Source organism: Rutidosis leptorrhynchoides, chromosome 8 (genome assembly GCF_046630445.1).
Source record: "Rutidosis leptorrhynchoides isolate AG116_Rl617_1_P2 chromosome 8, CSIRO_AGI_Rlap_v1, whole genome shotgun sequence".
NCBI classification, from domain to species: Eukaryota; Viridiplantae; Streptophyta; class Magnoliopsida; order Asterales; family Asteraceae; genus Rutidosis; species Rutidosis leptorrhynchoides.
Genome location: NC_092340.1, coordinates 103211797 through 103283885, shown reverse-complemented (window position 1 = coordinate 103283885; position 72089 = coordinate 103211797). Strand labels below are relative to the sequence as shown.

The 72089-nt window shown below is 34.4% G+C and overlaps 1 protein-coding gene and 1 non-coding gene across 2 annotated transcripts; both read left to right on the top strand.

Moving 5' to 3' along the window:
* The first annotated feature begins 25393 nt into the window (after positions 1–25393).
* Positions 25394–25500, top strand: LOC139865213 (small nucleolar RNA R71). The gene has a single exon (XR_011764732.1). It is a non-coding gene; the product is annotated as a small nucleolar RNA R71 (small nucleolar RNA).
* Positions 25501–42504: 17004 nt separating this feature from the next.
* On the top strand, positions 42505–70420 carry LOC139861345 (uncharacterized). Its single transcript, XM_071849718.1, has 5 exons — positions 42505–42646; positions 42750–43018; positions 44522–44615; positions 44725–44836; positions 70249–70420. Exons 1-5 carry the CDS (start codon positions 42505–42507, stop codon positions 70418–70420), a joined length of 789 nt encoding a protein of 262 aa, XP_071705819.1.
* The last annotated feature ends 1669 nt before the right edge of the window (positions 70421–72089 follow it).

The following is a 72089-nucleotide window of genomic DNA, read 5'->3' as shown; positions in this document are numbered from 1 at the left end:
CAATATTTATATGTGTGAGTTTCATTTGATCCCTTTTTACTCTTTACGTTTTTGGGACTGAGAATACATGCGCTGCTTTTATAAATGCTTTACGAAATAGACACAAGTGATCGAAACTACATTCTATGGTTGGATTATTAAATCGAATATGCCCCTTTTTATTAAGTCTGGTAATCTAAGAATTAGGGAACAGACACCCTAATTGACGCGAATCCTAAAGATAGATCTATCGGGCCCAACAAGCCCCATCCAAAGTACCGGATGCTTTAGTACTTCGAAATTTATATCATGTCCGAAGGAGGATCCCGGAATGATAGGGGATATTCTTGTATGCATATTGTGAATGTCAGTTACCAGGTGTTCAATCCATATGAATGATATTTTTGTCTCTATGCATGGGACGTATGTTTATGAGAAATGGAAATATGAAATCTTGTGGTCTATTAAAAATTATGAAATGATTATTTATGTTAAACTAATGAACTCACCAACCTTTTGGTTGACACTTGAAAGCATGTTTATTCTCAGGTACGAAAGAAATCTTCCGCTGTGCATTTGATCATTTTAAAGATATTACTTGAAGTCATTCATGACATATTTCAAAAGACGTTGCATTCGAGTCGTTGAGTTTATCAAGATCATTATTAAGTCAATTATAGTTGGATATATTATAAATTGGTATGCATGTCTGTCAACTTCAGATGTAATGAAAGATTGTCTTTTCAAAACGAATGCAATGTTTGTAAAATGTATCATATAGAGGTCAAGTACCTCGCGATGTAATCAACTGTTGTGAATCGTTTATAATCGATATGGACTTCGTCCGGATGGATTAGGACGGGTCCTTTCAGTTGGTATCAGAGCGGTGGTCTTAGCGAACCAGGTCTTGCATTAGTGTGTCTAATTGATAGTCGTTAGGATGCATTAGAGAATCTGGACTTCGACCGTGTCTGCATGTCAAAAGTTTTGCTTATCATTTTTGTCGAAAATCATCTGTTTATCATCCTTAGGAATTTACCTGCTTATCATTCTTAGTCTAGACACCTCTTACTGCAATGATTGCATGAATAGTGTATAGACAAAATTCGTATCTTAGCGTATCTGCTAATTCATATCTTAGCATATATGTTATTGTTATCTTTGCCTGACAGCTTCCGTAGATTCCTCCGTAACTTATGGGATTTTAGTATTATATATGCATATGTAAACTATGTATTGCAGGGTACTAATCTACATCCTATAATCTATTTTTTTATCGAAAATCCTTCATCTGATCGTACGGGATGAATCCCTAAACCAGTTCGAGTCCCTCAGATTCCGATAGCTATTCCAATAGTTATTCCGACAGCTATTTCGACATAGATGTTCACCTAAGCTCCGAAAATAGCGTCATCGGCATGAATCAACCAATCAGCCATTATCAATTCATCTGATGGGTTCGTAGTCGACTTAATTAATGGAAACGCGCAGAAGGCAATCCCTTCCACCAATCGAATTCACCTCTTGACAATGAACCTGAAGCGTTTACCGGCGAACCTATTCGAGACACCATTTTCAGTCTCATTTCCAGGGTAACTCGACAAGATTATATTCTATCCACAATTCTGAACCTTATTCATCCGCTAGTTCCGACCGACAATCATCATGGAGTAATAAGTCAACGAACTTCGCGCTCGAATAATCAATTCGGAGAATATGGTGCAAAATGTACCAGATTCAGCAACATCATCGGCACCAACAGTACCATCAATAATAGCATCAGTACCATCAACAATCCATACTTCAATATCATCATCTGTACTTTGAGTATGATCTTCGTTCTACGTATCGTTCTGCCTCATTTATCTTTGTTCGACATGGCAAATATGTAATCTCTAAAGTTTTAGAGATTATTTATTCTAGTTCCAACCGAAAAGCAAATGAGTTTAATATCATATTAACTCATTAAAACTATAATTACATCTGAAGAAAATATATATGTATATATATTTTCATAAAGATTGTAATTAAAAATTCTTTCGTACAAACTATTAATGGTGAAAATATTTTAACGGGTAGGTAATACCCGAGGAATATTTAGATTTCACATTAATAAGTTATACTGTACATTCTTCGAACCTGATTCAACGGTCAATTACCATCCTACTTATATCCACAGATATACGAATCTGATTCACCACAGAACAACCATTGTCATTCAATTTCATATTTGGATTTTAACCTATCAGAATCCAACAAGTGGCATAATGAAGAAATAATGGACACAATAAAAATTGATTAGAAACAGACTAATTAACAATATGAAATTTTGTTAAGAATCCACGCTAACAAGATCCTAGCTAACTGTTCCTAGCTAACTGTTTATTCCGTATTACATTTTATTTTATCGCAATTTATTTATCGCAATTTAATTATCGCAATTTATTTGTCGCAGTTTATTTATCGCAATTTATATTCTCGCAATTTCCTTTATCGTCATTTAATTTCTGTATTTATTTTACGTAATTTAAATATCGGGACACGTATACAAGGTTTTGACATATCATATCGACGCATATATATATATATATATATATATATATATATATATATATATATATATATATATTATTTGAAATAACCATAGACACTCTATATGCAGTAATGATCGAGTTCTCTATACAGGGTTGAGGTTAATTCTCAAATAATATATATACTTTGAGTTGTGATCGAGTCTGAGATGAATACGGGTCACGATACGTATTAATTAATTCGAATATTATATATTAAACTATATATGAATTATTGAATTGCTAACTGTGGACTATCAGTTGAGGACCACCAACATTGGACAATTAAAATGAATTAAAATATTGATTATAACATATGAAACTAAGCAATTCTTCAAATTTACCACTTGATTTCACCTTAACCCTCGTTTGTATCTTGATGATTACAATCTGCGTTCAAACCTTTCATGATTCTTGAAAACACCTCAATCGATAGGATGAATCAACCGCACTTCATCTACCGAAGGAAAGATTTATACATATAGTTATGTACCTGAGAAACTCTCGGCAACTGAGTAAAAGTTTAACACGTAGCCGCGTCAGATCTTTTGGCATTTATTAGCAAAAAAAAAAATATAATTTTTTTGCGATCCCTTTTCAAGGTAGCCAATTTTGTCACAGCTCCAGCAAGTCAACTTCGACTTTTCATTCGAAGTAGCCTTACCATAATCCTGATATATACGATTACCCTTTTGATACCGGAGAATTCTTTTATATTCCACCATATTACCAGCAGACATACCAGCAACCTCGTTACTTCTTGGCTTAAATCTCTCTGACAAATCATTATATTTATTGATTGAAACCTTATCATATACTCATCCGCATCTTGTGACGAGAACTGCCATACCAATTACCGGGAATCAGCAATCAGTACTTTGAAAACTCACAGCATATCTACATCAACAGTTATATGTATGACATTTATCTCTTAGAATTATGATCTCTCTTTCTGGAATTCTGAAAAGCACTCAGTCACAAAACAATACTCAGAATATTGAAAAAGCTGAATGAAGCAGCAGAAATCATAGACAACCGTAAACGACCATAATCATCGAAAGTTTGATGATAAAGAATAGTATGTTGGAAAAGCTCAGAAAAGTTGGAACTGGAAAACGGATTGAGCTAACCACGAAGGAGACCGAGGATAAATACAAGGACCATACCATATATTTAAAGAATCCAGGTAATTCTGGATCCGTTGAAATCATTAGAGAATATCTTGCTCCGAAGTCATGTTAAAATCTTGCGGAAAATCTTTCTCCATCAACCATCGAACTTAGAAATTCCAAAATATCAACATCAATATCTTCGATATTTCTGAGGATATTTTCATAAATATTCTCGTCCGAAATTATATACCTCCTCGTGCTTCCTGTGTATCATTATGTTGGAAACATTCAATAGAAAATTTAGTACCGAAAAGCAGATTATGCGAAACTAGGAAGAAAGCCGTGGACAAATCACAAAGAATAAGTTTGACTTCAAAGAATCCAAATGATTCTGTTTCTGATGAAACCTTTAGTGAATACCTTGCTTCCAAATCTAAACCCTTATGGATAAATCTTCTTCATCACTCATCGATATTAGAAATTCCAAGATATCATCGTATCTTTCATTATAAATATCCTCCATATTTCTGGAGATATTTTCATAACTATTCTTATCTGAAATCATTAATCTCTTCATAATATCAGTGTAACATCATATGGAAACTGTTAGTTTCTATATGCTGTAAACTTTCGAGCTTAAATTATGAATGTTATTAAAGTAATGTTGGGAACTGAGGCATGAGTTAGTATAATATAATGATACTTGATCAACGTGATTATATTACAGTAAGTCATGCTGAGTTCTAATGAGACATGATGGTTCACAGTAGATCATACCACTATCATGTGTCATGTTACATAACTCTTTCATTCTAATTAACTTCTGAACATATCAAGAAAGTATATTCTTGATAGCTCTATTCTCAAGGATTCTGGTAATTTGACAAATCAAATCATCTTATTACATTCTTTCTTGATTATAACATTAAATTCATTCGAAACTCCATACTTACAAATTCTAGACCATTACTCGTTTTACTAGAGATCGAGAGGAGATTAAAAAGACGAAGAGCTCCGAAACATAATGGAAGATATAAAACTCGACAACAACACTGAAATTACAATAATTAAAAATTAAAACATCACGACAATTAAAAATTAAAAGATTACAATCAAACTACTTGTCGTCGTCAATTGTCATCTGCAAAGTAGCGTTCACCAATCATTTCACCATCCGTGAGGTACTCTGGAGACATCAGTATTTCTCTTGATGCCTCAACTGCTGCTTCAACTGATTCATCGAGGGATCGATAACCCAACGTCTCTTCATCTTCAAGGACCACATACAGAGAAATGCGTTTACCACGATCTTCAATGGTATCTTTTATAAAGTACCATTGATCATCGGTACACAGAAAACTTGCCCTACAATCCATATCATAATCATCTTTATAAAAGAATACAGACGTGAATTCACACAGAACTTTTTCCTTCAGAAAGGATAGCAAGTCTTGTAAACCAACATCACGAATGTCGATATCTTCAAAAAAAATACTGTCGCCCCACTTATATTCCTTCATTTGATTACGGAAATCACCTCCATAATGAACATTGAATGAAACAATCATTGGAGGAAGTGTTAACATTTTGCAGTTTGGGAATGTTTGATTTTGATTTTGAGAAAGGCGGAAATATAAAAGAAATATATGTTTGAATGTATAAAATGAAGTATATGGTTGGTGTTCATATAGTGTAAAGGTGACCGTTGGGATAGCCGTTGGAAATTTTTTTATTTTACTAACGGCTAAAAATTTGTGCAAGTTTTTGGGCGAAGGTGGACGATGCCCGTTGGGACCTCTCTCATGATAGTTTCAATCGTACTCTTCGAATAATCGAATTATTTTATCTGTATTATTCTGTAATGATGAAAACTCTATTTATCAGTTCATATTCGTCAAGAAAAACATATTTATTGTTAGCCATGACGACCTCACTCAAATTTCGGGACGAAATTTCTTTAACGGGTAGGTACTGTGATGACCCGGGAATTTCCGACCAAATTTAAACTTTAATCTTTATATGTTCCCGACACGATAAGCAAAATTTGTAATGTTAAGTCTCGAAAGTTTTGAAATCTATATTCATGTAATTAATTACCCTTTGACTATGCTCAACGATTCACGAACATCTATTTGTAAATAAACATGTAAATACATATGTGGATATAAAAATAAATATAAGTATATATAATATTTTGAATTAATAAAGTATATTTAATTAATTGAAACTTAAAAATGTAAAAATAACAATTAGAATAATTAAGTTACTATTAATGTATATAAATATATATGTTACTATAAAATATATACAAAATAAATAAATATTATATGTTCAGTAAAAGTCAGCACATAATATAATATTACATAAATCAATAAATGATAATATATTAAATTACGAGTTTGAATATAATTGATTACCCTTAAATTCATCATTTTTATTATTGATAATGCTAATATCAATATTTGTACTAGTAACATTATTATTTAAAATATATATAAGATTTGGGTTGTATTAGTATTATTATTAAGGTTATTATTATCATTAATAATATTAATATTTTTATAACTAGTATTATTATTTGTATCATTAATAAGATTATTATTGTCATTAGTATTAATTAAATTTATTAAAAATTGCATTATTGTTAGTATTAATATTATCATTATTTATTATTTATCATTACTAGCCTTTTTACCAATAATTTTATTATTTTATTATTAATAATAATAACACACTTATAATTATAATTATCTAGATTTATGATTTACATACATATAAACAGATATATACATTCAGGTCTATATAAATACTTAAATAAATACAAAATATAATCATATATCATATATATATATATATATATATATATATATATAAACATATACAGATATATGGATATATAAATGACTAATATATATAAATTCAAATACAAATATTTATGTATTTCAATTCCAAATGAATTCAAACTGTTGCTGATGGATTCTTACGCCTCCCAGGTAGTACAAACTCGAATTTAAATATCAGATAGGGTTAAAAATAAAAAGAAATCAGTTGCTATCTGTTCAGGCTTTATTTTTTTTAGCTACAAAACAAACCTTAATTGATTCGTTTAGCTGTAATGAAATCGCCTAATATCTGTATAATCATCAAACAACGGAATGGGAAGGAAAAACAAAAAATAAATAAATAAATAAAGTCCTACAGCTCGTTCCTCTCTGCTTCAATTCAATTCACCAAATATCCAAATTCGAATGATTTTTCAAAATCTTTAAATGAGGTTTTGTTAGGATTGGTCTATGTAAACTAACTGCAAAGTTTCAAATCTCAAATCTTTCTATTGAGTACGAATTTTAGAGTCAAAGTTTAGATTTTAAAAAGTCAACCATTGTTCTTCATGTAAATTCGAATTTGTTCTTGAGTTTTAGGATCAATTGATGAATCAGGAAGATTTCATAAACAAATTACAACCTTTTTCAAGTTATAACTTTTGTCTAAAAATGTCTCAAGATCAAAAGCAAAGTATGAATTTTTTTTTTTTGCTTCACGTCGCTGCTGCTACTGATTTTAATTTTTTTTTCTTATATGGTCTGTTGATTTAACTCAATTAGAAGGACGTTTTGTTTATGTTATAAAAAAAAAACAACTCAAAACCTTGTTGTTGCATTTGTTTAATTCCCTGCTCGACTAAATTGTTTAACGAAGAAGAAGAAAAAGAAATTGGAACAGAAATAGTTTAAATAAGTTACTGATGGGAGTAATAATCAGAATTGATGCAACAGCCCAATGGTTTAGTGTGTTTGTCGGGTTTCAAGTGGTCTCTGGTTCGATCCTTGCTTTGTGCAACTTTTTTTTTTAGGGGCTTCAAAGGTAGATTTAAATACCAAAATTTTTATTATTATTATTATTATTATTATTATCATTTTCATTATTGTTATTAATATTATCATTATTAATGTTGTGAATATTATTATTGTTATTATTAGATACTACTTGCATTATAATTATTAAAAATATTATAATTAAGTATTGTTACCATAGTTATAAGTATTATTATTATTATTATTATTATTATTATTAATATTATTATTATTATTATTATTCCTACTAGTATCGTAGACATTGTCATTGTTATTATTATTAATAGATGTAAAGTTATTATTATCATTATCATTATTATTAATGACATAAGTATTAAAATTAATAATACTATCATTAAAATGATTATTAGTATAGTTATCACTAAACCTATTATCGTTTGGTGTAAAATGTTTATATTTTTTTTTTGTATTATTATTAGTACCAGTAGAATTATTATCACTATATTTATTAATATAAATATTATTATTAGTATCTTTTCTATAATTAGTAGTATTATTATCATTAACATAATTATCGTTATTAACAATATCCTTATTAGTAGTATTATTAGTATTATTAAAATAAATAAAATTGTATTGTTATTATTACTATTAGTAAATCATTATTATTATCAAAACTATCATTTTAAATAAATAAATAATTTTGTACACGAAATATACTTATTATATATGTACTATAATTATATTAATATTTTAAATAACCATATTTATCAAACTTATTAATATTACTTATTTAAATACATACATACAACAAACTAACGATTTTTAAGTATGACACTAATCAATAATGTAAATAAAAAATGAAATAGTAATATGACTATATAGATATTAATCATTTTAAATATATATACAAATTAAATAAATAATATATAAATTAAGATTTAATAAATAAATTGTTCGATTTCGATTATGTGTATTAATAACTATACAAATGATATAGGTTCGTGAATCCGGGGCCAACCCTGCATTATTCAGTTTATCTAATGTTGTCATATGTATTTTTACTACAAAATACATTAGGTGAGTTTCATATGATCCCTTTTACTCTTTACATTTTGGGCTGAGAATACATGCAAATGTTTTAATAATTGTTTTACAATATTTATATGTGTGAGTTTCATTTGATCCCTTTTTACTCTTTACGTTTTTGGGACTGAGAATACATGCGCTGCTTTTATAAATGCTTTACGAAATAGACACAAGTGATCGAAACTACATTCTATGGTTGGATTATTAAATCGAATATGCCCCTTTTTATTAAGTCTGGTAATCTAAGAATTAGGGAACAGACACCCTAATTGACGCGAATCCTAAAGATAGATCTATCGGGCCCAACAAGCCCCATCCAAAGTACCGGATGCTTTAGTACTTCGAAATTTAAATCATGTCCGAAGGAGGATCCCGGAATGATAGGGGATATTCTTGTATGCATATTGTGAATGTCGGTTACCAGGTGTTCAATCCATATGAATGATATTTTTATCTCTATGCATGGGACGTATGTTTATGAAAAATGGAAATATGAAATCTTGTGGTCTATTAAAAATTATAAAATGATTATTTATGTTAAACTAATGAACTCACCAACCTTTTGGTTGACACTTGAAAGCATGTTTATTCTCAGGTACGAAAGAAATCTTCCGATGTGCATTTGATCATTTTAAAGATATTACTTGAAGTCATTCATGACATATTTCAAAATACGTTGCATTCGAGTCGTTGAGTTTATCAAGATCATTATTAAGTCAATTATAGTTGGATATATTATGAATTGGTATGCATGTCTGTCAACTTCAGATGTAATGAAAGATTGTCTTTTCAAAACGAATGCAATGTTTGTAAAATGTATCATATAGAGGTCAAGTACCTCGCGATGTAATCAACTGTTGTGAATCGTTTATAATCGATATGGACTTCGTCCGGATGGATTAGGACGGGTCCTTTCAAACCATACGAACTTCATGGATTGGTTTCGCAATCTAAGAATTGTCCTCAAACTTGAGGATAGGGCGTATGTGTTGGAAGACCCCATTCCCGATCAACCAGACGAGGATGATACAGAAGGCATGGCTTATTGGGAGAAATATTTCACCGATTCATTGCAAGTTTCTTGCCTCATGCTTGGGACTATGATACCCGAACTCCAAAAGGATTTTGAGCATCATAGCGCATATGACATGATCACACAGTTGAAGGAGATGTTCCTTCAACAAGCTCGTGTCGAGCGCTTTGAAATGGTCCGAGCGCTTCATGCATGTTGGATGGACGACTCCCAATCCGTTTCATCTTATGTCCTTAAGATGAAAAGCCTAATTGATCGAGCAAACTGTCTAAACTGCAACGTGTCTAATGAATTAGCCACAGACCTTATCCTTAATTCCTTGTCAAAGAGGTTTGACACATTTGTAATGAATTACAACATGAATGGATGGGATAAGAGCATTGGCGAATTACATGCCATGCTTAAGACGGCAGAAGCAAGCATAGGTAAAAGGGCTTCATCAGTGTTTACGATCAATGAAGGCGGGTCCAAAAACAATAACACTTCTAAGTCGAAGGCGGCTAAGAGGAAAGAACCCACCTACCAAGGCAAGGGCAAGGGAAAAGGGAAGATGGTTACCCCAACCAACATCAACAAGAAGCAAAAGGTTGCCGGAAAGGCTAACCCCAAGGAAGATCCGTGCTTTGGTTGCGGTGAAATGGGTCACTGGAAACGCAACTGCCCGGTCTACCTTAAGGAGTTGAAGGAAAAGAGGGATGCAGGGCAAACCTCAGGTAATGTATATATGGTATACATTGAGCTTAGTATTACTTCTTCTAATATATGGGTATTAGACACAGGATGTGGAACTCATATTTGCAATTCTTTGCAGGGGTTCAAAAGAAGTAATCAAGATGCGGGGACAACAAGTCTCTTCATGGGAAATGGAGCAAAGGTACAAGTGAAAGCTCATGGAGACTTTGTTTTGAAGCTTCCAAGTGGTTTGGAGCTTATTTTGAAAAATGTTTTGTATGCACCCGATTTATCACGAAACATTATTTCTGTATCCCGTTTGAAACAATATGGTTTTAACCTTAATTTCATTAATGATGATATCCATGTTTCTTTAGATAATGTGTTCTATTTCAAGTCTTCGCCTTCAAATGGTATTTATGAATTGGTTCATGATGACACATTATACAATAGCTCAATGTTCCATGCAAACACCAAGAAACTCAAAAGGGATTTGAGTGATTCCTACTTATGGCATTGCCGCCTTGGTCACATAAACAAGAATCGAATGCATACACTTCAAAAGAATGGACTTTTGAAATCAAATGAACTAGAATCATTTGATGTATGTGAATCTTGTTTACAAGGCAAAATGACTAAAGCACCTTTCAAAGGGACCTATGAAAGGGCTAAAGACTTATTGGGATTAATACATTCGGATGTATGTGGACCCTTTAAGCCCATGACTAGGAAAGATGAAAGATACTTCGTCACTTTCATTGATGACTTTAGTCGTTTCGGATATGTCTACTTGTTAAGACATAAGGACGAAACTTTTGAAGCATTCAAGGAATATCAAAATGAAGTACAAAATAAACTCAATAAGACAATCAAGGTACTTCGTACCGATAGAGGAGGTGAATACCTAAGCGATGCTTTCCGAGATCATCTTAAAGGTTGTGGGATTATCTCGCAACTCACTCCTCCTGGAACACCCCAACTTAATGGAGTTTTCGAAAGGAGGAACCGAACCCTAATGGATATGGTTCGATCTATGATGGCTAGAAGCTTGTTACCTCTATCATTTTGGGGTTATTGTCTATGCTCCGCGGCTCGTATTCTAAATATGGCCCCGACCAAGAAAGTGGAATGAACTCCTTATGAGATGTGGTTTGGAAAACCTCCATCTCTATCATACTTAAAGGTATGGGGATGTGAAGCTTAACCTAAGCGTTACGTCCCTAATAAGTTGAATGCTCGATCCAGGAAGTGTATCTTCATAGGATATCCCAAGGATGATATGGGATACTATTTCTATTATCCAACCGAGCAAAATGTATTTGTTACTCGAAAGGCTGAATTCCTTGAAACTAAGTTCCTAATAGAAGGTGATGGTGAAAGGAAGATAGATCTTGAAGAGGTTCAAGATCGAGTAGATGATACACAATTGGTTAACACTAGCACTCAACATGAAAATGTTGTGAGTGATTAAATGGATGATCAAAATACACAAGTAGTTCGCAGATCTGGTAGACTTAGTAATCCTCCTGAGAGATATGGGTTTCTCATGGATGGTTGCTATGTGGTTGATTTGGATGAACCAGCAAACTACCAAAATGCCTTATCAAGGATTGATAAGGATAAATGGCAGGCAGCCATGAATGCTGAGATGCAATCCATGTATGAAAACCAAGTTTGGAACTTGTTGAACAACCTACTGGCTCAAGGCTAGTTGATTGTAAATGGCTTTTCAAAATGAAAACCGACATACATGGAAACTTGGATACATATAAAGCTAGACTTGTAGCAAAAGGTTTCACTCAAACTCAAGGGGTTGACTATGATGAAACTTTTTCGCCTGTGGCAATGCTAAAGTCTATTAGGATATTACTTGCCATTGCTGCTCATTATGATTATGAAATATGGCAGATGCATGTCAAGACCGCTTTCCTAAACGGACATCTTGAGGAAGATGTCTATATGGTTCAGCCTGAGGGTTTTGTTGATCCGAAATATCCTAAAAAGGTATGCAAGTTAAAGAAGTCAATCTACGGATTGAAACAAGCATCTAGAATGTGGAATCATCGTTTTAATGAGGAGGCCAAGAAATTTGGCTTCATTAAAAATGGTGATGAAGCTTGTGTATACAAGAAAGCTAGTGGGAGCATTATCATGTTCCTTGTATTATATGTGGATGATATATTATTATTTGGGAATGATATTCCGGCAATGGAAGGTATTAAAACTTGGCTAAGTAAATGCTTCTCTATTAAGGATCTTGGAGAAGCACAATACGTTTTGGGGATTGAGATCTACAGGGATAGATCCAAGAAACTGATAGGTTTGAATCAAAGTGCATACATTGAAAAGATCTTGAAAAGGTTCAAGATGGAGAACTCTAAGAAAGGTTTGGTACCTATTCAAAAGGGAACACTTCTCAGTTCATCTCAGTGCCCCACCACGAAAGATGAACAGGAGAGAATGAAGAAAGTCTCATATGCGTCTGCCATTGGGTCAATCATGTATGCTGATGTTATGCGAGGTGTATATAAAATAGCTTATATTTTACAAGGATATACTATTAAATATGATACAATTTTACACAAGATATTTATTTATTTATAGAATGGATATACTTAAACCTTGCTACAACACTTATAGGCAGTGTACCTAATCGTACAGTAGTGTAGTTTTTAGTAAGTCCGGTTCGTTCCACAGGGAATATTTTTCACAAAGCTTAACGCTATATTAGTTTAAATTTATAAAAATACAAATATATATATAAGTAATATTATTATTATAAAGGGGGGTTTTTACCGTTTAATGACCGGTTTGTCGATTTTAAAAACTTTAGTCGCAGTTAAAACCAAATGTAAAATATTAAAAATAAATAAAAGACTTAATTTAAAGCGTAAAGTAAATAACGATAATGAAATTGAGATAAATAAAAGTGCGATAATTAAAAAGTACGATAATTAAAAGTGCAATTAAATACAATAACAATAAATAAAAGTGCGATAATTAGAATTGCAATTAAATATAAAATAAAGGAAATTAAATATGAAATAAAAGAATTATGCTTATTTAAACTTCCGTAATCATGATGTTTGACGTGTTGATTTTAGTTTTATGCCCATGGGTTAATTGTCCTTTGTCCTGGATTATTTAATATGTCCGTCTGGTTTTTGTCCATAACAGTCCATCAGTCATAAATATAAAGTGCGAGTGTCCTCGTCAAATTATCCTTATACCCGAAGTCAAATATTCCAACTAATTGGGGACTTAAACTGTAACAAGATTTTAATACTTTGTTTAATAATTACACCAGGATGTCGACTGAGTGTAACCCAAGGTTTTAATACTTTGTTATCAATTATGCCAAGTGTCCTTGTACATAATTTCACCCCTGTTTTAATAATTCTAGTGGCTATTAATCCATTCCCGTGTCTGGTTAAATGAACGATTATTCGTACATATAAATATCCCGCCCATCATGTCCGATTGAGTGTATATGGTTATTTATAGGGACGTCCAATTGTAAATCTTTATATTAAAATTAACAAACTATCATTTAGATAAACAAATATAAAGCCCATTAATAGCCCATAGTCTAATTTCCACAAGTGTCGTTCTTTTGTCCAAACCCCAATTATGGTACAAAGCCCAATTACCCAATTTTAGTAATTAGCCCAACATCATGATTACTTCGTTTTAAATAAGCATAATAATAACTTAGCTACGAGACATTAAATTAAAAAGGTTGAACATAACTTACAATGATTAAAAATAGCGTAGCGTTACACGGACAGAATTTCGACTTACACCCTTACAACATTCGCTAACATACCCTTATTATTAGAATTTAAAATTAAAATTAAAATTAAAATATAAATTATATATATTTACGTATACATATATAGAGAGAGATTGAATTTTTTTGGATATTTTTGCAATCAAACTGCGTTTGCTTTTATAGGGATTTGAGTCCAGGTGAGATCTGCGAGTCGCGGTCTTTTCCCTCTTTGAACTCCGCAAGTCGCGGAGTTCGATTTTACAGCTCACACCATTTTGGAGCCTTTCTTGCCGACAGATTATTATATAAATATAATATATATATAATTTATATAATTAATTATATATTATATTATATTTATATACATAGTTAACTTGTAATTTTTAGTCCGTTGCGTCGAGCGTTGAGAGTTGACTCTGGTCCCGGTTTCGGATTTTCGAACGTCTTTGCGAATAATTTAATATCTTGTACTTTGCGTTTTGAATCTTGTACTCTTGTAATTTCGAGACGTTTCTTATCAATAATTGGAACCTCTTTGATTGTATTTTGTACTTTTGAGCTTTTTGGTCGTTTGCGTCTTCAATTCGTCGAATCTGTCTTTTGTCTTCACCTTTTATTATTTTAAACGAATATTACTTGTAAATAGAACAATTGCAACTAAAAGCTTGTCTTTCTTGAGGAATAATGCTATGAAATATATGTTCGTTTTTAGCATTATCAAATATTCCCACACTTGAGTGTTGCTTGTCCTAAAGCAATATAGTCTTGAAATACTAGAATCACTTCTTTATTCTTCACACTTTGTACATCAGTGATTTCTATACGGCGGTATAAACAATGGTAGTAACGATATGGTTTACAATCCCACATGACTATAAAATTTAGATCCTTTAAGGAAATTGGATCTTTATGAAAACATTTGATCTTTTAAAAATTTTAATCTAGCTTTTACCCTAGATAAGTTTTCCAGAATAACCCTTCACCGGTGTTTGCAAAATATTTTTGTGGGTTTGGTGGGTTTCAGATTTGAAAATTTTAGCTCAAAACTTGCGGTTTTGTGTCACCCACTTGCTAACCTTGTATTAGGAAAGCAACACGTCCAGTATACTTGCTCCGTATATTACCTTTCGATAAACTACCGTACGGTTGTAAAGGAAAGCGTTGAACAAGCAACTGTTAAGGCAATGTCCCCTGACATGCTTTTAATTATGGTCTATAACGTGTCGGACGCAATTACTATCCTTTGTAGGAGCAATAGTAAAGCTCACCCTTATAATTTTTTGGTCTGGCACAAGGTCCTATCTTTGACCATGCTATGCAACCACCGTTCTTACGGTTGACACCCGATTTGGTTCAGGTGACCTAATGAATTCCAGATGAATTCCTAGGATTTTACGTTCAATGGTAATGAACGCATTGAAAATGGGTTTTCAGAAAACAAATCGGTTTGTAATTTTTGATCAAAATATTTTCTCGTTCAAGCTCGAGTTTAGATATCATTGAATTCCATGAGTTTGAATTCTCAATCTTTAAGGTCAATCTCAAGGATTGAGTAATACCAGTCTTAAAAGCTAATTTTTAATCTTTAAGGAGATTATCCTTTCTGGGGATCTGATTCATTAATCTTATCAAGCTAATTTGCACGGTGTCCCCCCCATTATACAAGATAAATCCTTCTCATGGCTAGGATAAATCTGACCACTTGGCGACCCTGTTTTATGCTGAGGTCCGTGGATTTCCTGCTGATTTTAGAGATGACTTTTCTAGATTTTTCGTCAACCTACAGCTGGTCTGGATGACAACTTCCTGACCTAAATCAAGAAGCGCGTTTCTTTTTCGGAAGACTTTACTTCCTTTTAATGATGGAATTGATTCATCGTGTAGATCCATCTCTTCTTTTCTTTCATCGGGTAAAACAGTTTAGTTTAGTCCAAAGCAAAAGTATTTTCAGTTATTTGTTACAGAAATATGTGACATATGTTTAAAATATCTTGGTAAATTTTCCCACACTTGGCTTTTATTTTCCTTTTTATTGTCCTCTATTCCATTTTAAATGAATTTTAACATTTTGGTTTGTTTCTCAATTTATGTCCTTTCCGAGGTAACAATAATTTCGGTGTTAAAACCTAGTTTTATCATTCATAAATATGTATAAACATGATTTTGAGTTCATTTAATTGAAAATTTTGAAAAATTTTACTAGAATTGGGTAGTCAGTATATAAGACTAGGGCTGTTCTTTATTATCAGAGAGCACTAGATTCTAATACAACTACTGCTTTACTAGTATTTTTAATGGTAACCAAGTGTTTAAGATAAAAATCCGAAAGAATTTAACCCCTTCCTACACTTAAGATCTTGCAATGCCTTCCTTTTTAAGAAATCAGTAACAATTTAAATTATTGAGGGTGATTAGCGTAGAAAAATGATTAAATTTTACCAAAGTTTCCAAACATATTGGCGTTTGTTTTCTGAATGATAAATGGTGCATATCATTTGTTCATTCCGTCTTGTTATTTCACATATATTTTGCATCTTGTCGTCAAAATTAGTTGCTTTTGCTGAACTTAATGCCAGTCTTTGAAAATGCGTTGTTTTTCCCTGTTGTGTACATAAGATAAACTGCAAACATATATACATATTTTTGAAGTTTGGTATATTACCCCACATTCAAAATTTATTAAAATCTAATAATAAAAGTTAGAAAATTATAAAAACTATTACAATATTAACATAAGTATTAAATGTATCAACATTACAAATAATAAAATAAATAAAACTAAGTAGACTAGGGATGATACTGATACCAGTAGGGGTTCCATGCATAACCATATGTGTTAAAGAATGCTTCGGCTGGGTTATACGTAGGATACGGTGGTTGGATCTCTATAGACCAGGGAGGAAATACGGGCGATGGAGTAGGAATATAGTTTCTACCTATTTGTTGGCAATAAGCTATGATTTGGTTTTGATGAACTTGCCAATTTTCAAATGCTCGATGTCTAGCATTTTCGTACTCTTGTGAAGCTATAAACCTTTGCATTTCTATCATTTCATTTCCCCCTCCCACATTACCTGGCTGTTGGTTTCTCTCAACCTGTGGATGTCTACCATTATATCGTACTGCGGCGTTATTTTGCCTCTTCAAAACTTTAGCACCATGGTATACATTTAAACCAATTGTATCGTGGGGTTCTGGTTCTTCGATTAGTAATCCCCCAGACTTATATCCACACCGAGATATTCAGCAATCAAAGTAATAAATATACCACCTCCTATTATACTGTGCGGTCTCATCCCTCTAACCATAGCTGATAAATAATAACCCACACAATACGGTATACTTACAGCGCTTTATGGGTCTCGAATACACATATGGTAAAACAAATCCTGTTCATTTACCTTTTCCTTATTCTTACCTCTTTGTGTAATCGAATTAGCTAAAAACCTATGAATTACTCTTAACTCTGCTCTATCTATATCCAAATAATAGTAATTTCCCCCTTTAAATCAGTGATGGCTAGTCATTTGACTCCATACACCATGTGTATCAAAATTTTCATCAATCTTTCTACCATTTAATATCAACCCTCTAGAATCGGCAGATGCTAACTCCTCAGGCGTATATATACGTAAGGCCTGAGCCATGTCTAGTAAAGACATGTGGCGCATCGAACCTCCTAACCAAAATCTAATAAAAGATCGATCGGTTAAACTAACTACCCGATCATTTATTTCTATACTACACAATAATTCTTCACACCATACTTTATATACAGGTCTACATATGCTAAATAATCGTACCCAATCATTAAAAGTAGAATTACCATACCTCTATGTAAGTAATTCTCTAATTGACCCGGCTAATTCTACAGCTTCTAACGGTGTCCATTCTATTACCCTAGGTACTTCAACAGCTTTAGAATGAAGAGTATGCAAACCCCTTTGGTATTTTGGATAATCTATCCAACGTCTGTCAAATCTCAAGTTCGGGTGCAACTCTTCCAAGTGCATATATGAAAATGTCATGACTGGATGAGGTATATCTTGTTTGTAGTAGTTATCCACCTCCTGTTGTTCCGCATTCTCAGCAGGAGCATTGCGAGCTTGGGATGAAGATTCACCCCTTTCAGTCTGCAAAACACATCAAACACAATTTTTGTGCATCCAAATATGCATTAGTGTCAGCAAAATCATCAATCAAAATAATTACAATGACATGTTCAATTTATATCAAACTTAAGCTCATTTTCATATTTTTATCAAATCTACACTTTTTCAAATAAGCATATACGAAAATGTTCGCCAAGTTCATAAGCATTCAACTTAAATAACATGTCAAAATAATCATTACTAGCAATTAAACAAATTTCAAATGGCATTATCTCTTAAAAATCAAGTTCATGAATTTTAGACTTGAAAAAGTCCACTTTAATTCTCAAAATCATGTTTAGGCTCAAAGTTTGGATCATTTAACTACCTAAACATGTTACACTACTTAATTTAGCAACAATTCATGACAAAAATCGGCCATAACCTGTTTATATAAAAAAAAACCCCAAATTGCTCAAGAACACAAAACCTAGATTACTCAAAATTTGAAGTTTAAGGCTTCTAATCATGTTAAATAGCATCAATCTAGGTTATACAAGCATAATACATAAGCAATTTAAGCATAATTACACTAAAAAGTATCAAAATCGAATTGGGTAAAAAATTGCTTAAGAACACTAACTTTCGGATTAAATGGTGTTTAGATGTAGAAATTTACCGTTTTCTTGAGTAATTCCTTGATAGCATCCTTCTAAACATGATTTTAGTAAAAAATGTGATGATTTTTGGTGAAAAAATTCGGATTTTAGAGGTGATTTTCGGTATTTTTCGCAGTTTTATGTGTGTGGTAGTGTGCAGACTGATCTGTTCGGCCCTTTTATTTTTTTTTTTTGTATTTTTGAAACTCCGCGACTTGCGGTGTTTGACTCTTTCAAACTCCGCGAGTCGCGGTGTTTGATTTTTTTTTTTTTTTTTTTAACTATCTATAACTTATAAAACAATTAAGTAATTAATTTTAAAATTTTGTTTCCCTTGTTATTTAGGACGAGGTCGTTTCGGATCGATGTCTTAGTTCGTCCCTCGACAAAATTTTAAAATTTGTCTTTTTTGTAGCGATTGTTTTAAAAGCTAAGATTTTTGGGTTTTTTAAATGTTTTTGGCATACTTTAAGTCAATAAGATTAAAAATAATGATAATAAAATTTCCCGTCCCTCCCTCGGGTAAAGCAATTTCGGTTTAAAGACCTAGTCTTCAACTTACGACGAATTTTAAAAATCATATTTTTAACTTAGCGAAATAAAGTAAATTTTAGTTTTTAAATTCACACCACTTAAATTTAAAATGCATAAAATTAAAAATTCATATTTTAAAAGTTAAAAATTCACACCAAACTTAATTTAAAAATTAATATTATAAATTCATACCAAACTTAAATTATATTTTTGTTTTTATACATGCAAACTTATATTAAAAATATTAATTTTTCAAATATTTACAATTTTAAGTATATTGATTTTAAAAAGTTTACAATATTATTTTAATATTAATTTTAAAAACACAGTAAAAATAAAATTAAAAATCTTTTTGGCTTTTATCCCACTTTAATCAATCAAATATTATCAAAAATATGCGCCCCTCTTTTCGGTAAAGTAATTTCGGTTCCATGACCTAATTTAACTCATGATGAAATTTTGAAATATTTTGGTTTGATTGATTAAAGATATTTATACCTAAAGAATAAACGTTAAATTTCGCAGTGATGTAATAAATTTTTGTATGATATCAATAATTTCGGTCGCCAAACCTAATTTTATCGAATACCAATTTAATACTTTATAGCGAACAAATTAGCGTTTATTATCAAAAGGTTAAAAATGAAAATAAAAAAAAATAAAAACTGTACAGACTTACCTGTGAGATAGTATTCTTAGTGATATGATCTATCCCACTCATAAGATAGTCGGTTTAATTGGTTTTCCATAGCTACAAAGGCGTAACCTCGAGCATTCAGTGTTTTTTTCTTCTAAACATATGAACGGTCCGTCTCTGCATAAACTAACAAATTCGGTGTTTGAATAGGTTTGATTATTTGAACATTTACCTCCATTGACCATTTTCCGCATTTGTGACATCTTTCAAGGTGTCGTGCTCTTTTTTCGCTGCGGATTTTGATTTTCCTTTACCAAATTGTAACTTATTATCTTCGCATCTGGATTCTTTTCTTACTCCGTCCAATCTTTCTCTGATTACTGATACTATTTCACTCGGAAGTGTGTCATTATTACGTTTAGTGATCAAAGCGTGTAGCATTAGACCATGGTTTAGTTCACAGGAAGTCTTCATTTCCTAAAAAAAAATAAAAATTCAGAATGGGGGGAGAAGACTAGTTCTTTAGGGTCTGCTAGGGAAAGACCATTCGGGTTCCATTTTCGAGAACTACACGAAAACAGAAAATCTAACTCTAACAGAAATACATATTATCCTTTAAAGACTTGATTCTCCCCACACTTAGTTAGCTGTGGTATCGAAATTGTGATTAACTTCGTTGTCAACTTCCATCGGACTATCTATGTAATGTTTAACTCTGTGACCATTAACCTTAAATTCAATCCCATTTGAATTTATTAATTCTATCGTTCGGTATGGGAAAACTCTTTTGACTATGAATGGTCCAGACCATCTTGATTTCAATTTTCCAGGAAATAGCTTGAATCGTGAATTGAAAAGAAGAACTCTGTCTCCTTCTTTAAATTCTTTTGAACTTCTGATTCTTTTATCATGCCATTTCTTCGTTCTTTCCTTATAGATTAACGAATTTTCGTATGCTTCATGTCTTAATTCTTCTAATTCGTTTAATTGACTTAATCGTAGACGTCCGGCTTCATGTAAATCAAGATTACATGTCTTCATAGCCCAAAATGCTTTGTGTTCAATTTCTACTGGAAGATGACATGCTTTTCCGTAAACGAGTCTGAAAGGTGTGGTTCCAATTGGAGTTTTGTAGGCTGTTCTAAAAGCCCAGAGTGCATCCTCCAATTTAATGGACCATTCCTTCGGATTTGATCCTACGGTTTTTTCTAGAATACGTTTTAAAGCTCGGTTGGTATTTTCAACTTGTCCACTTGTTTGTGGATGATATGCGGTGGAGATTTTATGAGTTACTTCATATCTTTTGAGAACTTTCTCAAGTTGATTGTTACAGAAATGAGTACCCCGATCACTTATTAAAGCTTTCGGTGTTCCAAACCTTGCAAAAATACGTTTTAAAAAATTGACTACAACTCGTGCATCGTTAGTTGGGAGAGCTTGTGCTTCCGCCCATTTAGATACATAATCAATGGCTACGAGAATATATAGATTATTATGAGATTTTGGAAATGGACCCAAAAAGTCAATACCCCAAATGTTAAATACTTCACATACTTGAATGACATTTTGTGGCATTTCATCACGTTGACTTATTTTTCTGGCCCTTTGACAAGCATCACAGGATTTGCAAAGAAGGTGTTCGTCTTTGTAAATTGTAGGCCAATAGAATCCCGCATCATAAACTTTTCTTGCTGTTAGTTGAGGCCCATAGTGCCTTCCTGTTGGTCCTGTGTGACAATGGTTTAAAATTTTACTAGCTTCATCTCCGAATACGCATCAGCGTATTATTCCATCTGGACAACTTTTAAACAGATGTGGATCTTCCCAGAAATAGTGTTTTATATCACTGAAAAATTTCTTTCGTTTTTGGTACGATAATCCTTTTTCAAGGAATCCACATACTAAATAGTTTGCATAGTCTGCAAACCATGGAAATTCATTATATTCTATCTTCAATAGATATTCATCAGGAAAGTTGTCTTGTATGGCCGATTCATTTAGAACTTCTAATTCGGGATTTTCAAGACGAGAAAGATGATCAGCGGCGAGATTTTCTGCTCCTTTTTTATCTCGGATTTCAATATCAAACTCTTATAAGAGTAAGATCCAACGGATTAATCGTGGTTTAGCATCTTGTTTCGAAAATAGGTATCTAAGAGCAGAATGGTCGGTATAGACCACCGTTTTTGCTAGAACGAGATATGAACGAAATTTGTCAAAAGCAAAGACAATAGCAAGGAGTTCTTTTTAAGTAGTTGTGTAATTTGTTTGTGCTCCTTGTAACGTCTTACTAGCATAATATATAGGTTGAAATCGTTTTTCAATCCTTTGTCCAAAAACGGCTTCCATTGCAAAATCACTTGCATCGCACATTAGTTCAAACGGTAGATTCCAATTTGGTGTTATCATGATTGGCGCATTAGTGAGTTTCTCTTTAAGAATATTAAAAGATTTGATGCATTCATCTGAAAAGATGAATGGAGCATCTTTTTCTAGGAGTTTATTCATAGGAGTTGCAATTTTAGAAAAATCTTTTATGAAACGTTGGTAAAAACCGGCATGCCCTAGAAAACTCCTAACTCCTCTAACATTGGTGGGATGTGGAAGTTTAGCAATTACATCTACTTTAGCTCTATCCACTTCAATTCCTTCTTTTGAAATTTTATGTCCAAGAACGATGCCTTCTTTAACCATGAAATGGCATTTCTCCCAATTAAGAACTAGATTTGATTGTTCGCATCTAATCAGCATTCGTTCAAGAATAGCTAGACATGTTTCAAAAGTATCACCGAAGACTGAAAAGTCATCCATGAAAACTTCCATGCATTCTTCTATCATGTCGTGAAAAATCGCCATCATACACCTTTGAAAGGTTGCAGGGGCGTTGCAAAGTCCAAATGGCATGCGTTTGTAAGCAAAAGTACCATAAGGGCACGTGAACGTAGTTTTCTCTTGATCTTCGGGTGCTATTGGAATTTGAAAATATCCGGAAAATCCATCAAGAAAACAATAATAACTATTTTCGGCTAATCTTTCCAACATTTGATCAATAAAAGGTAAGGGAAAGTGATCTTTTCTGGTGGCGTCATTTAATTTTCTATAATCAATACACACACGCCATCCTATTATAGTCCTAGTAGGAATAAGCTCATTTTTTTCATTTGTGATGACAGTCATGCCACCCTTCTTAGGCACGCATTGAACTGGGCTTACCCATGGACTATCAGAAATTGGATAAATTAGACCTGCATCTAGCAGTTTAATAATTTCCTTTTTTACTACATCTTGCATATTAGGATTTAGTCTTCGTTGGCGTTGCACATACGTTTTATGACCTTCTTCCATAAGGATTTTATTTGTGCAATACGAAGGACTTATTCCTTTAATATCATGAATCTTCCATGCAATGGCTGGTTTATGAGCTTTCAACACAGAAATGAGTTGTGATTTCTCATTTTCAGTAAGAGAAGACGATATTATTACAGGTAATTCAGATTCACCATGTAAATAAGCGTATTCCAAATGGTTTGGAAGTGGCTTTAACTCTAATGTTGGAGGTTCTTCTATCGATGATTTGTATCGATATCTGTCTTCTTCTTTTAGCATTTGAATTTCTTCTGTTGTTGGTTCATATCCATTAGCTATTAGTGTAGCTAACATTTCAGCTTCATCAATTGGTTCATTACCTTCTCCTAAAGAACATTCTCCTGTTCCTTGTAATTCTGAAAATTCTTCTAACAATTCTGCATGTGAATCTATAGTTTGAATATAATAACATGTATCATCTACAGATTGCAGTTGTTGCATTGCTCTATCAACTGAAAAGGTAACACTCTCATCCTCTATACTTAGAGTCAGTTTCTTACCAAACACATCTATCATTGCTTTAGCCGTGTTTAAGAATGGTCTTCCTAATATGAGAGGAACTTGAGAATCTTCTTCCATGTCCAGAACAACAAAATCTACTGGAAATACTAAAGTACCAACTTTAACTAGCATGTTCTCCATTATCCCTCTAGGATATTTTATTGATCGATCTGCTAGTTGTATATTTATTCTTGTTGGTTTCAATTCTCCAAGGTCTAGTTTAGTGTATAGTGAATACGGCATTAAATTTATACTAGCACCTAAGTCTGCCAATGCTTCTATTGAACTAAGACTACCCAGAAAACATGGAATTGTGAAACTTCCTGGATCAGATAATTTTTCTGATATCTTATTCAACAGCACTGCTGAACAATTAGCATTCATAGTAACAGCCGAGAGTTCTTCCATTTTCTTTCTATTTGAGATTAGATCTTTCAGAAATTTAGCATATCTAGGCATTCCTGAAATCACATCAATGAAAGGAAGATTGACATTTATTTGTTTAAACATATCCAAGAATTTGGATTTCTCGGCTTCAAGTTTTTCTTTTTTCATTTTACTTGGGTAAGGAAGTGGTGGTTGGTATAGTTTAACATAAGGTTTATCCTTAGCTGTGTTATCTTCATTAACCTTTTCAACTACCGGTTCTTTTTCCTTATCTGATCAGGTTGTGGTCCTTGTGAAGTAGGAATAGCTTCATCAGAAGTTACAGGTATTTCAGGTGGTTTAAGTGTTGTACCACTTCTTGTGGTAATGGCTTTAGCTGTTTCATTCCGGGGGTTAGCATTTATATCACTAGGTAAACTTCCCGGTTTTCTTTCACCTATTAACCTTGCTAGGTTACTTACTTCTTGTTCCAAGTTTTGAATAGAAGCTTGTTGATTTCTAAATGCTTGAGCATTTTGTTCATTAGTTTGTTTTTGAGATGTGAAAAACTGCGTTTGAGTTTCAACTAGCTTTGTCATCATATCTTCTAAATTCGGCTTTTTATCATCGGTTTGTGGTGGTTTGTTTTGAAAATTAGGTCTTTGCTGATTGTAAGTATTATTGGATACTTGTTGATTGTTAGGACCTTGTTGGTTGTTGTATGGAATATTTCGATTATAATTCTGGTTTTGATTGTAAATTGGTCTTGGCGGTTGATAATTATTCTGATAATTATTTCCAGGCCTTTGGTTTAGATATGAAACATTCTCTCTTTGTTCCATTGTTAATTCAATACTGAGACAATCTTTTGTCAAATGTGGTCCTCCACAATGCTCACAACTAATTCGTATTGAGTGAATATCCTTAGTCATCTTTTCCATTCGTCTCTCGACAGCATCTATCTTTGCGGAAATGGAATCTAAGTCATGGCTAGAATCGGCTCTAGCTGCTTTAGATGATCTAACGATATCTTTTTCTTGGTGCCACTCATGTGAGTGGGAAGCAGTGTTATCAATAATTTTGTAAGCATCAGTTTTGGTTTTCTTCATAATGGAACCACCAGCTGCAATATCTATGTCTTTCCTTGTAGTGATGTCGCATCCTTGGTAGAATATTTGTACTATTTGACAGGTATCTAAACCATGTTGAGGACATCCTCTTAATAAGTTTCCAAATCTTGTCCACGCCTCATATAGAGTTTCATTTGGCTTCTGTGTGAACGTAACAATTTCTCCTTGAAGTCTTACGGCTTTAGATGCCGGAAAGAATTGTTTAAGAAAATTTTCAACTAAAACGTCCCATGTATCAATCGCCCCTTCAGGTAACGATTCCAACCAATCTTTGGCTTCTCCTTTTAAAGTCCAGGGAAATAACATGAGATATATCTGTTCATCCTCAACTTCTCTTATTTTAAATAGTGTGCAGATCCTATTAAAGGTACGAAGATGTTCATTTGGATCTTCCTTCGGCGCACCACTAAATTGGCATTGATTAGTCACCATGTGTAGAATTTGTCCTTTGATTTCATAATCTGGCGCATTAATGTCAGGATGAGTAATTGCTTGACCTTGGCCAGTACGTTTAGCTCTCATTCAGTCTTCCATACTTAAAGGTTCCGTTACTTCCATAATTGAATTTGTTGAATCTGAATCACTAGAGGATTCTGATTTAATGGTTCGTTCCTCAACAATCTCTGTTTGAATGATTGGTGGTTCCGAAGGAAAAATTAATGGTTCAGGATCTATGAATCGTCCCTGAATATTCTTCGGATTCTCAATTGTGAGGTCGGGTTCAAAAAATGGATTATCAACGGCGACAATATTAGCTAGATGTCTTGATCTAGTTACAGGTGGTGAACGTACAAAAGGGTGTGAACGTCTTGCTCGGTGCATTCACTGAATATCCTATTAGTTTTTAAAAGGAAAGAAAAATTATATAAGTTATCCAATCAAAAGACTTTTCTGATTTTGCCCACGTTTCGAATAGCCAAAAGATGCAGCAGAGGGGCAGGATTCGTTTGGTGTCAATATAATTGAGGACTTTTTGGCTCCAATAACCCGGTCCACGTACAAATCCAACTATTACTACGAACCAGAAAATTTTGATGTCTATCAATTTAACTACTTAAAATAAATTTTCGTAATTTTAAGAAATTTAGATAAGAAGTAGAATAAAAATCTATGTCCTAAAACTAGAATAGCGAGAAATAAGAAAGAAAAATAGTGCGTCGAAAAAGAAAAGGGTTGAAAAATACGAAAGAAAAAAAAATTGACTTATAGAACTTAAAAACACTCGATTAACCCAACCTTATTACTACCACTAACTTAAAATTATAATCGCAAATTGAGATTACTAATTGGAATGATAATTGATACATAGGTAAAAGGCGTCTAAAAATATTAAAGCTTACAGGAAAAACTATATCCCAAATGGCAATGTCTGAAAAAGGTACTAAAACTTAAAAAGGTGTCGCAAAATTCTAAAGCACCTATATCTTAGTCTAAAGAAAAAGCACTTAAGGGATTTTACGGCAAAGCCTAAAAATCTAGAAATAAAAATATCTATGGCAAAAACTATGTTTTAAAAATGAACGAAAAATACAAATATTACGCTAAAAACAAATAAAAAGGGACAAAATATAAAAATATACTAAAAGTTGTAAAAATTACAATTTTTATAAAAATATTATTTTTATATTATTTATTTTATAAAACTATTAATTTATATATTAATAAAACTAAATAAACTTAATATTACAAATTAAATAAATAAAACTAAATTAATTAATATTAATTAACTAAATAAACCCTAATTAGGGTGTTAATAATAAAAATTAAAATATACTCCGTAATTAATGTGATGTTAGGGTTCTGTGTGGCCCGTGTCAGACGTCTCCACGAGTCGCGGTTGGTCCGGTTCAATAACTCCGCGATTCGCGGAGGGTTCAGGCTCAGACGAGATGCAGGTCAAAATTCAACAGGTCAGTTTTATTTATATTTTATTTATTTATTTTTCTGTTTTAAATAAAATATATTTATATAAATTTAATAAAACTTATATTTTAAAACCTAAAATAAAAATAGAAATATTTTATAATTTTATAAATAAAACTCTTAAAACTAGATTTATATATGTTTTTTTTCGGTTTTTTGATTTTATGTTTAAAATAAAAACAAAATAAATAAAACTTATATTTTTATAAAATAAAAATAAAGAAACTTTATAAAACTTAAATATTTAACAAACTCTTAAAAATATTTATATTTTTGTTTTCTTTTTATATTTTCGAATATTTAAAACGTATTTTTACAAAAACGTATTTTTTTTTTGTGTGGCGTTTCGCTTCGGCGATCCCCGGCAGCGGCGCCAAAAGTACTTGATGTTATGCGAGGTGTATATAAAATAGCTTATATTTTACAAGGATATACTATTAAATATGATACAATTTTACACAAGATAGTTATTTATTTATAGAATGGATATACTTAAATCTTGCTACAACACTTATAGGCAGTGTATCTAATCGTACAGTAGTGTAGTTTTTAGTAAGTCCGGTTCGTTCCACAGGGAATCTTTTTCACAAAGCTTAACGCTATATTAGTTTAAATTTATAAAAATACAAATATATATATAGGTAATATTATTATTATAAAGGGGGGTTTTTACCGTTTAATGACCGGTTTGTCGATTTTAAAAACTTTAGTCGCAGTTAAAACCAAATGTAAAATATTAAAAATAAATAAAAGACTTAATTTAAAGCGTAAAGGAAATAATGATAATGAAATTGCGATAAATAAAAGTGCGATAATTAAAAAGTACGATAATTAAAAGTGCAATTAAATACAATAACAAAAAATAAAAGTGCGATAATTAGAATTGCAATTAAATATAAAATAAAGGAAATTAAATATGAAATAAAAGAATTATGCTTATTTAAACTTCCGTAATCATGATGTTTGACGTGTTGATTTTAGTTTTATGCCCATGGGTTAATTGTCCTTTGTCCTGGATTATTTAATATGTCCGTCTGGTTTTTGTCCATAACAGTCCATCAGTCATAAATATAAAGTGCGAGTGTCCTCGTCAAATTATCCTTATACCCGAAGTCAAATATTCCAACTAATTGGGGACTTAAACTGTAACAAGATTTTAATACTTTGTTTAATAATTACACCAGGATGTCGACTGAGTGTAACCCAAGGTTTTAATACTTTGTTATCAATTATGCCAAGTGTCCTTGTACATAATTTCACCCCTGTTTTAATAATTCTAGTGGCTATTAATCCATTCCCGTGTCCGGTTAAATGAACGATTATTCGTACATATAAATATCCCGCCCATCGTGTCTGATTGAGTGTATATGGTTATTTATAGGGACGTCCAATTGTAAATCTTTATATTAAAATTAACAAACTATCATTTAGATAAACAAATATAAAGCCCATTAATAGCCCATAGTCTAATTTCCACAAGTGTCGTTCTTTTGTCCAAACCCCAATTATGGTACAAAGCCCAATTACCCAATTTTAGTAATTAGCCCAACATCGTGATTACTTCGTTTTAAATAAGCATAATAATAACTTAGCTACGAGACATTAAATTAAAAAGGTTGAACATAACTTACAATGATTAAAAATAGCGTAGCGTTACACGGACAGAATTTCGACTTACACCCTTACAACATTCGCTAACATACACTTATTATTAGAATTTAAAATTAAAATTAAAATATAAATTATATATATTTACGTATACATATATAGAGAGAGATTGAATTTTTTTGGATATTTTTGCGATCAAACTGTGTTTGCTTTTATAGGGATTTGAGTCCAGGTGAGCTCCGCGAGTCGCGGTCTTTTCCCTCTTTGAACTCCGCAAGTCGCGGAGTTCGATTTTACAGCTCACACCATTTTGGAGCATTTCTTGCCGACGGATTATTATATAAATATAATTTATATATAATTTATATAATTAATTGTATATTATATTATATTTATATACATAGTTAACTTGTAATTTTTAGTCCGTTGCGTCGAGCGTTGAGAGTTGACTCTGATCCCGGTTCCGGTTTTTCGAACGTCTTTGCGAATAATTTAATATCTTGTACTTTGCGTTTTGAATCTTGTACTCTTGTAATTTCGAGATGTTTCTTATCAATAATTGGAACCTCTTTGATTGTATTTTGTACATTTGAGCTTTTTGGTCGTTTGCATCTTCAATTCGTCGAATCTGTCTTTTGTCTTCACCTTTTATTATTTTAAACGAATATTACTTGTAAATAGAAAAATTGCAACTAAAAGCTTGTCTTTCTTGAGGAATAATGCTATGAAATATATGTTCGTTTTTAGCATTATCATATGCAATGATATGCACTAGACCGGATGTGTCATGCGCTCTTAGCCTGACAAGTAGATACCAGAATAACCCAGGAAACAGTCATTGGATTGCTGTCAAAAGTATATTGAAATACCTTAGGAGGGCTGAGGATATGTTTCTGATATATGGGTCTGATGAGGAGGAACTCGCTGTAAAAGGTTACGTGGATGCGAATTTCCAAACTGATCGAGATGATTCTCGATCACAATCCGGTTATGTCTTCACGTTAAATGGAGGTGCAGTCTCTTGGAAGAGTTCAAAACAGGATGTTGTTGCATTATCCACTACAGAGTCGGAGTACATTGCCGCCTCATTGGCAACTCAGGAAGCTGCATGGATGAAGAAATTTATCGACGACTTAGGAGTAGTCCCTTCCATTCAGGACCCTCTTGAGATCTTTTGTGACAACGAAGGTGCGATTGCTCAAATCAAAGAACCTCGTGCTCACCAAAAGACCCGTCACATTGAGCGGAGATTCAACTACATAAGGGATGAAGTTGAAAAGGGAAAGATATGTATTCACAAAGTTCACACAGATCTTAATATAGCGGATCCACTCACGAAGCTCTTACATGGTGCAAAACATCAAGGGCATGTTAATGCATTAGGGCTTCGATATTCTAGTGATTGGTTGTGATCTGTTTTAAGTAATGTATCGGAATGAAATTGTTCAAACTCATTAATATAATTATGGTATTAATTTATTTTGAGTTATGTTCCTATTTTGCATATTTTATCCATGAATAAGCAATTATTCTAAATTCCGTAGTCGATCACATTTGTGGGAACAAGTGTGAGGTTTAGACTATTATGAACTCGGATTGGTAAATATTCACGGTATGAATGTGGGGCAAGGTTGCAACCAAGGTTCAAAGATATTTGTGGGATACAAATATTGGAAGACCCGCCCTCAAGATTTACTAAATAGAGCCTTTGTGGTTGATCACATGTAGTCTTGAGTAAAGGAGAATATCATTGTATCCTCTGACCTGAGATACATATTCGGTTCGGATATTTACCAAGTATTGTGTCTTGATTCTTTCCTTCGCTATTCTGTAATATGGTAGTTCATAAGGAAGAGCTCAGATATAATGCAAGGTATATATTTAGGACGTATGTAGTCAAGATGGAATTTGTCCCTCTTATTCGTTGAGAGTCAGATGTCTAAGGCCTGATAAAGTTAAATCTAAAAGAGAGTGATCATTCTGTGTCTCTTGGATTTAACATGACATCTAGGACGAAAGGATATAACGAAAGATTCACCTATTCATATTCGAGATGGGAACTCAAAAAGGATGATGTTATTGAATGGCACAAAGTCATAACATATTGGGGGCGATGGACGGTCGTTAGGTGGTATCCGTCGCTTGCATTAATTTCTTATGTTTCTCGTGCAAGTGGGAGATTGAAGGTTTTTCGTATGCCCGAGAGACATATTTAATTAATGTGGCTAACGTGTTATGATCCAAGTCGGGTCATACCAATAACAAGCTTATCGACACTTTAAATGTATTTAATCTTAGCGATTGGATCGTTAAGTAAATACGCGACACTTGGATTTTAGAAAATCGGTTTTCTAAAATATTATCACTTGAGATAAATTATTTGGATAATTTACACAATGAGGATTTGATTATTTATAGGTGTAAATAATTATAATGTGTTATATTTTATAAATGGTTTTATAAAATATGCAAGTAACAAAATAATAGCATGAATGTATATAAATTGTTTTATAAACAATCAAATTAAATAAAACCCATTTAAGTGGCAGAATTTTGGGTCTCTAAGAGAGCATCTCATGCTAGTATTTTGTTACTTTTGAGAGCACAACTCCTCATACACATGCTAGTCTCCAAAAACCATGCATTTTAACTAAAGTGTGAGAGAGATATACATAAAACAACAACAACAAAAAACTGTTTGCGGCTGCTATTCTGGCTGAACTGTTTTGGCATCAAAGAGGAGTCTTTTGCTTGTTATTCTAACTCTCTCTAGTGTCTAAAATCCTAACATATCAAAAGGTGGTGTTGGTACATCAATTGCTTGTGGGTATTACACACTTGAGGCTTCAAGTTAGAGGCTTTCTTGCCATCATCTTCATCATCATCTTGCACTTTTGTAAACTACCCTCAACAAGCTTGAGGAGGTATGAATCTTCTCTACTTGTTCTTATTTGTAAGCATATATTCAAGACTTGATATTTACATGGAATTTAACTTAATGGTTAAACTAATAAACATGAACTTATATTCATGCTTCCGCTTACTTTAAATCATAAAAATGGTTTTATGAACATGTAAATCTTAAGAACATGTTGTTTATAATGTTGTTAAATTCCATCACTACTTACATGGAGTAATAGGCTAAATTAATCCATTAAAGATGTAGGGTGGGCTTCTAAGTCCACTAACACTAATAAAGGCCCAAGTTCAAGTAATTAACAAGTTAAGTCCAACAAAGCCCAAGTAATTAACTAGAAACCATAGTTAATTAAAATGATTAATAAACTTAATCATGAATCTAAATAATATTCTAAAAATATTATTCATGAAACTTTAATGTGTCACAAAGACGTTCCGGGCAATTAAAGTTAAGTTCGGGCAATCATGGTAACAAGTAAATGTAATAACTTACATTCGTTAATTCACAAATATTAATAATAACAATTATTAATAAATAAACGTTGGAAAATCCAGGGTCGTTACACTGCTGTTGTAGTAAAATTCTGCTAATGGTAGATGTCGATCCCAACCGTTTCCAATATCAATAACACATGCTCGTAGCATGTCTTCAAGTGTCTAAATCGACCTTTCACTTTGGCCATCTGTTTGTGAATGATAGGCAGTACTTAAGTCTAGATGAATTCCCAATGCTTTATGTAACGACTGCCAAAATCTTGAAATAAACCTGCCATCACGATCAAAGATAATAGAGATTGGTATCCCATGTCTGGAGACGACTTCTTTTAAGTATAGTCGTGCCAATCTCTCCATCTTATCATCTTCTTTCATTGGCAAAAAGTGTGCTAATTTGGTAAGACGATCGACTATTACCTAAATTGTATCATAACCACTTGCAGTCCTTGGCAATTTAGTAATGAAATTCATGGTAATGTTTTCCCATTTCCATTCCAGGATTTCAGGTTGTTGAAGTAGTCCCGATGGTTTTTGGTGTTCATCTTTAACTTTAGAACAAGTCAAACATTCCCCTACGTATGTAGCAATATCGGCTTTCATACCTGGCCACCAAAAGTGTTTCTTGAGGTCTTGGTACATTTTTCCCGCTTCTGGATGTATTGAGTATCTGGTTTTATGTGCTTCATTAAGTACCAGTTTCCTCGAATCCCCAAACTTTGGTACCTAAATTCTTTCAGCCAAATATCGAGTTCTGTATTCTCGAATATTAAGTTGTTTATCCAATCCTTTGGGTATTTCATTTTCAAAACTTCCTTCTTTTAAAACCTCCTGTTGCACCTCTTTTATTCGAGTAGTAAGGTTAGTATGAATAACTATATTCAAAGCTTTTACTCGGATAGATTCACTTTCCTTTCTACTCAAAGCATCGGCTACTACATTTGTCTTCCCCAGGTCGTAACGAATTTCACAGTCATAATCATTTAGCAGTTCAGCCCACCTAGGCTGCCTCATGTTCAGTTGCTTTTGATCAAATATATGTTGCAGAATTTTGTGGTCGGTATATATGATACATTTGACCCCATATAAATAGTGCCTCCACATTTTTAATGCAAAAACAACAGCGCCCAATTCCAAATCGTGAGCCGTGTAATTTTGCTCGTGAATCTTTAATTGTCTAGACACATAAGCAATCACCTTCGTACGTTGCATTAACACACAACCAAGACCTTGCTTTGAAGCATCACAATAAATCACAAAATTATCATTCCCTTCGGGTAATGACAATATAGGTGCTGTAGTTAACTTTTTCTTCAACCATTGAAACACTTTCTCTTGCTCATCCTTCCCTTTATGCGTTAATGCAGTTAGGGGTTTTGCTACTCTGGAAAAATCTTGGATGAATCTTCTGTAGTAACCATCCAATCCTAAAAATTGACGTATGTGCGTTGGAGTTTTCGAGGTTTCCCACTTTTCAACGGTTTCAATCTTTGCCGGATTAACCTGAATGCCTTCTTTGCTCACCATATGATCGAGGAATTGCACTTCTTCCAACCAAAATGCACACTTAGAAAACTTAGCGTACAGTTCTTCCTTCCTTAACAATTCTAGCACCATTCTCAAATGTTCTTCGTGCTCTTGGTCATTCTTAGAGTAAATAAGTATGTCATCGATGAAAACAATGACAAACTTGTCAAGATATGGTCCACGCACTCGGTTCATGAGGTCCATGAACAAAGCTGGTGCATTGACTTTCTCGACGTGTGCTAAAATTGCATAGCAACCTTTTCTTATTAGCTTTTGCGCCTTCAAGCTACAAATAAGATTTAACTTCGCGTTATCCTTTTTTCCGTACACCATTAAGGGTCTTCCCTTTTTACGCAAAATACGAATGGCATTCTTGTAACAAACGACCTCTGCTCTCTATTTAATCAACCAGTCCATGCCAATTATTACATCAAAACTCCCTAATTCTACTGGTATCAAATTAATTTCAAATGTTTCGCCAACCAGTTTAATTTTTCTGTCCCGGTATATTTTATCGGCTTTAACTAGTTTACCGTTTGCTAATTCGAGTAAACACTTATTATCCAAAGGTGTTAATGGACAACTTAGTTTAGCACAAAAATCTCTACTCATATATCTCCTATCCGCACCCGAATCAAATAAAACATAAGCATGTTTTTCATCAATAAGAAATGTACCCGTAACAAGCTCCGGGTCTTCCTGCGCTTCTGCTGCATTAATGTTGAAGGCTCTTCCACGGCTTTGCCCGTTATTATTCCCTTGGTTTGGGCATTCGTTTCTGAAATAACCCGGCTTTCCGCATCCATAACAAATAACGGCGGTATTATTTGTTCCGACATTATTTGTTCCTTTATTCCTGTTAGCCATTGGCTCGTAGACTTCACAATTCATCATACCATAACCATTTCTGTTACACTTGGTACATGATGCCGTACAGAACCCGGTCGGATGGTATCCTTCACACCTTGGGCATGGAGTTTCTGCCTCTTGTTGTTAATATTGGGATTATTGTTATTGCGATTGATATTGTTGTTGGGATGGTTGTTGTAGTTGTTGTTGGGGCGGTTGTTGTAGTTGTTGTGGGGGCGGTTGTTGTGATTGTCGTTGCGATTAATGTTGCGATTGTTGTGGTTGTAGTGGTGACCCTTGTCACTATTTTTTTCCCACTTCTTCTTGACTTGTTTCATTTTGGCCTCCTCGGCAGCCTGTTCTTTAATTCTTCCCTCAATCTGGCCCATGAGTTTGTGAGCCATTCAACTTGCGTTCTGCATTGAGGTGGGTGCGTATGAACTTACATCCTCTTGAATCCTCTCCGGTAAACCTTTCACATACGCGTCAATCTGTTCTTCATCATCCTCAAACACTCCTGGACACAATAGAGACAACTCTGTAAATCGTCGCTCGTATGTGGTGATATCGTATCCATGAGTTCGTAGTTCTCTAAGCTCTGTCTTGAGCTTATTGACTTCATTCCTGAGACGGTACTGCTCATTCATCATGTGTTTGAATACTGACCACGGTAGTGCGTAAGCAGTATTTTGTCCCACTTGCTCAAGATAGGTGTTCCACCATGTTAACGCAGTACCTGTGAAAGTATGCGAGGCATATTTCACCCTATCCTCTTCAGCACATTTGCTTATTGCAAATACATATTCAAACTTTTCGGTCCACCATTTTAGCCCGACTGCCCCTTCTGTTCCATCAAACTCCAGGGGTTTATAGGCAGTGAAAGCTTTGTAGGAGCATCCTATACGATTTCCTGTGTAGTTAGTTCCACTGCTAGACCCTGATTGATTGTTGTTTTTGTGCATAGCAGCATGCACTGCGGCTATGTTTGCAGCAAGGAAAGCACGGAAATCTTCCTTGCTCATGTTCAAGGTTTGTCTGGTTGTGGAGCCATTTCCTTCAAAATAGCTAAAAAAGTTAAGTTAATCATATAGAACATTAGGAGTAGTATTTTGTAGCATAATATGAACTTATTATAAAAGCTTTTTCTTCATATTGGCATTTTATAATTGTAATTCGAGTAGTACCTACCTGTTAAAGTTCATAGCTAATACAAAAATCAAATACTACTATTAAGATAATATTCTACCATGAAAAACTTAATACATTAACACTTCACACTTAAACTTTTGGTATAATATTTTACAATCATACAATACCACTATTTTACATGAAATATAGCACACGATAACTATTATACAAGGCGTGAAGTATGGTAGCTGCTGAGACAAATCTAGTTAAACCCAAATCATTTAGTAAAAACACGCAACTCATAGGACCAAAAACAAGTCATGCATTCCGGTTTAATCAATATTATTTCCCATCCAATATTAAGTGAAAAATAACCGTTGTAACCCTGGATAGTGCAGCACGTTGCGACGTCATCAAAAGGATGGGAATTACATAATACCCCACAACGTTGTAACAAATCAAAAACCTTAGTTCTCACCTCAACCGCCAAATCCGTTACCAGTGGAAATGTTTGATTAAGAATTTGTAATCCGATGTTCTTTTTCTCTATTTGGTGAGAGGCAAACATAACCAAACCATAAACATAACATGCCTCTTTAAGTTGCATATTTGAAGCCTTTTCTAATAAACGAAGCCCTATATCGGGGTACATATAATCAAAGTAAGCCCTCAAACCATAGCGAAAAATTGCATTTGGGTTTTCGAAATATATGGCTAAAAAGAAAATATGGGCCAACTTATGGTTTCCCCAAGGTGACATACACCACCTATCAAATGAAATCCTTTTATAAGCCAAGGCATGCTCGGAATGCCTTTTGAATGCTTTGCAAACCAATTTCACCATAAACAATTTAGCAGATGAATCCTGACCAACCCTAGACAAGATTTTAACAAGCATTTCTTGTGGCAGATCCTCTAAAATATTCGGTTGTCTATCCCTAACATCCATTTTTGTATTTCGTTATATACTATAAAAGAGATGAAAATTATACTTAGGTCTGTAGAAGATGATGGGAAATAACAAGGCATTTTTACATATAGCATAAAAGCACAAGCACGTTATAATACATATATTACAAGGCACGGTAAAAGTTAATAACTGCAAACTCTTCATTCGAACTTATTTGCTTCTTCTTCTTCTTCTTCTTCTTCTTCTTCTTCTTCGGACTTAGTTCGTTTTCAAGCCCTTTCCATAAAAACCTAGTCTCTTAGATGTTCCAGGGTCGATAATCAAAGTTTAAGTAGTACGGGTGTTTACGGTATGAATGGTGAGGGTTATTCCTGATAACTAAAGGTCTATCGGGTTTGGGATCGGGTTTCTCTATTTTAATAATTAAAGATTTCCCCCCAATTCTTTTTCTTTCCTTTATTAAATTGTGCCGGTGTAATTTCTACTACTTCGTCGGATTCCTCTTCGAAATCCTTCTCGGAATCCTCTTTCGGTTCCTCGAAAAATTGTGAATTAATCTTCCCAGTATTTTTCTTCTTCATCGGTGACACCATCGACTAACTTTAGCCTTGGTACAGTGGTTGAAGATTTTGACTCACTATATGGAGTCGCTTGAATGACTAATGTAATCGGAGGTGCTTGATAGACTAATGTGATCGGATTAAGTCATCTATCACATAATAGCAAACATGTTAAGAGATTGATATATCCTATAATATTTACATGTTAAAAATATATGGTTTCCAATAAAATGTTAAGCAATCGCTTTTAAAGCAGATACGGTCGAAGTCCAGACTCACTAATGCATCCTAAAAAACTCGGTTAGACACACTAATGCAAGTTTCTGGTTCTCTAAAACCAATGCTCTGATACCAACTGAAATTCCCCGTTCATATCGATTATAAACGTTTCATATTAATTAATTTCATTGCGAGGTTTTGACTTCTATATGAGACGTTTTTCAAAGACTGCATTCGTTTTTAAAACAAACCATAACCTTTATTTATTTGATAAAGATTTAACTTACATAATATAGATTATCAATCAATGATAATCTAAAAATACAAAGTTTACACATGACCATTTCATAATGATTAATAACATGTTACAACAAAAGATGTTTCCGAATGCAGTTTTTAAACAATATCATACAAGCATGCTGACTCCAAATCTTGTCCTTAAATAGCATGCAACAGCGGAAGCTCTTAATAATCACCTGAGAATAAACATGCTTAAAAACGTCAACAAAAATGTTAGTGAGTTATAGGTTTAACCTATATAACAAATTGTAATAATAGACCACAAGATTTCATTTTTCATAAACAACATACATGCATATAGCAATCTGTATAAAAATCATTTATATGATGAACACCTGGTAACCGACATTAACAAAATGCATATAAAATATCCCCCACATACCGGCACTCGCAATCAGTATGCTAAATACAGGCATATAGCAATCTGTATAGAAATTGAAGTACTAAAGCAGTTCAAATTTTCTAACTGGAGCGTGTCAATGCCCATATATCTATCTTTACGATTCGCGTCAATTAGGGGCGTTCACTAATTCTTAGGTTACCAAGCTAAAGGGGTGATATCCGGTATAATAATTCAACCATAGAATGTAGTTTCAAGTACTTGTGTCTATTTTGTAAAACATTTATAAAGCTGCATGTATTCTCGTCCTATAAATATTAGATAGTAAAAATTAGACTATAACTCACTTGAGTAGATTTTCAAAACGTTGAAAATTAGACTTGGCCTTGGAACGATTCATGAACCTATAACAATTATATATATATATATATATATCAAAATATAATACAATTATATTCATATCATATTTTTAATTACGTGTTGATGATTTAAGTTGTCAAGTTAGCAGTCCAACGTTAGTAGTCCAAATATAGTCCAATACTCCAATATATAAACTTAGAATTTAATCAAGACGTATTGTATACACATTGTACAAGACTCAATCATAACCTACTGAACACGTATTATCTTAGAATTAACCCAGACGTATTGTGTGCATGTGTCTTACGATTTATCTGACGTATTGCATAACTATTGTCTTAACTAATCAAGATTATATTATATTGTCTCGGACTTAACCAAGACTAGTATAATACAAGGAAATAGTCATAACATATTTAAATACATGTAGGATATAGGAAAAGTTAGCTAGGATATGGTTAGTATAGATTTTGTTAAAATAATCCCTTAGTTAACTTAGCTATTTTTTAACCAATATTGTTTTGCCCATAATTTCTTCATTACAAATCGGTTTTGAGTGAATCAAATTGCTATGGTTTTGTATTGAACTCAATTTTCTAAAACTAAACTGTAAAAGTATTATTTTATAGTCGGATTTACAGGGTATAAGTCAAATTAGAAAGAGGTGGTCATTTTCGTCGAAAGAACGACATCTTGATGACCATTTTGCAAAACATACTTCTACCTTGAGTTTAACCTTGAATTTTGAATATATTATCATGTTCATATGAAATAACATTTTCCCAGAAAACAAACTTTAAATTCAAAGTTTATGATAGTTTGTAAATATCCGACCCAAAACAAGCCCTGGTTTCACTACTACGGCGTATGTTTAGTTTTACGGTGTTCTTCGTGTTTACCAGTTTTAAATCCTTATGTTAGCATATCATATAGATATATTACATGTGTATAGTTGTTTTTAAAAGTCAAGTTAGAAGGATTAACTTTGTTTGCAAACAAGTTTAGAATTAACTAAACTATGTTCTTGTGATTACAAGTTATATTCTTCGAATAAGATAGCTATATAAATATGAATCGAACAAGGTTATAAACAAGGTTACTACCTCAAATGAAATGAAAAAGGTTGCTCGAAAAATATGGAGTTGCTCTGAGTTTGATGATGATCTTGAAAGCTTGGGAATTTTTGAAGTAGAATCATGGAATGAAACAAAGTTCAAGTAAGATTACTACTTGATTTAAGATAGTTATATTTATAGAAATCGAATCAAAGCTTGAATATGATTATCACCTTGATTTAGAATGGAAAGTTACTGAGGTAAATGAAGATTTCTTGATCTTGCAAGTGTTCTTGAAATGAATTAAGAGTTTGAAAGCAAACTACTTGAAATTGGATGACTATCTTGATACGTTCTTGATCAAGCTTTCTTATGATGATTCTAACTTAGTTTTTGATTCTTAAACTTGCTGAATTGATGAAGGGTTTTTAGGACTTGAAAGAGATGTAGATTAGAGAGAATTTAGAGTAGTAAAATGCAAATGAAATTGATTTATGTGTGCGTGATTTGTGTCGTAATGTGGGATATGTTTAAAGGGATTTTAGTTTGTAATCTAGCTTAATCATTTAAGGTATAAGACAAAGATGCAACCCTACATGTTTCCATCATGGTTAATGAGTCATATACAACTGATTAGGAAGTGATTGTGATGCTTTTCTATTGGTATATACCAATAATAAGTACTTATAGAAGCTGTGTATTATACGGGTAAAAATACCGTATGAATACGAGTAGAATTCTTGAGAAAATCGAACGCGAATACAAGTATAGCTATCTTTGTTGAGTAGTAGTATTTTGATATATGTAATTAAGTCTTTTAAAAGTGTATTAATACATCATAATACGATACATATGTATTCATTTTAATCAAGGCGTTATTACATCGTTAAACGTTATATATATATATATATATATATTTTGTTTCGAAACCTTTGAGTTAGTAGTCTCATTTTATGTATATAGTTCATTCTTAATATACTTAATGAGATACTTAATTACCATTTTATCAAGTTAGATATATATATATATATATATATATATATATATATATATATATATATATATATATATATATATATATATATATATATATATATATATATGTGTGTGTGTGTGTGTGTGTGTGTGTGTGTGTGTGTGTGTGTGTGTGTGTGTGTGTATACCACTATATCATTTTTATAAGTTATGACGTTCATGAATCGTCGGACGGACTGGGTGGTCAAACGTCTAAGTAAAATCTGTTTCAAACATTCAAGTCTTAACAAGTTTGATTTCTTAACATGTTGGAAACGTTTAATTATGTAAATATTAATCTCATATATATATATATATTCATGGGAAAAAAAATTCGGGTCGTTACACCACATAGATTTAATTTGATGCTTAAAGGGTTGGACATTTTAGACATCTCGTGTCTGACGTGTGGTGCAAGCGTGGAAGATGTTGATCATGTCTTTTTTGATTGCCCTATGGCTCGTGAGTTATGGGGCAATATTCGTGTTTGGGGTAATGTTGATATTCCGATGGATGTAATGTCATGAGAAGAGGTTGTAAGTTGGATTGATAATAGTAATTCTAATGCGGATTGGAAGAATCAAATGTACGTGATTGCGGCGACAACAGCGTGGACTATTTGGAGATACAGGAATGAGATTGTTTTCAACACTCATGCAATTAAGAAAGAAGTGTGTTTTATTTGATTCCATTCATTCATTTTCATTTTTTGGGTAAAAAATTGAGGCAAAGGTGTTAGTAATTTAATGTTTTGATTATATAATCCATTGTAAACTTTTGGCCCTCTAGCTTCTCGCTAGTTAGGTTTGTTACTTAATAAAAAGTTTGACCGTTATAAAAACAAATAAAGCTTTAGAAAACAAAACTATACAAGGGACAGGGATAGTCCATTGAATAATTTGGTGGTGCATACTTTACCACATCGTCTAGAAATTTTTTAAATACAAAAATAATAAATTTTTATTTAAATATATACAAACATTTGTCTTTAAATTTAAACCCACAAATGATAGTGAGACATGATTATAAGGGGGTTATTGGTCCAGCTAAACTAATGTAACATCTCTAGTGACACTAAAGATGTTACATTAGTATGCCTGGACCAATAACCCCTTATAATCATGCCTCAATCATTTGTTCACTATCTTTGTAACTACCATTTTTGAAATTAGAACCACATTCCTACAAATTTATCACTATCATTCACAACTTTTAGAGGCACTTGTTTTTCAACTGATTATTCATTTATTATCGTTATATTATTAAGTATTAAATAAAAAATAAACCAGGTACACGAAGTTCTTTTTCAATTATATTATATTCTTTTATACGAGTTGTAATCACTTGAATCCAATAATTTGTTTAAATCCAACGGACCAATCAGAACGCGACATATGGCTCGACAATCACATGTGATTGAAAAAAAAAATAAAAAAAAAAATTTTTTGAAATTTTTTTTCAGAAATTTTTTTTTTCAGAATTTTTTTTATTTTTTTTAAATTTAGCATTCCAAATCCAATCACATGTAATTCTATATGTAAAATCCAATCACATGTGATTCAATATTTTTTTTAATCACATTTGATTGAATTTAACATGCAGAATCACATGTGATTGAGTTTTACAATCACATGTGATTGGCATACAGAATCACATGTGATTTATTGCATGTCAAATCCAATCTCATGTGATTGGAAAAAAAAAATTCGAAAAAAGGTTGATGATATTTCCACACAATTTTTTATAATTCCATCAGACATACATAAACATAAATGAATTCTACGGTATACTCGGTAACTTTTTAATCCATGTTTATGTAATACGGAGTATATAATAAGAAAAAAAATGTGTGATGAATTTATAATTACCCTCAAAAAGTATTAGTCCCAAAATACCCTCCTAAAATCAAATCTATAAATATCCATGGCCATCACTCACTAAGTTTAACACCATCTTCTGAATTTGGTATAAGAAATGATGCGTAACGTGACAAGCTCCTCCAACTCTACAAGAGGCATCGCCGCCATTGTTGGCGTGGGTCCCAATCTCGGTCGTTCCGTCGCTCGCAAGTTCGCTCACGAAGGTTACACTGTCGCTATCCTCGCCAGAGACTTAGGTATATTTTTATTTTTATAAATATATAATATAAATATATATTCGCTCCGTCCCTTGTAAGAAATATATTTTGTGTTGATTGATCGAATCGAAATAATTTGTAGGGAGATTGTCTAGATTTGCCGATGAAATAGCGCGGGAAGAGAAAGCACAAGTGTACGCAATTCGAATAGATTGTTCCGATACACAAAGCGTGAGAGAAGCATTCGAAGGTGTATTGTCGTTAGGTTTTGTGGAGGTTTTGGTATACAACGCTTATCAACCTATCCCATGGCACCATGGCGGTCCCTCTAATTTCTCCGATATTCGTCTCGATTCGTTTCAAAAATCACTAGCCGTATCTTCTGTTGGTGCTTTTCACTGTGCTCAACAGGTATCTATACACCCTCAGAAATTCACTTTTATTATTTGGTTTTTTCTGACGATAGTTTTAAGTGTTAGTCTTAAGTGTTGTTAATTAAGGTGATACATACACTAACTGCCACTAAAATGTCAATATTAATTGTCATGGTGCTATGTATGTAGAAACACTAATGAATGTTAACGAGAAATTATGAAAATTATGAAAAGATCCAAAAAATTATGAAGATCCAAAAAATCAAAATAAATGATATCCTCCGGCTGTGGATGGTAACTTATAAAGTGCATTAAAGCTTGTACCTAGAACATAACAAAGTAAACAATAACAAACACGAGACATTCTAACGATATGTTGGCAAAAAGGTTATTAACATCTCAATAGTATTACTACTATTTTAACCAAAAATGTCATTGTATTACAAGTCTACTAATTTAAATTAAAGTTTAATAATCAACAGTGACGATTCTAAAATCAATACTCAATTGAATATTTGGATCCTATACAATTTGAATTATACTTTGTAATTTTTTTTCTTCTAAATAATGGTTATTTACTTCCATAAAAATCACTAATTTTAATAATATATAAAGCCATATCTATAAATTTAGTAGTAACCTACACAATTTTAATTTTATTTCATTGTATATAAGAAATATTTAATGGGGTCAAAAGACCCCACTTAATCTAAGATACCCTCGTCACTGATAATCAATCTAAACATAATTATATTCTCGTTCACAATCATTCACACATAAATAAGTAGGGGTGCGAATTAGCTAGTTATTCGAGCTTGATTCGTTGAGAGCTCGATTCGAGTCAATCCTAAACGAGCTCGAGCTCAAGCTTGAACATATTTTAAAGATATTTTAGTAAATGAGCCTAAGCTCCAGCTTAAACTCGAACAATCTCGAGAGATTTAACGAGCCTTTCAAATTTATACATCATTTATATTTTTATAATAATATAATATACAATATAACTATATATTAAAACCTTCTATAAATATAAACGAGTCGTCTCGACTCTCGTGCAAAGATCAAGCTTAATATTTTTTGTTCGAAATAAATTAAGTTTGAGCTCGAGCTTAACTCAAACTCTTTGAATTGTAAAGGAGCCGAGTATGAGCTTAGTGGAGCTCAACTCGTTTTGTTCACTCCGCTTACGTCACTCCTAATCATGGCATACTTCCTCTCCGGCATTAATTGCCACATAAGCGTCATATCAGTACTTTTTCATCAGAACTAACCAGAACTAAACACTCTCAGTCATGACATACTTCCCCAGGAAAATTGAAACTTAGTATATTAATTTAATTATTGTATGGTACATACGATACAACTAAATGTACTACTCCCCTATAGAAATTATTGTCCTCAGAAATGTCTCAAAATGACACGAGTCAGGTCTAAGGATTGAGGACTAAGTGAGGGCTAGTTGCCCCATCCAAATAGGCTATGTGGTTTAGACCCAAAAAGATAAGCTAATATTATGTTTGTAACCACTCTTCTGTATTAGGTATTGCCTGGAATGGTAGTAAGAGGAAGAGGGACCATTTTATTCACCGGATGCGCGGTTTCTTTATCAGGCAGTGCCGGATTATCTGAATTATGTACTGTAATGAATTTTTCTTTACATGTGCAGCAAGTGCAACATCCTAACAACATAAATTGAAAATTAGTTTACTTGCTTACTTGTTAATTTTTGTATTTTTATGTTAGGTTGTGGCAAGTTTGCATTAAGAGGATTATCCCAATGTTTGGCTAAAGAATTTAATCCACTCGGAATCCACATCGCGCACGTCATCATCGACGGAGTAATTGGTGCATCTAGGTGCGTTCTTTTTTCCTTTATATATTCTTGATTCTTCACATATTCTTTCTTAAAAAAAAAGTATCACAAGAAGAAAAACAATAAGCGAATCGGCAATCCGTCTTGATGACATGATGCTAAAAATAGAACTTTTTCCCCCACTTTGGTTGTAGATTCTCTATGATTGTGATTCTTGCCATTTGTTCACTTTGTTTTAAATTATAAATTCGCCTTTTTGAAAAAGAGAAACACCGTGTTTAGCTCATTGATTTCATTTTATTTAAGTGTTGCTTTCATAATATATGATATATTTGTGGGAAGTTCACTAGGAATCAATCTCTTTCTTTACGAGTAGAGAGATGACTTTTCTTACCATACCTGATCGAGAGTGTAGAGATACTGTTGGAACATTATTTTTTGTATAAACAAAATTCATACATAATTTGAAATTAAGAAATACATTGTGACTTTACTCTTTATCAAAAACTACTTTGACTACATGTTATATACAGTACTTGTTTTTTCTTCTGTTATTTTTTATATACAACATATAAGGTATATGTAGTCAACTAGAAATTAATCACAACAACAAAATTATACTAATTAATTCAATGATCTTTTCTTCCTCACTAAATTGTGTTCATATAAGCTTCCTAGAAACTTCATATTAATTTAAACTTGATACTTTCTTAAAATATATTTTTTTTTATCAAAATTACCCAGAATTCACCCCGTAATCTAGATCTAAGCCTCTTGATGACTTGCTATCTTACTGTTTTGCCAAAGCTTTTGAGTCTTGTTTCTTACTTTTTTTTTCGTAAAAATTCTGGCTACGATCTTACTACAACCTGCTGACTATTTTCTCGCTAATTTGTTACTTCCTACTGTTTTCTTGCTTCTGATCACAAACTATGATCCACCATGCTGCAAGCTACTTGCTACTTTGCTTTCGATCATGAGTTGTGATCACTTGCTGCATCTAACTTCTTCTTTGATGTGATGACTTGCTTTTTCTTCTTGTTAACTTGCTCCTAATCACAGATTTGAGACTGCTTGCTCCTTGTTTATTTTTTTCAACTTGCTAACTTGCTTCTCTGCTTTCAATGATCCTAGATTGTGATAATCTTGTGTAAGTAACTAAAGAGGGAGGGGGGGGGGGTGAATAGTTACCTAATACAATTTTTAACATTTTTTCGATGATTAATAAGATTTGACCAATCCTTGATCACATTCATCAACTCAAGCCAATGTGTGATGTGTTTATGTTTGTAATAATGTAGAATGTAAAGTAAGGAACAAAAACACAAGGATTTAGAGTGGTTCGGGTGGACGCTAACTAATCCACCTTAATCCATTCCCCGATTCAGTAATCGAGATTTTTGCTTCACCAAGCACCTTTCTCAAAATCAGGTGGAGATCCAATTTACAAGCCTTGTACTTCTCCTTAGACAACAAACCTAATCCTTCTATTCCTTTGAAGGATTACCTCCAACTTAGATCAACTTGTCTTCATCTTGGTCATGTATTAATCTCCAATGAGATTAATCAACTCTCTAGTTCCCTTTAAGGAAGATGATAGCTAAGCTAGCATATGCTTCTAATTACAAAGTACAAAGGCTCACTCTTTTCTAGTGATGACAATCCTAAGACAATTCTAAGGATTATTACAACACTATGCAAACTTACAAAGATAAGAATTTGAAAGTAAGTTTACAAATACACCTTTTATAATCTATGGGATTATAAAACTTCTCTTGCAAATCACAAACATATGCAGAAGTGTTATGTTCTTGTGATTCTCTGATAATTTTGAGTTGTAGCATGCAAGAGGTCCAAGTCTTCAAAGTTCTCCAAGACTTGCTATTTATATGGAGAGATAAACAAGTCAGCCATGTCTGCGGCTTGACCCAAGGTCGACCGTGGGTCGACCGCACGCGGTCCAGTCCAAAATATGTATTCGTTGTATAGCCATTTTAATCAATTTTGGACATCACTCTTTGGATACTTTACTTCATTTAACACCTGCAAAAGATACCCAACATCCTATACAAGTACTATATGCATTAAATGTCCATTTACCTTGGATGTATTGCCTTGAAAGTGACTTATCATGCTCAAAGCGAAAAGTCTAACATTCTTGGATACAAGTCATGATAATCATTTGAGGAAATCTTAGTTTTGTCATAATTCTTTATTTGTAATTAACACATTTGCAAAATATCCATTGGTTGGTCAACATGTCATTGATGACACAAATCCACTTTATTCAAAAAGCATGCTAGTATTCAAATTTGAATTTGTTTATAATTAATTATGTGTGTTAATGATGTCTTGACAATTTAAGCAAGTAGTAACAATTAAGCATGTTGCAAGACATCAAGTAAAATCAAGTTATAAACTTAATTTTAGACTTAGACAAACCTATGTATGTTAATTATTCATTGTCTTTTAAGATCACTAGGTTATGACATTTAAAGCATTATCCAAGTAGCACAAGCATATAATGAAGTAGTCCAAATACTAGTTGGTGGAATCCAACTTGTAACACATAGCAGCACATGGTTCATACATACACATTTTAAATAACTACTTAGCATTTAACACTTAGCACATAGTCAAATAATACACATGTATTAATAGTAAGTAGTCAAGTAATATTCATGTAATGACGAGCATGATATCACTAAATAATTTAGAATTAAACGTATAGTGATAACATAGCATCAAGCTAAGGCTATGTAATTTTTACTTGCAAAGTAGCATTTGCAAGATTAATGTATAAGTATACATTAATATCTAACACATGTACAAGGAAGGAGCAATTCTTGATTGAGACTTGCTGACCATCCTAAGAATGTCTAGATACATTTTAGATGTACATGTTTTCCTAAAATACTTATGTGTTATCCTTAATCAAGGCTTAATCGTCATTAAGGTGTCATTAGACGTGATTAACCAAGATTAGTGTTTTAGTGACCAAAACACCTTTGGGTATAAAGGAGGCAACTATTCTAAGCATGTTTGAACCGGTTTCATGAATTATAGATGCCCCGAAGTAGTCGAACTAAAATCAATGGATTTTGGGACAGAAGCTTCTACTGTCAATCCACGGTCAGCCGTGAAGTCGACCGTGCAACCCTGATTTCATAAATCTGGATGCAAGTCTCCACGGTCTGACTTACGATCAACCGTGGTCTTAATCGTGTATCTTAGTTTTTATTTTAAGCTTTATTTGGTTTTGGTCTTTTGCTAGAGTAAGTGTGGATTACATCACCATTAGTTATGTACATAAGTCATCATCAAAACACTTATTGTTATGGGTTAAGATTAGTATAGTCATCAAGCATAATTTCACATTAACCTACATTCTTCCCCAACATTCTCCCCCTTTTTGATGATGACAAACACATAAGTGATGGTGGACATTTATCTATATATATTTTCAAGTATTAACATCACTTATCCTTTCTCCCCCTTTTGTTGAAGCAAAAAGGTTAGCTCCCCCTGGAACTAAGCTCGCCCTAAGACAAATGCTCCCCCTTGAACCGTACACGGTGAAAAATAACAATAGAAATCACAACACATCAAAAGACACAAATTTTATTCATTCTACACAAGAAATACACATAAACACCAATCATAAAAGAGCACACATGAGAATCATGCAATAAATATCTCATACGAGATTTGCATGATTTTGGTAGGGATTTAAGAGTTGTGATCGGAGTCGTGATGATTTTCTCTGATGATATCCTCAAGTTTGGTTAACTGTTGGCCAATTTTCAAAATCTTTCCATGAATTACATTATTTTGTCCCTGAGGTGAGAGAGAACAAAAATTAGGAGGATTGTCCCGTGAAGGTTCATGACTTGTTTGGATGAAGCTCTACATCGTGGGTATGAAGATTCTTGAGTGGCATGGTGAAGGGGAGATGTTATACCAACATATGTGAATAGTTTATGTTAGATGATAGGTTAATGGCCCAACCCAATTGTGGGCTTGGGTCCATTAGGGTTTGAATAGTTATTAGGGTTTATGTGTATTCTATAAATATCGCTTGAATAATGAATAATAAGGCACGGGTTCAATTTTCTAACATGGTATCCGAGCCATACGATCCTGGTGGAACCACCTCCTCTTAACACAATCGGCACCGCCGTTATCATCTCACTTATCGTCTGTAACTTGGCTATCTTTTTCTTTTAATTAGTCTTCAAAAAAAAAAAATTCCTCTTTTTCTTGTTTCCTAGAGATTCTGACAAACTATCCATCCAACATCCATAAATCATCAAGTCTCTCACACGTGTTATAGAGAGATGAAAGTCACCCATGTGGCTTCAAGTTTTCTCTTCTCTCGAAAATCTCAATACCCATAAACCCTAGAAAGAAAGAAAAAAAGGTCGTATGCTACCAGCCCGTTACATTTTTTTTTTCGCATCGCTATTTCTTTTTCTTTTTTATTGTTTAATGTTTATTTAATATAATAAAATAATAATCGGTGTGGGGCTGAGCCGCCTAGCTTGACTAGGTTCCAAACCCCGAAAAAAAAGGAATATACAAAAAAAAAAAAAAAAAAAACTCTTTTGCAGTGTTGAAGATGACTGTTCTCGTCGGCAAAAGTTCTATGCCCAAGTCCTGTTCAATCCTTAGGCAAAGCAAGCCACGGCGTAAAAGAAAAAAAAAACGCTACGGAAAAGAAATACGCAGTCAAGCAATATGCAACCACATCCGCGAATATCTGTCTATTCGGCGCATCAAACAAGAGAAAAAAAAAGTTACTTTTATTTGTTTATTTGTTAGCGTTTCTTCAATATTAGCTTTTTCTTCCAGTCCGAGCTTTCGCGATTTCGCCGCTTGGACTGCGGGGGAGTGTTAGATGATAGGTTAATGGCCCAACCCAATTGTGGGCTTGGGTCCATTAGGGTTTGAATAGTTATTAGGGTTTATGTGTATTCTATAAATATCGCTTGAATAATGAATAATAAGGCACGGGTTCAATTTTCTAACAGTTTAGTTAGGTGTAGATCATACGGAAGGGACATATGAAGATTTTGAGCCGCATGTTGCATTCTTGATGCCATAATAAATGCTACATTTACTTTGAATGAGTTCAAGAGACACCATAGGAGAGTGATCTCATTTGCAGCGAGATGCCTAAGTTGTTCACCCTTTCCATAGACGTTTGATGTAATGATCTATTTCCAGAGATCATACGTTGAAGCAAGATGACGACAAAGAAATCCATCCTCACTTATGGAATCGGTTTTGAGTGTTCCATTGCATAATGTTTCAAGAACACTATCTCTCTTTATCCATTCAGGAAATTCATCAAAGGAGTTTAGGTTTAGAAAGAATGTTCGTCCTTCATTCGGAACATCCATGATGTCTCTAAACTCTTCAAGTGTCAAGGAATAGCCTTTTTCATAAAGTGAAAATGATAACTTCCCATCAATTTGTGAAAATTGGAAGTTTTTCTAGAATTCTTTGATGTGAATAGGGTAAAGTGGTCCTCTTATATGGAGGAAGGCATCCCACTTAATTTTGGATAGATTGTCAAGAGAGTAAGTAAATAAGTGATGGGTAAGCACTTCTCTTCCCTGAACAATGGACCACATTTCTTAGGATTAAATGGTAATGAGTTTGCTTGCTTTGATTATTGATTTATAGAGAGTCGTGGATGTGAATGATAATAAGTACCTAACTTTGATGCTTTTTCATCAATTTGGTATAGTGGAATTGATTACATCCCAGTACTTTATTGTACTTTCAAATAAATATTAAGGAATGGGACAAAGCGTGACAGACTGTCTACGGCTTAGTCTATGGTAGGGTCAGCCGTGCTTAGTCATTGTTTGATTTGTTTGGTTTCTTTCAAGAGTTGTAGTTTACCACAAACATAAGGCTATTGCTCATAACAAACAGACAGTTATAAGTTTCCTAAGATCATAGTAGTCACGCATTACATTTATTCAAAAGTTAAACAAGCACTTCACAAGTCTTATAAACCGCACATCTAATTAAGCATCCTAAAATCTCTTGCATGAGAGTACCTTCGCCATGTCCTTTATAGCCTTCAAGATTTTAGAGTTGTTCTCTCTGAGCTTCACTTCTTTCTTAAGAATCTTGTCCACCCTTGCGCTTCGGTTTAGGTTCAAGAAATCTTGATAGTTTCTCTCCATGCTTTCCTTCTCGCTTTCGAAAAAGATTTCCTTCACTCCTGATGCCTCACCGGGGTCGTATTTGTCCATGTCCTCTGAGTCACTGTCAGAATTCGCACGTCTTTTGCGAGATGTTCTAGATTGATGACTGCTTCTGACAAGATTGAGTTTGTTGATTGGCTTAAGAGACGGGGCGTGAGAAAGATGGTGAGTGACTTTCAAATGAGTGAACAACATGCTGAGATGTAGACCGTAGGGAAGTCCTCTGGTCTTTTCAGTGAGTACCTTGTTCATTCTTGTGGCCATAAGAAAAGCAGCATTGATAGGTTAATCGAACTCAATAGCCCACATGACAAAGATTTGTGTGGCATGAACATTTGAATGATTTCCTCCTCTATAGTAGATGTTGTGATCTATTATCTTGTTCCATATGTTGTACATAGGTAATAGATCCTTTCCCATCAAACCATGAGTAAGAATTTCGGAGTGGTCGACGTTGGGGTTGCAGAAATGGTTTAGAAAGTCAGTTGCCTAGATGTATTCGGGTAAATTTTCCATCTTGTGTTTCCTACTGTAGAAGCAGTGTCCTGTAGTAGGAACATTCAACATTGTACCAAATTGCTCCAAAGTAAGTTCATACCAACAATTTTTTAGATGGAATTTTATGATGCCATCTTCGCAGCTGAAGCTGGCATAGAATTCTTTCACAAGTTCCAGATAGACCAATCCATCGAGAAAGAGGAATGATGTTAGTGCCAGATGTGAAAACTTATCAACGGCATCAGGAAATGCTTTTGCAATTGACCACCCTTCCTTTTATGATCTTTTGTTTGCTAATCCATTACTTGTTGTAAGCAATTTTTGCTTTTACACCTTTAGGTGGCTTATAGATTCCTTGATCTCTTGATTTGGCATCTTTGGTCCTTGCCATTTCCTGTGCATTAACACTTTAATTTAAATCAAAGTGAACATACAAATGACTCAATTTTTAAATCAAAGTTTTTGCAAACTTAGCTAACATAAACACGATTGTGTTCTAGTGTTAACTTTCTTTACATTCTTACCCTCTTTCGGTAAGGAAGTGTTTGCAAATATATGAACACATGTTTTCAAAATATTCATATATGAAAATGATTTGCAAACTTAGTTATCATCAATACCTAGTGTTTTGATGTTAACGTTCTTCACATTCTCACCCTCTTTTAGTGACAATGCGTTTGCACTTTATATCATTAGGGGTTTCATAATGTTCACATGGATTCGTGTTTTGTAAATTCGAGTTTCATCAATATAAAAGTGTTTTGATGTTACCAGTTTCTACATTATTACTCTTCATTAGTGACAATGCATTTTAATCATGTGAACAATGAACTTATGAAAACCTAATCTAGTTGTATGATGAACCCTAGAATCCACAATCTTAAATTGATGCAATGTTAATCATGATTTCAAAGATTTTAGAAGTTTTCATGAACACAATTTATTATTAGCATCAATTTTGAGAATGATTTTCGAATTAGGGTTTCTTCAAGCAATGTTTGAAGAATACATCATACCCACACAATTGAATGAAGGGAAATCATAGATTAATCTTACCGAGATTGAAGATTAAGGATGAGAAGGAGTAAATTCGTCTGTGTGCGGTTGGAGATCTTGAGCTGTGGAAGAGAGGGAGAGAAAAATGATTTTGAATAGAGTGGGGAATGAAGTCAAGAATTATATTAAATAGCCCGTCAGAACACGTGTGGTCGATCTACGATCGACCGTGAGTTGAGCCGTGAATTTTGACTGCGGTTTATCCTGCGGTCTGTCGTGGTTCGACCGTGCAGCTTGGAATAGTGACCTTTTGTCCACTTTTTTTTATGTCTAGTACGTTTTGGTGATTTTGTTATTCAGTAGAATACTTGAGGACAAGTTTTCTTTGCATAACATTGTATGATCACTTCCAACTGATGTTTTATCAACAATGACACATATGTAGGCATATATATATATATATATATATATATATATATATATATATATATATATATATATATATATATATATATATATATATATATATATATATATATATATATATATATATATATATATATAAAATACATAGATCAACTTGTCTTCACTATGGACAAGTATTAATCTCCAATGAGATTAATCAACTCCCTCGTTCCCTTTAAGGAAGATGATAGCTAAGCTAGCATATGCTTCTAATTACAAAGTACAAAGACTCACCCTTTTCTAGTGATGACAATCCTAAGACAATTCTAAGGATTATTACAACACTAGGCAAACTTACAAAGATAAGAATTTGAAAGAAAGTTTACAAATACCCCTTTTATAATCTATGAGATTATAAAACTTCTCTTGCAAATCACAAACATATGTACAAGTGTTATGTTCTTGTGATTCTCTCATAATTTTGAGTTGTAGCATGCAAGAGGTTCAAGTCTTCAAAGTTCTCCAAGCCTTGCTATTTATATGGAGAGATAAACAAGTCAGCCGTGTCTGCGGCTTGACCTACGGTCGACCGTTGGTCGATTGCACGCGGTCCAGTCCAAAATATGTATCCGTTGTATAGCCATTTGAACCAGTTTTGAACATCACTCTTTGGACACTTTACTTCATTTAACACCTGCAAAAGATACCCAACATCCTATACAAGTACTATATGCATTAAATGTCCATTTACCTTGGATGTATTGCCTTAAAAGTGACTTATCATGCTCAAAGTGGAAAGTCTAACATTCTTAGATACAAGTCATGATAATCATTTGAGGCAATCTCAGTTTTGTCATAATTCTTTATTTGTAATTAACACATTTGCTAAATCTCCATTGGTTGGTCAACATGTCATTGATTACATAAACCCACTTTAATCACAAAGCATGCTAGTATTCAAATTTGAATTTGTTTGTAATTAATTAAGTATGTTAATGATATCTTGACAATTTAAGCAAGTAGTACAATTAAGCATTTTGCAAGACATTAAGTAAAATCAAGTTATAAACTTAATTTCAGACTTAGTCAAACCTATGTGCGTTAATTATTCATTGTCTTTTAAGATCACTAGGTTATGACATTTTAAGCATTATCCAAGTAGCAAAAGCATATAATGAAGTAGTCCAAATACTAGTTGGTAAAATCCAACTTGTAACACATAGCAAGACATGGTTCATACGTACACATTTTAAATAACTACTTATCATTTAGCACTTATCACGTAGTCAAATAATAAACATGTATTAATAGAAAGTAGTCAAGTAATATTCATGTAATGACTAGAAAGGGATAACTAAATAATTTAGAATTAAACGTATAGTGATAACATAGCATCAAGCTAAGGCTATGTAAGTTTTACTTGCAAAGTAACATTTGCAAGATTAATGTATAAGTATACATTAATATCCAAGACATGTACAAGAAATGAGCAATTCTTGGTTGGGACTTGGTGACCATCCTAAGAATGTCTAGATACATTTTAGATGTACATGTTTTTCTAAAACACTTATGTGTTATCCTTAATCAAGGCATAATCGTCATTAAGGTGTCATTAGGCGTGATTAACCAAGATTAATTTTTTAGTGACCAAAACTCCTTTGGGTATAAAGGAGGCAACTATTCTAAGCACGTTTGAATGCGTTTCATGAATTATAGATGCCCCGAAGTAGTCAAACTAAAATCGATGAATTTTGGGACAGAAGCTTCTACGGTCGACCCACGATCAGCCGTGAAGTCGACCGTGCAACCCTGATTTCATAAATCTGGGTGCAAGTCTCCACGGTCTGACCTGCTGTCGATCGTGGTCCTAACCGTGTATCTTAGTTTTCATTTTAAGCTTTATTTTGTTTTGGTCTTTTGCTAGAGTAAGTGTGGGTTAGTGAACTTGTATATTTATGTCAAGATATCAACCATCACATTTAGTTATGTGCATATGTCATCATCAAAACACTTATTGTTATGGGTTAAGATTAGTATAGTCATCAAGCATAATCCCATATTTACCAACATTCTCCCCCAACATCTTGCAGTTTGCTTTCCTCTCCTTGCTTAATTTGCATAAGGTTACAATCGACCCACTTGCTATGAATCCGAACGTACCTCTCTAATACCAATGTTTGAACATTGCCTTTTGTATAGATACAATTCGCACCTAGCTTGTAATAAAGGATGACATCGTGACTTTTCTTGATATCAGAAACTACTACGAGTACATGCTATATACTTTCTTTTTCCTTCTATTTCTTTCCACATAACATATAGCATATATATAGTCAACTAGAAAACTAATGTATCTACTAAATCATACTAGTTAATATTTTCTTCCTCATCAATTGTTGATCATATGAGTTTTCGGAAACTTTATTTTAATCTGAGCTACATACTTTCTTAAAATAAATTTTCTTCTTTATTAAGATTACTCAACAGCTACCGGTCTTTTTTCTCAAGGTAAGGGAACAACTATCTAATCATCTCCATTTAGTTGGTTACCACCCTTCTAGTTGTGCGTGAGGTCTCGAGTTCGAGTCTCACATGGGGATTTCATAATGCAATTTTCTTTGGAGTTAGTTATGGAGTCCTTTGGAGGCAATGATGTCTGAGCATGTCCTATGACAATTGTTTGAGGGGTGTTATCTAAGGGTGACTAAACGAAGAGTTTGTCCTATGATAATTGTTCGGTGATCTTTGATACGTGGTACGGATATGGTTAGGTATATAGCATGTGAGAGCATGCAAGAAACACGTATAGCATGTGAGAGCATGCAACAATATAAGCTACTTAAGAGAAGTACATCCGGAGCATGAACTAAAAAACGAAAAAATGGGCCGATTCAGAAATATTGAAAGCACAGAAACTTCAACCATGAATATCGAACGAGCTTAAGTTTAAAATCCATTGGTTCCAATCAATTTCGAGCTTCTTTGAACGGCTTGAAATCCATTCGAACGACTTTATTTGAATTTCGTTTAGGAGCATCGAGCCATTTTATTTTCTTCTTTCGAAATATAGTGAGATTTTCGTTTTGTCAAATCATATAACCACAAATTTACTCGATGGCTTGCCATAATTTTGAGGTAATTTTCGGTACCTTAATTCCTTTGAACAGTTCACCCAGATTTGATCGACCCATGCAACCCAAATTTCACCATCTATATACCCTATCTCATACGTATTTTGCAAATGGACAACTATGCAAAATGTGGTCAACCGATTCTAGTCCATCATCACAAACATGACATCGCAAAGAATTTAGATCTATACCCCGTTTATCTAACTCGACACGAACCAGGATCCTTTTCAAGTAAGCTCGCCAAACAAATATGCCAAATTCTGAGGTGGTAATTTGTTTCGCAATGTTTCGTTAGCAGGATTCATTTGTGGGAGTGTCTTTTCATCAATTAAATGCGCAAGATTCGAAGTAGTAAATATCCCATCTGCTTGTAAGTTACAAGACCATGAGTCAACACCATTGCTACCAAAACTGAAGCTATTTAATATCCTCTGAAGATTTGGTTCTTCCACTAAGCACACGAAACCAATTCTAGTTTTCAATCCATGAAGTATCATCTTTCACTAGAAGATCCATGACCAAAGCATCTTTGTCACTTTCAAGCCTAAAGAGCCTTCCAAATGTCTTACCCAGTGTTTGATCACATAACCATATATCTTTCCAAAGTAATGTGCAATCTCCTTTATTTACTATTTTCGTAAACGAGTCAGGAAACAATAAACCAAGATTGTCTATTTGTTGTCCAATAGTTCGAATATTATTCCAAGGAGCCCTTTTATTCAAGTGTTGATTTAGGTTTGGAACACCCAACCCCACATCCCTCCCATATATGCTACGAATAACTTTGACCCAAAAAGCTTTACTCGCAATTCAAAAACGTCACCACCATTTTCCTAATAGAGCCGAGTTTTTAGCTTTAAGGGACCCGATATTTAACCCCACTCCCTCATAAGGTAAAAGAATTTTATCGCATTTAACCTATGCAATTTTTTAGTTATCTCTCGACCTACCCCAATAGAAATTACGTCTCAAACCTTATAGCACGTTGATGAAACACGTCGGAGCACGGGACAGGGAGAAAGCATACAATGGTAGACTACTAAGCACCGATTTTATAAAATTAAGATGACCACCAAACGACAATGACTTAGTATTCCAATCTGCTAACCTAGTATGGAATTTGGGAATTTTAGATTCCCAATCTCAAGTGTTTCTCATCTTTTGCCCTGTTGGTAGACTGAGATAGGTGAAAGGAAAACATCCCACTCGACAACCAAAATACTTTGCGATTTCTTCAACATATTCCATTTGAATCCCAACACCATAGAGGCAACTCTTTTGGACATTTACGTTCAAACCCGAAAATATTTCGAAACATATTAGTAGTTTAAAAAGGTTTCCCGCGTTTCTTCTATCCCATTCTCTGGAAAAAAATTGTATCATCGGCATATTGAAGATACGAAACCATGACACAATCATACCAACCTCTATACCCCGAAACACTCTCATTTCTAGTGCATGTCTAACAAACATGTTTAACCCTTCTACCGCTAGTGGTGATTATTTGAGTTCACACTTGTGTTCACCTTTTAAACAACAAAACAACAACAAATCTCAATCTCACATATGTGGGGTATGAGGGAGGTAAGATGTAGACAATCCTTCCCTTAGTCTAGAATAAAGAGAAGTCATTTCTCTACCCAGAGTGAAACACCCCAAGAGTAGAGAAAGTTCTCCCTCTCAATGTTCTATAAATAGTGAGATTGCTTTCGAATGGAACTTAAAACAATAAGTAGGTTAAAAAAATAAAGTGTGAAACGCCATGAAAATGGTTCAAACGACCCCAAACCGACTTAATAAAAGACTTGTGAAAATACGACACATTTTTTTTGACATTAACAATATTTGCGTCAACATAAGTCTTATATCATCATGCCTTACACAATGTTAATTATAGTTCAAAACACAACAAGTACAAGTTCACAACACCGGGAACTCAAGTTCTTTAATTTAACAATGTTTAACATGACCCGTTTGACCAAAATGACCCACAATGAGCAAGACCGTCGGGACCATTTCCAAAAGCGCATTCCAATATCTGCCACATGCAAGCCAGGCCAATCCCTTACCATTGTCCTTCGATGTGCCACAATCTATAAAAAGATAAACAACGAGGGAGTAAGCTACAATGCTTAGTGAGTGCAATACTTATATGTATACATACATAAATCACTTACTTGTACCACTTACACAAAATTCCGCATACAAGCTATCATCACAAGCAATATAATTCCAACACAACACATTATGCTATAACAAGTCTATATGGTTAACCATACAAATAGTGCTAGTCATCAAATGAATTAACACTACCATACAAGTGCACATGGCCGCGAAGGCACCTCCCGGATGGCACCGCCATGTACACACGAATGTGGTCGCCGAAGAGTGTATTCGTTGAGTGACACTCACCACATCCCAAAACAACGTGGGGCCACCGAAGAGTGAATAACACTCGCCACAGTTAAATCGAATCGTGGTCACGAAGAGTAAAACCTTTTTATAAACACTCACCAACTAGTTTCAAGTGGCCACGAAGAGTGAACCTTACAATTGGTGTTACTCGCCACAACGCAATACAAGCAAACAACCTATATATACACACATATAAATACTCCACTCACTTTAATCACCTAGATGAGTCAACAATCGAGCTAGGACTTTAAGCTTGAACCAAGAGCAAGTCACCTAGCACAAATCACAACATCAAGCTATAACGCTAGTAGCTTGACCCAAAAATCCCTAAGTGCAAATTTGACCCATTTTGCACCCAAACCACCAATTAGGTCAAACAAGACCCAAATTACCCTAAATCACTAATGGCTAGTGATTTTGGCTCAAACACACCAAAACACAACTTACGGTCAAGTGCTATAAGCACTTCATGACTCATTTTAACCCAAATCGGGTTTACACCCAAAATCAACTTCCAAACCTACCCATTCGGGTTCCAATCACCAAAAAAATCACTAATACTAGTGATTATACCCAAATTGCAAGCCCTAACCATGGCCAAGACATTTTTCAACCCAAAACCTACCAACAAGGGTCAACAATACCCACAAATAGCTTCAAACACTCATTTGAGAGCTAGATGGGTTCTCTCAAGAACATGCAAGCTCAATGCCAAACATCAAATTGAATGAAATTCGAAGTTAGGATTGACCACCACTATCACAACGTAGCTAGGAGCAAGATGAACAAGGTTAACTCTTGCACTTTGAAGAGATTCAAGCTCTTTCTTCCTCAATCAAAGCTTTCTCACACTAGAAATGAGTTTCTCCCTCTAAAGAGGATGAGAGAGTTTGTGATTGTGAAATGAATTACAAATAAGCTTTGAGTTCAGTTCCACTAGCCTTAAACTCGTCCACATGTAAAAAGACCCAATTGCCCCTTATTTAGAACCCTTTAAATCTGGTTTAAAACACATATATGTCACAAGAACGTCATTCCAGACCATGGAACATCGTTCCATTTATTAAGAACGTCGTTCCTTTTAAGAAGAACGTCGTTACTCAAACGACCTCAAAATGTTCTGTTCACCTGGCAACCATTTCCCTTATTCACAACGTCATTCCTGTCTTTGGAATGCCGTTCCTTCATCTGGAACGTCGTTCCTCCCTAATGGAATGTCGTTCCTCATTCTTTAACTCACAAAATCCGTGCAAGTCTTAGATTCCACTTTACCGACGACATAGAGTGCACTTTTACCGACGACATAGGGCGCACTCTATCGACAGCATCCGGGACATCGTTCCTCACCTGAAAATATGGGGCGTTACAACTCTCCCCCACTTGGACCCGATCGTGTCCCCGCGATCCATGCAACATGTAAAGAGGGCAGATATTCCAACACAAATTCCTCAGATTCCCAAGTACACTCGGACCCCTTTCGGTGACGCCATTGCACCCAAGGTTAGAGAATTCGGATCTCGGGGAGATCTCGTTTGGACTTTTTTAGGGAGATATCGGCATCTCGGAATAAACTCGGGGAGATCTCGGACGTTGACTTATGTTGACTGCATAGTTTTTTTAATAAAAATATACATAAAAACATAAATATATGTATATTTATATTTATATACGTTTTTACGAGATTTTACAAAAATATCCGAGAAATGAGCGAGAAAATCTTAGAAATTATGAATTTTACAAGAAAATCTTACAAATTAGCAAGAAATTCGAGAAATCGTGGCTTTGACGAAGTTTGACCCCGTTGACAGAGAAATCTCGGGAGATGAACATCTCGTCTCGGTTGCCTTCTAAAAACGAGATCTCAGGGGAGATCTCGGGGGGGAGATCTCGGGAGATTTACAACACTGATTGCACCTTATAAGTCCGAATCCTCTTATTTCGAATTTATTTAACCTTTTCATCAAGAATGGCAACCGGCTCTTCCACATACTCTAGTTTGTTATTTAGAGTAATCTCGTTCAATGGTACCCACATCGAGTCATCCGCAAGACACTTGCGAAGATAGGAAATATGAAATGTGTTATGAATTACCGCAAGCTCTTCGGGTAACTCCAAACGATAAGCAACTTCACCAACATGTGCCAAAACTTTAAAAGGTCCAATAAACCGAGGAGCAAGTTTTCCCCACTTTCGGAACCTAATCACACCCTTCCATGGTTTGGATGGTCCTTTCGCTTTGACCGTCTGTTTAAGGATGAAAGGCGGTGCTCAATTTCACTTGAGTACCCATTTTTCTATGAAACTTACCCAAAATCGAGAAGAAAAATGCGTATCTCAATCCAAAATAATAGACCCGGTACTCCGTGTCTCGAAATCACCTCTTTTATGAACAACCTTGCCAACGCCTCCGACGAAATCGCCTCACGTATAAGGAGAAACAAGGCACTTTTCGTCAACCGATCAACGATTACCCAAATTGTATCATATTGCGTTCTCGCCATTTTGGCAACTTAGTGATAAAATCCATGGTAAGATGCTCCCACTTCCACTTCGGAACCTCTAACGGTTGCACCATACCATAAGGCTTTTGATGTTTGGCCTTAACTTGCAAGCAAGTAACACATTATTCAACATACTTAACCACATCACGCTTCATACCGGGCCACCAATACTATTTCTTCAAATAAAGATACATCTTTGTAGCACCTAGATCAATAAAATATTTTGATTTGTGCGCCTCATCGAGTAGCACCGTACGGTGACCACCCAATTTTGGCACCCACACCCGACCTTGATAACACAACAACCCATGCGAGCCTAGGACAATCGACTCCGCTTGTAATTGAATTCGCTCTTCGCGCTTGAAATTAACAAACGCCTCAACTTGAACCTCACCGAGTTTCTCGAGAAAATTATTTGAAAGAATCGTTCGCAACGACTTTACTTACAAACTCGAAACTTGGTTCTTCCGACTTAACGCATCCGTAACCACATTAGCTTTACCCGGGTGATAAAGTACCTCAAGATCATAATCCTTCAACAAATCAAACCATCGTCGCTGACGATTGTTTAAATCGCATTGAACAAAGAAGTACTTTAAATTCTTATGATCCGAATAAATCGTACACTTAATACCATAAAGATAATTGCACCAAATTTTGAGCGCATGAACCAACGCCACCAACTCAAGTGTAACGACCCAACCCGTCAATTTCCGGCCCGTAAAAATTTTCCCTTTTTAATATACATTAAATAACACTTTAGGTCCCATAACACAATTTCCAAAACGTATTTGTTTCCACATTACTTCTAACGACTTTAATAAAATGTACATTACATAATTAAATCATAAACCGGGTTATACTCATGACCCATTTGACTAAACCAAAGTACGTCACATGACCCGACTAATTACTTTTACACAAAACCGAGCATGGTGATTGGGACTACGCTACCCAATCCTAAATCGAGTCCAAAAGTAAGATCTTCTAAAGCAACCTAGCTAAGATCTCTAATCCCCACGCTTACTCGAGCCGCCATCACGCGAACCTATATTAAAATATCAACAACGAGAGGGTAAGTTAATGCTTAGTGAATGTAAAGGTACTATACACATACATATGCATAAAATGACTACGCATCACCAAGCACAAAAGTAAACACATACCACCTCCGCATGGTAAACAAGCTACAAAAGAGCACATACACAAAGTAGCTACACGCTACGTAATCATCAAGCTAACGCCACAAGATTAGCTACAACACAACAATAAGTATATACGCATATACAATAAATATAATCAACAACGTCAATAAGGTTAACCCCTTAACCTAAACCACATGAAGGTTGGCCGAACTTCACGCACCTTAGTGAATCCGAACTTCACGCGACTCACTACCCTCAAACAACTTGACTATTAAGGATGGCCGAATTTCACGCGCCTTTATGAATCCGAACATCACGCGACTCATACCTTAGTCAAACATCACAATAGGGTTGGCCGAACTTCACGCGCCTTAGTGAATCCGAACTTCACGCGATTCACTACCCGAATCATCTCCACGATAAATGCTAGCAAAACCCATAGCCAAAGGGTTTATCCAATACGCTAGCCAATCACAACATCAAGGGTAGTAACCCAAAACGCATAAGCGTATCACATGGACCCGAAGCACAAGAGGAGTCCATTCACCCACACAAACATAGAGTAAACCCAAGCAAGGGTCACCCTACACACACACACCCATCCTATACATACATACATACATACATACACGTATAGTAAATTTACACTCACATTAAATGCCTCGATGAAGTGAAAACCAATCCTGCAACTCGCCAATGGAACGTACCTATTCCATTTATCACCTAATCATCAATACAAACTCATTTGGACTCTGGACCCGCCCAAATGAACAAAAGTGCAAATCACACCCTTTTGCACTTTTAACGCTACTCGAAGGTCCGAAACCAACAAGACCAAATCCCGCGTACCCGAAATACCTAAATGTACCAACTTTAGCACTCGAACGAATTTTAACTCGTGTTTCGCTTGAAACCCCATTTTGACCCTTTACATAGTCAAATTCTCACATTTACAAGTATTGACTTCAAAACGCCACCAACACAAGTTTATACTTTAACTTAACTCAATTTAAGTTTATAAACCTTACACATACGATAATCGAACCAAAATCACCAACAAAACCTAATTTTGACTCTATTCAAAATTAGTCAACCAAATGTACACAAATGGTTTCCACTACTTCAATAATCACTAATACTAGTGATTATTCACTCTTTGCAAGCCTTACATGTTTAAAATCGCTCACCAAACCCAAAACCCACCTTCATCACTTATAACCCGAATCCTAGTTATCATCTTCCATTAACAACTAGTGGGGTTCCATTTATGAACATACAACATACAATCAAAAGCCCTAAATTTAGATGATGAACACGAAAACGAAATTCGGAGTTAGAGTTTACCGCTAGTATCAACTTGTAGCTAAGAACGAGGAGAACAACGTGTTTTCTTGCTCCAAAGATCGAATCCCGCTTCTTCCGTTCCAAATCACACTTTGAATCAATTGGGGTTTTGAAGGAAATGAGAGAAAATTGAGAAGAAAAAGAAAAAGAAAATAAGAAAATGAAATGGGTGGATGAGGTTTATGGACACAAATCTGGCACACATGCAAAATGACCAAAATGCCCCTAGAAACCCTTAAAACTACGAAATTCGAAACCAGACTCCCAGAAGAGCCGCATCGCGACCTTCTTTCTCCGTGCCGCGACCTACAGCGTGGTCTGGTGGTCTTGGTTACATGCTGTCTGATCTTGATTTGTGTTCAATACCGCGTCGCGACCCACTAGGCCGCGCCGCAACCTAGTGTGGGTTTTGTCCACTTTTCGCGTACTTGAACCCCAACACACGAACACGTCTCGTACCCTTCATACACTAGACGTATATACTCTCTAGAACACGTGTATCAACCCTTCGATCACTCTCGTATTCTATTTACATACATGCAACATATATACTTACTCGATACACACACACACACACACACACACACACACACACACACACATATATATATATATATATATATATATATATATATATATATATATATATATATATATATATATATATATATATATATATATATATATATATATATATATATATATATATATATATATATATATATATATATATATATATTCGTTATACGTCGTACGTGCTCTACATATATACATCGTACGAATAAACGGGTCTTACATCAAGATCATGAGTCGGGTAGTTCTTCTCGTGCTCTTTTAGTTGTCTTGAGGCATAAGCGATCACTTTACCCCTTTGCATAAGAATACAATCGAGCCCACTTATCGAGGCGTCACAATACACCACCATGTCTTCCACCCCTTCCGGAACACTAACACCGGAGCTTAACACAACTTGCTCTTCAGTAATTGAAAAGCGGTTTCTTGCTCATCACCCCATTCAAACTTCACACTCTTATGAGTTAGCTTCGTTAAGGATGAAGCAATCTTGGAAAAATCTTGAATACACCGACGATAGTAACCGGCCAATTCGAGAAAACTTTGTACTTCCGTAGCTATAGTCGGTCGTTCCCAACCTTTAACCGCCTCAATCTTCCCCGGACCCACTTTAATCCCCTCTTGATTCACAATGTGCCCAAGGAATTGCACTTCTCTTAACCAAAATTCACACTTGGAAAATTTCACATACAACTTCTCCTTACGCAATGTCTTCAACAACTTACGCAAATGATGTTCTTGTTCCTCTTCATACTCTTCTAATAAACGAGTATGTCGTCGATGAACACAATTTTCGTGGGCACACTCGGTTCATAAGGTCCATGAATGCCGTGGGTGCATTCGTGAGACCAAAAGGCATCACAACAAACTCAAAATGCCCATATCGCGTTCGAAACGCCGTCTTCTCAATATCTTCCTTACGGATCTGCATTTGATGATAACCGGATCGCAAATCGATCTTAGATAAATAGCACGTACCTTGAAGTTGATCAAATAAATCGTCAATCCTAGGTAACGGATAACGGTTCTTGATCGTCACCTTGATAAGCTCAGGGTAATCAATGCACATACGCGTACTACCGTCCTTCTTCTTTACGAACAAGTTCAGAGCACCCCATGGCGAGCTACTCGGTCGAATAAAACTCTTCTCTAACAACTCTCGAGTTTGATTCAACAACTCATGCATCTCAGTTGGTGCCAAACGATAAGGAGTTTTGGAAATAGGGTTAGCCCCCGGAACCAACTCGACGCGAAACTCCACTGGCCTTACCGGCGGAACACCCGGTAATTCATCAGGAAAAACATCTTCAAATTCATTAATAACCGGAATAGATTTAATGGAAGGTGGATCATCACAAGTATCAAGAACATGGGCTAGATAAGCCATACCCCCACTAGACATGAGTCGACATGCCCGAGCATAAGTACAAATAGGCACGGGACGTCTTCGAGCTTCACCGTACACGATTAGCTCTCCCCCACTTGGGGTTCTTACCCTTACAAATTTCTCATGAGATGCAAGATTAGCTATATTATGATCGAGCCAATCTATACCCACAACGAAATCAAATTCACCCAAGGTAATAGGAACCAAGTCAATATCAAACTTCTCGGTTCCGAAATCAATAACACAATTTCTATACACCCTACTAGCCACCGAGAACCTACCATCAGTGATCTCGACTTGTAACGGGGAGTCTAGATCACACAAAGGACAATCTAAAGTAGTCGCATATTTTTTTGGAAACATATGACATATCAGCACCACTATCAAATAGAACCTTAGCGGGTTTAGAATTAACCAAAAAAGTACCTGAAACCACTTCGCTGGACTTCTTAGCATCATCGGTAGTCATCATGAAATTTTGGCCCCTCGGGGTCCCCGCCGCCTTTTTCAACCGCTTGGTGTTATCAAAGCTCTTATCACCCGTAGTCAACTCGGGACACTCGGATTTCTGGTAACCCTCGTTTCAGCAATTAAAGCAAGTGATCTTACTAGAAGGAGGGTTAGTACAATCACGAGAATAGTGCCTCTTTTGGCCACAATTGAAACACGTGGGAGTGTAACCTCCCGGTCCCTCTTTCTTCACACTTTCGACGCTTTCGGCCCCACTTTTTTCCTTCTTGCTCGGAGCACTACTAGCCTCAAACTTCCTCTTATTAAAAGCAACATCACTTTCTTTCGAAACATCAGACTCAAAGCCCTTGGCCACATCAAATAACTCGAAAAAAGAATTAACGTGGCCAAGACTAATCTTCTTACGCATATCATCATTCAAGGTCTTATGGAAGTCTTCCATCAACATGCGGTCATTCCCTTTATACTCGGGGCAAAACCGTACCTTAGCAAGAAACGTTGCCTTAAGAGTGTTTAGGTCCATAGACCCTTGTCGCAAGTTTCACAACTCATTCCGAATTCGAGTAAGATCGGCTTGAGTGCGATACTCCAAAAAGAACTTGGTCTTGAAATCATCCCAAGACAAACTCATGAATGGCCCTTTACCCATCACTAGTATTTTATCATCCAACCAAGTCTTGGCCGCACCCCTTAATAGGCTCGTAGCAAGCCTTGTCTTCTTGTTAGGTGGGCACTCACTCACCCGAAAACACCCTTCAACATCGGATATCCATCTAGTGCTTATGATGGGATCAAGATTCCCTTCGAAGAGCGGCGGCTTAGTTAACTTAAAGTTTTTGTCAATAAACCCCCTATTGTCGGGAACACCATGATTAAGCGGTCCCTCTTCGACACCACCCTCGACTTGAGGCGTTGGAAACCTCTTTTCGAATTCTTCTTTCACCACCTCACCCACACGTTCACATATGAGATCGGTGATTTGTTCATCCACGGTTTGTTGGAATATCTCCCTCAACTTCCCAGTGAAAAACCGAGGAATAGCTTTCGAGAGCGGCCTCGATCTTGGCCGTAAGATCATCATCATTATTAGCATTATATATATATAACTACTTAAACGTCCCCTTAATATAAAAGTTCAAAATCGCCACTGGGTAGTAAGAACTCTTTTGGTGGTCCTTGAATTCTATCTCACTGTTCATAAAAAATGAACAACTATCTATATTTTAAATATCTATACACCACGCACGCAGAATAAATATTGTTGTTACATTAATTAAAAGAGGCCAAGTCTAATCATGAGATTTATGTAGGGATGGCGCCTACAGGCGACGGGCGCGGATTCTCTATATCCACGACCCGCTCGTCAGGTTTTTTTCATGCTCGGTGGGACTCGTTATCCGCCCGTGGGTAAAGAATTTTCGCCATGCCTGTGGCCCGCGGATACCTGTGCCTCACTGGTAAACCCGCGAGTAATAAAAATATACAACATAATTAAAAAAATATATATTTTAGGAATACCAAATAATATTAGTATTATAAACTGTATTTACAAGCTACATACAAAATGACGTAAAAACTAAGTTTTTTACTTATATGTAATATTATATATTTAAGCATCAATCCATTACAAGTAAATCACTTTTAAATTCAACGTATAAACTTGTGGATAAATTAAAAAAATATCTCATAGATTAGCGGATCGAATTTTACCAACGATGGGTAATATATACTCGCGACCGGCCCAGAGGCGAAGCCAGATTTGAAGATGAGGGTGACTTATTCAATAAACAGATATTATATTTATAATTTATAATTAAGAATAATGTAAAACAAGGTAATATTTGTAGAGATAATGGGCTACTTTCATATTATATGAGTTTTGGAAGATTGAGTCAATTAATTTACAATTATTTGAACATAAAAATACATTTGAAACTTGCTCATTGAGAGAGGCTTATAATTATTTGAAAATAAAATACAATTGAGAGTTGGGCTTTATATGGACATTGGGGGAGGCTGAGCACCACTCAGTCCCCTTGTCTCCGCCTCTGGACCCGCTCGCTACCCGTCTGCGAGTAAAATTTTTTACAAGTACCCGTACCCGCGGGTAAGATTTAAAAATTTTACCCGCTCATCAAGAATCGGAAACCCATGACCCGGCAAGTTTTCTCTTGCACGCCGATTGCCATTCTTGATTTATTTGATCCTTTCAGTGTACACTATTAAAATTTATTCATATATTATTAATTTGGGACACTAGATATCACTACTCTATTATTGGGTGGGTGAGAGCATCTTTAACAATGGTGGGCGTGTTGGTGTGTTGATGAGTAGAGGTGGAGTGTTTCGCGAACGTGCTGTCAAACTGGTAAATAATGGGTGACGTGTTAAGTACCGTGTTAGGTGATGTGTTAAAATATGATTGAGAGTTGGGTAAAAACAGATATAAAAATGGAAAAGGACCAATCAGAATCAAGCACGCCTGGTTTTCTTCCCGTGCCACTAGCCAGCACGCCTGAGGCAAGTGCCATCAATGTTAGAAAACTTGGATTGTAAGTAAACCTTCGTGCCTGAAACGGAACCGACACCGGATTGATCTTTGAATCGTGTGAACACTTTCCTAATCGAATATTTCGACCCAATTAGTCACGGGTTACACCAAGTTTCGATTGGGATAAGACAAAGACTAGATTGTTGTCTTGGCTAGAAGAAAACAATCAAACAATTGCAGAGATTTATCTTCTAATTGTTTAATTTGAAAGTGTGTGTAAAAAGCCAAAATCTGGAACCTTTTCCAAATACACATAGAGTGTATTTATAATGGGTCAAAAGATTTCTTGAAAAGTCACAACCTTTGATTCATACCCATTAGTGTCTTGGAAGTTTACATTTATGTATTTAGACTTAAAATAGTCTAAAAACACAGAAAAACCGCAATTAAATGCCCTGGAGCAACCCCAAAACGTTTGGGGGTTCAAATGTGCCTTTTGGGTTGAAAAGTCACCTTTTCAGCGAGCCCAGTGTTAAGCCGCGCCGCGGGCCTGAGATCCGCGCCGCGGGCTAACAAAGAACCACACTTAAAAGTTAGCCAAAAGCCTCGACCTGGAATTTATGCCTTAAGCCGCGCCGCGGGTGGCGAGACCGCGCAGCGGCCTAATGAAGCCACCAGCATTTTTGTCTTTAACAAACTCTCGACCCCCAAAACACTCTTTGAGCCGCGCCGCGGGCTTCCTAGCTGCGCCGTGGCTTAACCCTATGTCCAGCGGCTCAATTTCGTGCTATGGTTTTTCGTGCGTATGGCCTTTTTCAAGATGCGTTTCGCATTCCTTAAATCCCAAATATTATTTCCAAGTCCAAAAGAAACCTCAAACCACCTCACGTTTTATGAACGTGTACTCCACACTTTCCGAATTCATGTAACGTATCAATGGTTCGAAAACACTTTCAACATAGTAATCCAATCCTTAAAATGAATGTTGGATCATGCTAAAATCACCAATAATCAACGCGCCTTGCTAGGAGCGTGTTGGAGGCGTGTTGGATTTAAAATTAGTGAGCACACCACCGTTAGAGGTGGTCTGATACAATCTAGCAGTTTCAAGAAATTACATTTGAAATAGTATTTGTTTACGTGGCCTTCTAATTACGGAGTATCGTAATTTATTATATTACTCTTTCAGACCCTGCAAGTTAACGTGCTACCCAAAACTAATGAAACTTTATCATAAATTGCCCAACCCCAATAAAAGGTCTAAATTGAAATTTGAAACGTCATATTCTATTTGTTATGCTCATTTAAATAGAGCTAGACCCATGCATCTTACAATGCGTAAGGCTACGTGTTGCATTCTTCATCTTTCGTTCATATTTCCATGTAATGGATATTTTTTTGTATAGTAATAATGAATTTAAATGTTATAAAAATAGAAATGTTGAAATTTGTTTTACAAAAATAGTAAAATCGGAGTTTGGAACTCCGGTTTATCACTTTTATTCGAAACCGGAGTTTGAAACTCTGGTTTGTGTAACGATGGTTTGTTTTCAATGATCATAATTGCAGAAATCTTAGGAGAGAGGACACAAACCGGAGTTCCAAACTCCAGTTTCGAGTAAAAAGTGACAAACCGGAGTTCCAAACTCCGGTTTTACTATTTTTGTAAAACATATTTCAAAATTTTTATTTTTGTAACATTTAAATGTATTATTACTATTTTAAAAAATAAATCCATGTAATGTCATTCTTCAATGATATGTCTCACGTGTTAGTTTATATTGGTTAATCGGTCTGTTATATCTTTGATCGACGTACATAAATGAAGAGATCATTGAATCATGATAAATGATAGCCTGGGAGTCATGTTTTGCAGGGTTGTAACGGTGTCACAGAGATTGTTGCTAGGGGAACATCAAAGTGTAGGAGGGGACGGATCTATGGACCCTGATTCGGTGGCTCAAACGTATTGGTATTTGCACATTCAGCCTCGGGCGGCTTGGACCCAAGAAATTGATGTCCGTCCACCCAACCCCAGATTCTTCTAAAAAGTTGTAGCTAGCTCGCATCGATATATATGTGTATATTATTACTTCCTTTATCTTCGTCAATAATTTGTTTTGCGTTTATTTCTTTGTTTCAATTGAATTACTTCCTCTGTCTTAATTTATTAATTTTGAGTTGACTTTTATGCATAACTTTGACTATACATAAACTTTTTTTGAGCAACATAATACTTTATAAAAGTTATATTAAATGATAGCACATATAAGACTTTATTTATATATATAAATTTTATCGTGTGTTATATAACATAAAAAAAAGTTATTTAAAGTTAAAATAAAATTAATCTAGAACAATTATGTTGAGACTGGAAATAATATTATAAATCTAGAAAAATAAGAAAAGATTGTTATATAGTACAATCAAATCAATCATTATAACTCCAAAAGTTTAGTACAGTGATGGTGGGTTGATGTAACGTTGGTGATTGATAATTAAATGTGATGTAATGTAGTATTGATTATTCATGTGAGTTTGCTAACCGAGTAAACAACCAATTTATTTTTCTTGAAAAAAAAACTTGATCCGGAAGAAAAGAAAACAAAGGTACAACAAGAGGCACGAACGAGGCTCGAAAGCAGTCACTAGACCAACCAACGAAACCGACCTATTGCTAACTAATTGGGATGTAACGTAGTTATTAAAATGCTCTCCCAAATTGCAAAACCTTCCTTAGACCTTGCGAGTTCACAGTCATGACCGATAATTTTCAGGTCGCAACCTGGAATTCATCGGTCATGGCCAACGAATATCGGTCAGACCAACCTAACGACTTGCGACTGGCCGTTTGTAAACGGACAGTCGCGAGTCAAGGTACGACAAGTCATGACCTTGTGACTTGCGATTTTGTCTTGTGATTTACAGAAATCTAATCGGACTATGACTTGTTCTATAAATTTAAAACGTAACATCTTAAAGAATTTAATACATCAACTACCAATGAGGTACATGACAACAATATAAACCAATATGTAAGGTCAAGAAGATGAAATAATGTGGTAAGAAGCATTCCGAAAGGTAGTCGATCCATGATCGTTTCACCTGCACGTTGCATCCTATTGATGTCAAATTTAATACTATTTATGAACGAAAACATTATAATGGCCTCTATATTAAGAATGCCATCATATTCACCCTCGGATCATGTGATGACCTGAATTTTTCCGACTACTTGATTATACTATTTACATGATTTAATAATTTCGACTTGATAAGCAATGAATTTTAATAAGTCTTGAACCTCCGGAAAGAATTTTACATAAGCAGTTGACCACCCTTTTATTCTTACGATTTACGAACGTCATAACTTGTATTAATTATATATATATATATATATATATATATATATATATATATATATATATATATATATATATATATATATATATATATATATATAGATTTAATTTGAAAATATGATAATTAAATATCTCATTAAGTATATTAACAAAATATTATATATATATTTTCATACTACTAATTTAAAGAGTTTTTGAACAATATATATGTTACTATTTAAACGACGTAATTAACTTATGTTAAAATGTATTTACATATAAAGTATTACGAGTGTAAATACATCCTTACAAGTATTAAATACACTTTATAATATATCAATACATATAAAGGATAGCTATACTCATATTTTCGTTC

What these genes read in the sequence shown, in the direction of transcription:
- LOC139861345 (XM_071849718.1), top strand. Translation starts at nt 42,505, where the DNA reads ATGATGCGTAACGTGACAAGCTCCTCCAACTCTACAAGAGGCATCGCC. An exon ending in CTTTTCACTGTGCTCAACAG is followed by an intron (nt 43,019 to 44,521) that starts GTATCTATACAC and finishes CTTCTGTATTAG; the next exon opens with GTATTGCCTGGAATGGTAGT. An exon ending in TGCCGGATTATCTGAATTAT is followed by an intron (nt 44,616 to 44,724) that starts GTACTGTAATGA and finishes TTTTTATGTTAG; the next exon opens with GTTGTGGCAAGTTTGCATTA.